This window comes from Durio zibethinus, chromosome 5 (genome assembly GCF_047325235.1).
Source record: "Durio zibethinus cultivar Kanyao isolate XHJ-2024 chromosome 5, ASM4732523v1, whole genome shotgun sequence".
In the NCBI taxonomy this organism is placed as follows: Eukaryota; Viridiplantae; Streptophyta; class Magnoliopsida; order Malvales; family Malvaceae; genus Durio; species Durio zibethinus.
In genome coordinates, this window is record NC_143166.1 from 16,399,617 (window position 1) to 16,471,705 (window position 72,089).

Here is a 72,089-nt window from a genome sequence, read left to right on the forward strand (position 1 = left end):
GTATTTTTGTTGGCATGCACAAAAAAATTCAGCTAAAAACTCGAAGTGTACAAGATTTTGAGACCATTTGAAAAAAGTGTCCCCATTTCAAACACTTTAATGGCTACTGACAGCAAACTTGTAAAATCTCAAATGCTCTTTAAGGGGGTGTGAGTTCTCGAGGTTTGATGGGGATAGGGGACCAATATAAGGCCCAAGTAGCAGCACCCACTGCACATCATGTGCGCACACACCTCCCCAGCCCCCCCGATCGTCGGAACCCCAATGGCTTGTGCTGACGCAACCTTCGGTCCGGTCTGATCCTAGACTGGGAATGAACTCCGTATGCTTAGACTACGAATGAACTCCATATGCCTAAGTCAACCAACGAAATGAGTGTGCAGGCGCTCAGTCGGCCAGAGGGAAGGGATGCGTAATCCGAGGATCGACCGGGTCCCCTCTATGTGCTGTCGATCTTGCTGTCGTAACCCTCGGTCCGGTCTGATCTTAGATAGGGAATGAACTCCGTATGCCTAAGCCAACCGACGAAAATAGCGGGCGGGCGGATGGGCACTACGCCGGCCAGAGAGACGTGATGCGCAAGCCGTGGATCGATAGGGTGGTAGGTGGGTTTAGGCACATCTTCATATTTTTGTGTGGCAATGCCATTTTGATGGCTTGTAAATTCATACAATGGTCCCTTAAGCCTTCACGTGAAGTTTCATGGCAAGACGACTCGTTTTCTATTTTTCACTATTTTTGAAACTTTTTACGATTCGGGATTTTTTAAAATTTTTTTGGAAGGAGATTTTATGCCAAACTTGGTAGACGTGATCCTTGTATTTTTTGATAGCATGCACAAAAAAATTCAGCTCAAAACTCGAAGTGTACAAGATTTTTTGACCATTTGAAAAAAGTGTCCCCATTTCAAACACTTTAGTGGCTACTGGCAGCAAACCTGTAAAATCTCAAATGCTCTTTAAGGGGGTGTGAGTTCTCGAGGTTTGATGAGGAATAGCGGACCAATATAAAGGCCAAGTACCAGCACCCATCGCACATCATGTGTGCACACCCCCCCGGCCCCCCCGATTGCCGGAAGGCCAATGCCGTCGGTCTAGTTCTCTAGTGATGATCCGACGATGGTGCCCCGACGAAGAAAAATGGGGCACCAGCAAATGCCCGAGCCCAGCACGTGCTACCGCAACCCTTCGTCTGGTTGAATCTTAGACTGGGAATGAACTCCATATGCTTAGACTGGGAATGAACTCCGTATGCCTAAGTCAACCCATGAAACGAGCGTGTGGGTGCTCAGCCTGCCAGAAGGGTGGGATGCACAAGCCAGGGATCGACCGGGTCCCCCTCTGCATGCTGCCGATCCTGCTACCGCATCCCTCAGTCTGGTCTGATCTTAGACTGGGAATGAACTCCGTATGCCTAGGCCAACAAACGAAACGAGCAAGCAGGTGGGCAGGCGGGCACTGCGTCGGCCAGAGAGACGAGATGCGCAAGCCGTGGATCGATAGGGTGGTAGGTGGGTTTAGGTACATCTTCATATTTCTGTGTGCCAATGCCATTTTTATGACTTGTAAATTCATACAATGGTCCCTTAAGCCTTCACGTGAAGTTTCATGGCAAGATGACTCATGTTCTATTTTTCATGATTTTTGAAACTTTTTACGGTTCGGGATTTTTTAAAATTTTTTTGAAAAACGTTTTTGCCCAAACTTGGTAGACGTGATCCTTGTATTTTTGTTGGCGTGCACAAAAAAATTTAGCTAAAAACTCAAAGTGTACAAGATTTTGTGACCATTTGGAAAAAAGTGTCCCCATTTCAGACACTTTAATGGCTACTGGCAGCAAACCTGAAAAATCTCAAATTCTCTTTAAGGGGGTGTGAGTTCTCGAGGTTTGATGAGGGATAGGGGGCCAATATAAGGGCCAAGTACCAGCACAAATCACACATCATGTGCGCACACCCCCGCCAGCCCCCCCGATCGTCGGAACCTCAATGCCGTCGATCAGGTTCTCCGGTGATGATCAGGAGATGGTGCCTCGGCGAAGAAAAATGCGGCACCAGCACATGCCAGAGCCCAGCATGTGCTGCTGCAACCCTCGGTCTGCTCCAATCTTAGACTGGGAATGGACTCTATATGCTTAGACTGGGAATGAACTCCGTATGCCTAAGTCAACCCACGAAACGAACGTACGGGCGCTTAGCCGGCCAGAGGGGCGGGATGCACAAACCGAGGATTACTCCAGTCCCCCTCTGTGTGCTGGCGATCCCGCTGCCGCAACCTCAGTCTGGTCTGATCTTAGACTGGGAATGAACTCCGTATGCCTAAGCCAACCGACGAAACAAGCGGGTGGGCGGACGGGCGGGCACTATGCCGGCCAGAGAGACGGGATGCGCAAGCCGTGGATCGATAGGGTGGTAGGTGGGTTTAGGCACATCTTAATATTTTTGCGTGCCAATGCCATTTTTATGGCTTGTAAATTCATACAATGGTCCCTTAAGCCTTCACATGAAATTTCATGACAAGACGACTAGTTTTCTATTTTTCATGATTTTGCAAACTTTTTACGGTTCAGGATTTTTTAAAATATTTTCGGAAGGAGTTTTGGCCCCAAACTTGGTAGACGAGATCCTTGTATTTTTGTTGGCATGCACAAAACAATTCAAGTAAAAACTCAAAGTGTACAAGATTTTGTGACCTTTTGAAAAAAGTGTCCCCATTCCAGACACTTTAATTGCTACTGGCAGCAAACCTGTAAAATATTAAATGCTCTTTAAGGGGGTGTGAGTTCTCAAGGTTTGATGAGGATAGGGGGCCAATATAAGGCCAAGTTCCAGCACCCATCACACATCATGTGCGCACACCCCCGATCCCCCCGATCGTCGGAACCCCAATGCCGCCGGTCAGGTTCTCTGGGGATGGTGCCCCAACGAAGAAAATTACGGCACCAGCACATGCCCGAGCCTAGCTTGTGCTTACACAACCTTCGGTCCGGTCTGATCCTAGACTGGGAATGAACTCCATATGCTTAGACTACGAATGAACTCCATATGCCTAAGTCAACCAACGAAACGAGTGTGCGGGCACTCAGCCGGCCAGAGGGAAGGGATGCGCAATCCGAGGATCGACCGGGTGTACAAGATTAGACGTGATCCTTGTATTTTTGTTAGCATGCACAAAAAATTTCAGCTAAAAACTCAAAGTGTACAAGATTTTGTGACAATTTGAAAAAAGTGTCCCCATTTCGGACACTTTAATGGCTATTGGCAGCAAACCTCTAAAATCTCAAATGCTCTTTAAGGGGGTGTGAGTTCTTGAGGTTTGATGAGGGATAGGGGGCCAATATAAGTTCCAACCACCAGCACCCATCGCACATCATGTGCGCACACCCCCCCGGCCCCCCGATCGCCGGAACCCCAATGCCGCCTGTCAGGTTCTCCGACGATGCTCCGGCGATGGTGCCCCGACGAAGAAAAATGCGGCACCAGCACATGCCCGAGCCCAACATGTGTTGCCGTAACCCTGGGTGTGGTCGGATCTTAGATTGGGAATGAAATCCGTATGCCTAAGTCAACCCAAGAAATGAGCGTGCGGGCGCTCAGCCGGCCAGAGGGGCGGGATGCACAAGCCGGGGATCGGTCGGGTCCCCCTCTGCGTGCTGCTGATCCTGCTACCGCAACCCTCGATCCGGTCTGATCTTAGACTGGGAATGAACTTTGTATGACTAAGCCAACCGACGAAACGAGCGAGCGGGCGGGTGGGCACCACGTCGGCCAGAGAGATGGGATGCGCAAGCCGTGGATCGATAGGGTGGTAGGTGGGTTTAGGCACATCTTCATATTTCTATGTGCCAATGCCATTTTTATGGCTTGTAGATTCATAGAATGTTCCCTGAAGCCTTCACGTGAGGTTTCATGGCAAGATGACTCGTTTTCTATTTTTCACAATTTTTGAAACTTTTTACGGTTCATGATTTTTTAAAATTTTTTTGGAAGGAGTTTTGGCCCAAACTTGGTAGACGTGATCCTTGTATTTTTGTTGGCGTGTACAAAAAAATTCAGCTAAAAACTCAAAGTGCACAAGATTTTGTGACCATTTGAAAAAAGTGTCCCCATTTCGGACACTTTAATGGTTACTAGCAGCAAACCTGTAAAATCTCAATGGCTCTTTAAGGGGGTGTGAGTTCTCGAGGTTTGATGAGGGATAGGGGGCCACTATAAGGGCCAAGTACCATACCCATCGCACATCATGTGCGCACACCCCCTAGCCCCTCCGATCGTCGGAACACCAATGCCGTCGGTCAGGTTCTCCGGCGATGCTCCGATGATGGTGCCCCGACGAAAAAAAATGCGGTGCCACCACATGCCCAAGCCCAGCATGTGCTACGGCAACCCTCCGTCGGTCCGATCTTAGACTGAGACTAAACTCCGTATGCTTAGACTAGGAATGAACTCCGTATGCCTAAGTGAACCCACGAAACGAGCGTGCTGGCGCTCAACCGGCCAGAGGGGTGGGATGCGCAAGTCGGGGATCGACCGGGTCCCCCTCTGCGTATTGGTGATCCTGCTGCCGCAACCCTCGGTTCGGTTCGATCTTAGACTGGGAATGAACTCCGTATGCCTAAGCCAACCGACGAAACGAGCGGGCGGGCGGGCAGGCGGGCACTACGCCGGCCAGAGATACGGGATGCGCAAGCCGTGGATCGATAGGGTGGTAGGTTGGTTTAGGCACATCTTCATATTTCTGCATGCCAATGCCGTTTTTATGGCTTGTAAATTCATACAATGGTCCCTCAAGCCTTCAAGTGAAGTTTCATGGCATGTTGACTCGTTTTCTATTTTTCACGATTTTTGAAACTTTTTGCGGTTTGAGATTTTTTAAAATTTTTTCAAAAGGAGTTTTGGCCCCAAACTTGGTAGACGTGATCCCTGTATTTTTATTGGCATGCACAAAAAAATTCAGCTAAAAACTTGAAGTGTACAAGATTTTGTGACCATTTGAAAAAAGTGTCCCCATTTCAGACACTTTAATGGCTACTGGCAGCAAACCTGTAAAATCTCAAATGCTCTTTAAGGGGGTGTGAGTTCTTGAGGTTCGATGAGGGATAGGGGGCCAATATAAGGGCAAAGTACCAGCACCAATCGCACATCATGTGCGCACACCCCCCGGCCCCTCCGATCGCCGGAACCCTAATACCGCCGGTCAGGTTCTCTAACGTTGCTCCGGCGATGGTGCTCCGGTGAAGAAAAATGCGGTGCCAGCACATGCTCAAGCCCAGCATGTGCTGCCACAACCCTCGGTCGGTCCAATCTTAGACTACGACTAAACTCCGTATGCTTAGACTAGGAATGAACTCTGTATGCCTAAGTGAACCCACGAAACGAGCGTGCGGGCGCTCAGCAGGCCAGAGGGGTGGGATGCGCAAGCCGGGGATCGGCCAGGTCCCCCTCTGCGTGCTACCAATCCTGCTGCTGTAACCCTCGGTCCGATCCGATCTTAGACAGGGAATGAACTCTGTATGCCTAAGGCAACAGACGAAACGAGCGAGTGGGTGGGCACTACACCGGCCAGAGAGACGGGATGCGCAAGTTGTGGATCGATAGGGTGGTAGGTGTGTTTTGGCACATCTTCATATTTCTATGTGCCAATGCCATTTTTATGGTTTGTAAATCCATACAATGGTCCTTTAAGCCTTCACGTGAAGTTTCGTGGCAAGACGACTCGTTTTCTTTTTTTCACGATTTTTGAAACTTTTTGCGGTTCGGGATTTGTTAAAATTTTTTTGGAAGGAATTCTAGCCCCAACCTTGGTAGACGTGATCCTTGTATTTTTTTTGGCATGCACAAAATAATTCGGCTAAAAACTCAAAGTGTACAAGATTTTGTGACCATTTGAAAAAAGTGACCCCATTTCAGACACTTTAATGGCTACTGGCAGCAAACCTGTAAAATCTCAAATGCTATTTAAGGGGGTGTGAGTTCTCGAGGTTTGATGGGGATAGGGGACCAATATAAGGCCCAAGTAGCAGCACCCACTGCACATCATGTGCGCACACACCTCCCCAGCCCCCCCGATCGTCGGAACCCCAATGTCGTCGGTCAGGTTCTTCGGTGATGCTCCGACGATGGTGCCCCGACGAAGAAAAATGGGCACCAGCACATGCCCAAGCCCAGCATGTGCTGCCGGAACCCTCAGTCCGATCCGATCCTAGACTGGGAATGAACTCCGTATGCTTAGACTGGGAATGAACTCCGTATGCCTAAGTCAACCCATGAAACGGGTGTGCAGGCACGCAGCTGGCCAGAGGGGCGAGATGCGCAAGCCGAGGATCGACCGGGCCCCCCTCTGTGTGCTGCTGATCCTGCTGCCTTAACTTTCAGTCCAGTTCAATCTTAGACTGGGAATGAACTCCGTATGCCTAAGCCAACCGACGGAACGAGCAGGCGGGAGGGCACTACCTCGGCTAGAGGGATGGGATGCGCAAGTCGTGGATCGATAGGGTGGTAGGTGGGTTTAGGCACGTCTTCATATTTCTGCATGCCAATGAAATTTTTATGGCTTTTAAATTCATACAATGGTTCCTTAAGCCTTCACGTGAAGTTTCATGGCAAGACGACTCGTTTTCTATTTTTCACGATTTTCAAAACATTTTACGATTCAGGATTTTTTAAATTTTTTTTGGAAGGAGTTTTGACCCCAAACTTGGTAGACGTGATCCTTGTATTTTTGTTCGCCTGCACAAAAAAATTCAGCTAAAAACTAGAAGTGTACAAGATTTTGTGACCATTTGAAAAAAGTGTCCCCATTTCAGACAGTTTAATGGCTACTGGCAGCAAACCTATATAATCTCAAATGCTCTTTAAGGGGGTGTGAGTTCTCGAGGTTTTATGGGGGATAGGGGGCCAATATAATGGCCATGTACCAGCACCCATCACACATCATGTGCGTACACCCCCTGGCCCCCTCGATCGTTGGAACCCCAATGCCACCGATCAGGTTCTCTGACGATGCTCCGGGGATGGTGCCCCGACGAAGAAAAATGCAACACCAGCACATGCTCAAGCCCAGCATGTGCTGCCACAACCCTCGTTCCGATCTGATCTTAGACTGGGAATGAACTCCGTATGCTTAAACTAGGAATGAACTCCGTATGCCTAAGTCAACCCACGAAACGAGCGTGCGGGCGCTCAGCCGGCCAGAAGGGCGGGATGCGTAAGCTGAGGATCGGTCGGGTCCCCCTCTACATGCTGTTGATCCTGCTGCTGCAACCCTTGATCCGTTCTGATCTTAGACTGGGAATGAACTTTGTATGCCTAAGCCAACCGACGAAACGAGCGGGCGGGCGGGTTGGGGGGCACTACGTCGGCCAGAGAGATGGGATGCGCAAGCCATGGTTCGATAGGGTGGTAGGTGGGTTTAGGCTCATCTTCATATTTCTGCGTGCCAATGCCATTTTTATGGCTTTAAAATTCATACAATGGTCCCTTAAGCCTTAAGGTGAAGTTTCATGGCAAGACGACTTATTTTTTATTTTTCACGATTTTAAAAAGTTTTTGTGGTTCGGGATTTTTTAAAATTTTTTCGGAAGGAGTTTTGGCCCAAAACTTGGTAGACGTGATCCTTGTACTTTTGTTGGCATGCACAAAAAAATACAACAAAAAACTCGAAGTGTAAAATATTTTGTGACCATTTGGAAAAGCGTCCCCATTTCAGACAATTTAATGGCTACTGGCAGCAAACCTGTAAAATCTCAAATGCTCTTTAAGGCGGTGTGAGTTGTCGAGGTTTTATGAGGGATAGGGGGCCAATATAAGGGCCAAGTACTAGCACCCATCGCACATCATGTGTGCACACCCTCTTGGCCCCCCCGATCGTTGGAACCTCAATGTCGCCAGTCAGGTTCTCCGGCGACGCTCCGGCATGGTGCCCCGACGAAGAAAAATGCGACACCAGCACATGCCCGAGCCCAGTATGTGCTACCGCAACCCTCGGTCCGGTCCGATCTTAGACTGGGAATCAACTCTGTATGCTTAAAAACTCGAAGTGTACAAGATTTTGTGACCATTTGAAAAAAGTGTCCCCATTTCAGACACTTTAATGGCTACTGGCATCAAACTTGTAAAATCTCAAATGCTCTTTAAGGGGGTGTCAGTTCTTGAGGTTTGATGAGGGATAGGGGGCCAATATAAGGGCCAAGCACCAGCACCCATCGCACATCATGTGCACAAACCCCCCCAGCCACCCCGATCGTCGGAACCACAATGCTGTCGGTCAGGTTCTCTGACGATGCTTCGATGATGGTGCCCTGACGAAGAAAAATCCGACACCAGCACATGCTCGAGCCTAGCATGTGCTACTGCAACCCTTGATCCGGTCCGATCTTAGACTGGGAATGAACTCCGTATGCTTAGACTGGGAATGAACTCCGTCTGCCTAAGTCAACCCATGAAATGAGTGCGCGGGTGCTCAGTCGGCCAGAGGGGCGGGACGCGCAAGCCAGGGATCGGTTGGGTCCCTCTCTGTGTGCTACCGATCCTGCTGCTGCAACCCTTGGTCCAGTCTGATCTTAGACTGGGAATGAACTCCGTATGCCTAAGCCAACCGACAAAACAAGCGAGCGGGCACTACGTCGACTAGAGAGACGGGATGCGTAAGCCTTGGATCGATAGGGTGGTAGGTGGGTTTAGGCACATCTTCATATTTCTGTGTGCCAATGCCATTTTTGTGACTTGTAAATTCATACAATGGACCCTTAAGCCTGCACATGAAGTTTCATGGTAAGACGACTCGCTTTTTATTTTTCATGATTTTTGAAACTTTTTGCAGTTCGGGATTTTTAAAAATTTTTTCGAATGGAGTTTGGGCCCCAAACTTGGTAGAAATGATTCATGTATTTTTGTTGGCATGCACAAAAAAATTCAGCCAAAAACTCGAAGTGTACAAGATTTTGTGACCATTTGAAAAAAGTGTCCCCATTTCAAGCACTTTAATGGCTACAGGCAGCAAACCTATAAAATCTCAAATGCTCTTTAAAGGGGTGTTAGTTCTTGAGGTTTGATGAGGGATAGGGGGCCAATATAATGGCCATGTACCAGCACCCATCGCACATCATGTACGCACACCCCCCCGGCCCCCCCGATCGCCGGAACCCCAATGCCACCTGTCAGGTTCTCCGGCGATGCTCCGGCGATGGTGCCCCGACGAAGAAAAATACGGCACCAACACATGCCCGAGCCCAGCATGTGTTACCGTAACCCTCAGTTCGGTCCGATCTTAGACTGGGAATGAACTCTGTATGCTTAGACTGGGAATGAACTCCGTATGCCTAAGTCAACCCTCAAAACGAGCGTGCGGGTGCATAGCCGGCCAGAGGGGTGGGATACGCAAGTCGGAGATCGGTTGGGTCCCCCTCTGCGTGCTGTCGATCCTGCTGCTACAACCCTCAGTCCGGTTCAATCATAGACTAGGAATGAAGTTCGTATGCCGAAGTCAATCCCCGAAACGAGCATACGGGTGCTCAGCCGGCCAGAGGGGCAAGATGCGCAAGTCGGAGATCGATCGGGTCCCCCTCTGCGTGCTGTCGATCCTACTACCGCAACCCTCAGTTTGATCCGATGTTAGACTGGGAATGAACTCCATATGCCTAAGCCAACCGACGAAACGAGCGGGCGAGCGGGCGGGCGGGCACTACACCAGCTAGAGAGACGAGATGCGCAAGCCGTGGATCGATAGGGTGGTAGGTGGGTTTAGGCACATCTTCATATTTCTATGTTCCAATGCCATTTTTATGGCTTGTAAATTCATAGAATGGTCCCTTAAGCCTTCACGTGAAGTTTCATGGCAAGACGACTCGTTTTCTATTTTTCACGATTTTTGAAACTTTTTACGGTTTGAGATTTTTAAAAATTTTTTTGGAATGAGTTTTGGCCCCAAACTTGGTGGATGTGATCCTTGTACTTTTTTTGGCATGCACAACAAAATTCAGCTAAAAACTTGAAGTGTACAAGATTTTGTGACCATTTGAAAAAAGTGTCCCCATTTCAGACACTTTAATGGCTACTAGCAGCAAACCTGTAAAATCTCAGATGCTCTTTAAGGGGGTGGAGTTCTCTAGGTTCGATGAGGGATAGGGGGCCAATATAATGGCCAAGTACCAGCACCCATCGCACATCATGTGCTCGCACATCATGTGCGCACACACCCCCCTCGGCCCCCCCGTCGTCGGAACCGCAGCGCTGTCGATCAGGTTCTTCGATGATGCTCCGACGATGGTGCCTCGAGCCCAGCATGTGCTACCGCAAACCTCGGTCCGATTCGATCTTAGACTGGGAATGAACTCCGTATGCTTAGACTGGGAATGAACTCCGTATGCCTAAGTCAACCCACGAAACGAGTGTGCGGGTGCTCAACCGGCCAGAGGGGCAAGATGTGCAAGTCGGGGATCAGTCGGGTCCCCCTCTGCGTGCTGTCGATCCTACTACCGTAACCCTCGGCCCGATCTGATCTTAGACTATCGGAATGCTCTGTGTGCACTACGTCGGCCTGAGAGACAGGATGTGCAAGCCGTGGATCGATAGGTTGGTAGGTGGGTTTAGGCACATCTTCATATTTCTATGTGCCAATGCCTTTTTTATGGCTTGTAAATTCATACAATGGTCCCTTAAGCGTTCATGTGAAGTTTCATGGCAAGACGACTTGTTTTCTATTTTTCATAATTTTTAAAAACATTTTCGGACAGAGTTTTGGCCCCAAACTTGGCAGACGTGATCCTTGTATTTTTGTTGGCATGCATAAAAAATTCAACTAAAAACTTGAAGTGTACAAGATTTTGTGACCATTTGAAAATAGTGTCCCCATTTTAGACAGTTTAATGGTTGCTGTCAGCAAACCTATAAAATCTCAAATGCTCTTTAAGGGGGTGTGAGTTCTAGAGGTTCGATGAGGGATAGGGGGCCAATATAAGGGCCAAGAACCAGCACCCATCGCACATCATGTGCGCACACCCCCTGGCCCCCCCGATCATCGAAACCCCAATGTCATCGGTCAGGTTCTCCGACGATGCTCCGACGATGGTGCCCTGATGAAGAAAAATGTGGCACCAGCACAAGCTCGAGCCCAGCATGTGCTGCCGTAACCCTCGGTCTAGTCCAATCTTGGAGTGGGAATGAACTCCGTATGCTTAGACTGGGAATGAACTCCGTATGCCTAAGTCAACCCACAAAATGAGCGTGCAGGTGCTCAGCCAGCTAGAAGGGCGGGATGCCCAAGCCGAGGATCGATCGGGTCCCCCTCTGCATGCTGTCTATCCTGCTGCCGCAACCCTCGGTCTAATCTGATCTTAGACTGGGAATGAACTCCGTATGCCTAAGCCAACTGACAAAACGAGCGGGTGGGCAAGAGGGCACTACGTCGGCCAGAGAAACGGGATGCGCAAGCCGTGGATCGATAGGGTGGTAGGTGGGTTTAGGCACATCTTCTTATTTCTGCATGCCAATGCCATTTTTATGGCTTGTAAATTAATACAATGGTCCCTTAAGCCTTCGCGTGAAGTTTCATGGCAAGACGACTCGTTTTCTATTTTCCACGATTTTTGAAACTTTTTGCAGTTCGAGATTTTTTAAAATTTTTTTTGAAGGAGTTTTGGCCCCAAACTTGTATACGTGATCCTTGTATTGTTTTTGGCATGCACAAAAAAATTCAGCTAAAAACTCGAGGTGTACAAGATTTTTTGACCATTTGAAAAAAGTGTCCCCATTTCATACACTTTAATGGCTACTAGCAGCAAACCTGTAAAATCTCAAATGCTCTTTAAGGGGGTGTGAGTTCTCGAGGTTTGATCAGGGATAGGGGCCAATATAAGGGTCAAGTACTAGCACCATCGCACATCATTTGCGCACACCCCCTTGGCCCCCCCGATCGCTGGAACCTCAATGTCGCCAGTCAGGTTCTCCGGCGACGCTCCGGCATGGTGCCCCGACGAAGAAAAATGCGGCACCAGCATATGCCCGAGCCCAGCATGTGCTACGCAACCCTCGGTCCGGTCTGATCTTAGACTGGGAATCAACTCTGTATGCTTAAAAACTCAAAGTGTACGAGATTTTGTGACCATTTGAAAAAAGTGTCCCCATTTCAGACAGTTTAATGGCTACTGGCAGCAAACCTGTAAAATCTCAAATGCTCTTTAAGGGGGTGTGAGTTCTCGAGGTTTGATGAGGGATAGGGGGCCAATATAAGGGCCAAGTACCAGCACCCATCGCACATCATTTGCGCACACCGCCCCTGGCCTCTCCGATCGTCGAAGCCCCAATGCCGCCGGTCAGCTTCTCCGGCGATGCTCCGACGATGGTGCCCCGGTGAAAAAAAATGTGCCACCAGCACAGGATCAAGACCAGCATGTGCTGCCACAACCCTTGGTCCGGTCCGATCTTAGACTGGGAATGAACTCCGTATGCCTAAGTCAACCCACGAAACGAGTGTGCGGGCGCTCAGCCGGCCAGAGGGGCGGGATGTGTAAGCCGGGGATCGATCGGGTCCCCTTCTGCATGCTACCGTAACCCTGGGTCTAGTATGATCTTAGACTGGGAATGAACTCCGTATGCCTAAGCCAACCGACAAAATGAGCGGGCGGGCGGGCACTACCCCAGCCAGAGATACGGGATGCGCAAGCTGTGGATCGATAGGGTGGTAGGTGGGTTTAGGCACATCTTCATATTTCTATGTGCCAATGCCATTTTTATGGCTTGTAAATTCATACAATGGTCCCTTAAGCCTTCACGTGAAGTTTCATAGCAAGACGACTTGTTTTCTATTTTTCATGATTTTTGAAACTTTTTACGGTTCGACATTTTTTAAAATTTTTTCGGAAGGAGTTTTGGCCCCAAACTTGGTAGACGTGATCCTTGTATTTTTGTTGGCATGCACAGAAAAATTCAGCTAAAAAATCGAAGTGTACAAGATTTTGTGACCATTTGAAAAAATGGTGCCCATTTCATACACTTTATTGGCTACTGGCAGCAAACCTGTAAAATCTCAAATGCTCTTTAAGGGGGTGTGAGTTCTTGAGGTTTGATGAGGGATAGGGGGCCAATATAAGGGCCAAGTACCAGCACCCATCTCACATCATGTGCGCACATCACCTGGCTCCTCCGATCGCCGAAACCCCATTACCGCTGGTCAGGTTCTCTGCGATCCTCCGACGATGATGCCCCGACGAAGAAAAATGTGGCACCAGCACATGCCCGAGCCAAGCATGTGCTGCCGCAACCCTCGGTCTGGTCTGATCTTGGATTGGGAATGAACTCCGTATGCTTAGAATGGGAATGAACTCCGTATGGCTAAGTCAACCCACGAAATGAGCATGCGGGTGCTTAGCAGGCCAGAGGGGCGGGATGCACAAGCCAAGGATCAACCGGGTCCCCTTCTGCGTGCTGCCGATCCTGTTGCCACAACCTTCAGTCTGGTCTAATCTTAGACTGGGAATGAACTCCATATGTCTAAGCCAACCGACGAAACGAGCGGGCGGGTGGGAGGGCGGGCACTACGCCGGCCAGAGAGACGGGATGCGCAAGCCATGGATCGATAGGGTGGTAGGTGGGTTTAGGTACATCTTCATATTTTTGCGTGCCAATGCCATTTTTATGGCTTGTAAATTCATACAGTGGTCCCTTAAGCCTTCACGTGAAGATTCATGGCTGGACGACTCGTTTTTTATTTTCCATGATTTTTAAAACTTCTTACGGTTCGAGATTTTTTAAAATTTTTTTATAAGGAGTTATGGCCCCAAGCTTGATGGTCATGACCCTTGTATTTTTGTTGGCTTGCACAAAAAAATTCAGCTAAAAACTTGAAGTGTACAAGATTTTGTGACCTTTTGAAAAAAGTGTCCCCATTTCAGACACTTTAATGGCTACTGGCAGCAAACCTGTAAAATCTCAAATGCTCTTTAAAGGGGTGTGAGTTCTCGTGGTTTGATGAGGGATAGGGGGCCAATATAAGGGCCAAGTACCAGAACCCATCGCACATCATGTGCGCACACCCCCCGGCCCCCCCGATGTCGGAACCCTAATGCCGCCGGTCAGGTTCTCCGACGATGGTGCCCCGACGAAGAAAAAAGCGGCACCAACACATGCCGGAGCCCAGCATGTGTTGCTGCAACACTCGGTCTGGTCCGATCTTAGACTGCGAATGAACTCCGTATGCTTAGACTGGGAATGAACTCTGTATGCCTAAGTCAACCCATGAAACCAACGCGCGGGTGCTCTGCCGGCCAGAGGGGCAGGATGCGCAAGCTGAGGATCGGCCGGGTCCCCCTCTATGTGCTACCGATCCTGCTACCGCAACCCTCGATCCGGTCTAATCTTAGACTGGGAATGAACTCCGTATGCCTAAGCCAACCGACGAAACGAACGGGCGGGCGGGCACTACGTCGGTAAGAGAGACGGGAAGCGCAAGCCGTGGATCGATAGGGTGGTCGGTGGGTTTAGACACATCTTCATATTTCTGCATGCCAATGCCATTTTTATGGCTTGTAAATTCATACAATGGTCCCTTAAGCCTTCACGTGAAGTTTCATGGCAAGACGACTCGTTTTCTATTTTTCATGATTTTGGAAACTTTTTGCGGTTTGGGATTTTTTAGAATTTTTTTGGAAGGTTTTTTGGCCCTAAACTTGGTAGACGTGATCCTTGTATTTTTGTTGGCATGTACAAAAAAATTCAGCTGAAAACTCGAAGTGTACAAGATTTTGTGACCATTTGAAAAAAGTGTCCCCATTTCAGACACTTTAATGGGTAGTAGCAGCATACCTGTAGAATCTCAAATGCTCTTTAAGGGGGTGTGAGTTCTCGAGGTTTGATGAGGGATAGGGGGCCAATCTAAGGGCCAAGTACCAGCACCCATCACGCATCATTTGCGCACACAGCCCCTGGCCTGCCCGATCGCTGGAACCCCAATGCCACCGGTCAGGTTCTCCGGTGATGCTCCGGCGATGGTGCCCCGGTGAAGAAAAGTGCAGCACCAACACATGATCCTTGTATTTTTATTGGCATGGACAAAAAAATTCAGCTAAAAACTTGAAGTGTACAAGATTTTGAGACCATTTGAAAAAAGTGTCCCTATTTCAGACACTTTAATGGCTAGTGGCAACAAACCTGTAAAATCTCAAATGCTCTTTAAGGGAGTGTGAGTTCTCAAGGTTTGATGATGGATAAGTGGCCAATATAAGGGCCAAGTACCAGCGCCCACCGTACATCATGTGCGCTCACCCCTCCGGCCCCCCCGATCGTTGGAATCCCAATGCCGCCAGTCAAATTCTCCGGCGACGCTCCGGCGATGGTGCCCCGGTGAAGAAAAATACGGCAACAACACATGCCCGAGCCCAGCATGTGCTGCCGCAACCTTCGGTCTGGTCCGATCTTACACTGGGAAAGAACTCCGTATGCTTAAACTGGGAATGAACTTCGTATGCCTAAGTCAACCCATGAAACAAGCGTGCAGGCGCTCAGCCGGCCAGAGGGGCGGGATGCGCAAGCCGGGGATCGACAGGGTCCCCCTCTGCGTGCTGCCGATCCTACTGCCATAACCCTTAGTCTGGTCCGATCTTAGACTGGGAATGAACTTCGTATTCCTAAGCCAACCGATGAAACGAGCGGACGGGCGGGCACTACGTCGAGCAGAGAGACGGGATACGCAAGTCGTGGATCGATAGGGTGGTAGGTGGGTTTCGGCACATTTTCATATTTCTGCGTGCCAATGCCATTTTTATGGCTTGTAAATTCATACAATGGTCCCTTAAGCCTTCCCGTGAAGTTTCATGGCAAGACGACTCGATTTCTATTTTTCATGATTTTTGAAACTTTTTACGGTTCAGGATTTTTTAAAAGTTTTTCGGAAGGATTTTTGGCCCCAAACTTGGTAGACGTGATCCTTGTATTTTTTTTGGCAAGCACAAAAACATTCAGCTAATAACTCGAAGTGTACAAGATTTTAATGGCTACTGGCTGGAAACCTGTAAAATCTCAAATGCTGTTTAAGGGGGTGTGAGTTCTCAAAGTTTGATGAGGGATAAGGGAACAATATAAGGGCCAAGTACCAGCGCCCATCGCACATCATGTGCGCTCACCCCCCCCGGCCCCCCCGATCGTCGGAACCCCAATGCCGCCGGTCAGGTTCTCCGACGACGCTCCGGCGATGGTGCGCCGGTGAAGAGAAATACAGCACCAACACATGCCCGAGCCAAGCATGTGCTACCGCAACCCTCGGTCCGGTCCGATCTTACACTGGGAAAGAACTCCGTATGCTTAGACTGGGAATGAACTCCGTATGCCTAAGTCGACCCACGAAACGAGCGTACGGGTGCTTAGTCGGCCAGGGGGCGGGATGCGTAAACCGGGGATCGACTGGGTCCCCCTCTGCGTGTTGCCGATCTTTCTGCCACAACCCTCGGTCCGGTCTGATCTTAGACTGGGAATGAACACCGTATGCCTAAGCCAACTAACGAAACGAGTGGGCGGGCGAGCGGGCACTATGCCAACCAGAGAGACGGGATGCGCAAGTCGTGGATCGATAGGGTGGTAGGTGGGTTTAGGCACATTTTCATATTTCTGCGTGCCAATGCCATTTTTATGGCTTGTAAATTCATACAATGGTCCCTTAAGCCTTCCCGTGAAGTTTCATGGCAAGACGACTCAATTTCTATTTTTCATGATTTTTGAAACTTTTTGCGGTTCGAGATTTTTTAAAATTTTTTCGAAAGGAGTTTTGGCCCCAAACCTGGTAGACATGATCCTTGTATTTTTGTTGGCATGCACAAAAAAATTCAGATAAAAACTCGAAGTATACAAGATCTTGTGACCATTTGAAAAAAGTGTCCCCATTTCAGACACTTTAATGGCTACTAGCAGCAAACCTGTAAAATCTCAAATGCTCTTTAAGGGGGTGTGAGTTCTCGAGATTTGATGAGGGATAGGGGGCCAATATAAGGGCCAAGTACCAGCACCCATCGCACATCATGTGCGTGCACCCCCCGATCATCGGAACCCCAATGCCGTCGATCAGGTTCTTTGACGATGGTGCCCCGGTGAAGAAAAATGCGGCACCAGCACATGCTCGAGCCCAGCATGTGCAGCCGCAACCCTCGATCTGGTCCGATCTTAGATTGGGAATGAACTCCGTATGCTTAGACTGGGAATGAACTCCGTATGCCTAAGTCAACCCATAAAACGACCATGCGGGCGCTCAGCCGGCCAGAGGGGCAAGATGCGTAAGCCGGGGATGAGTTGGGTCCCCCTCTACGTGCTACCAATCCGGCTACCACAACCCTCCACCCAGTCTGATCTTAGATTGGGAATGAACTCTGTATGCCTAAGCCAACCGACGAAACGAACGGGCAGGCAGGCGGGTGGGCACTATGCCGGCCAGAGAGATGGGATGCGCAAGTCGTGGATCGATAGGGTGGTAGGTGGGTTTAGGGACATCTTCATATTTCTGCATGCCAATGCCATTTTTATGGCTTGTAAATTCACACAATGGTCACTTAAGCCTTCACGTGAAGTTTCATGGTAAGACGACTCGTTTTTTATTTTTCATGATTTTTGAAACTTTTTGCAGTTCGGGATTTTTTAAAATTTTTTCGGAAGGAGTTTTGGCCCTAAACTTGGTAGATGTGATCCTTGCATTTTTGTTGGCATGCACAAAACAATTCAGCTAAAAACTTGAAGTGTACAAGATTTTGTGACCATTTGAAAAAAGTGTCCCCATTTCAGACACTTTAATGGCTACTGGCAGGAAACGTGTAAAATCTCAAATGCTCTTTAAGGGGGTGTGAGTTCTCGAGGTTTGATGAGGGATAGGGGGCCAATATAAGGGCCAAGTACCAGCACGCATCGTACATCATGTGCACACAGCCCCCTCGCCCCCTCCGATTGCCGGAACCCCAATGCCACCGGTCAGGTTCTCCGACGATGCTCCGACGAAGAAAAATGCGGCACCAGCACATGCCCGAGCCTAGCATGTGCTGCCGTAACCCTCGGTCCTGTCCGATCTTAGACTACAAATGAACACCGTATGGTTAGACTGGGAATGAACTCCATATGCCTAAGTCAACCCATGAAACGAGCGTGCGGGTGCTCAGTCGGCCAGACGGCCGGGATGCGCAAGTCGGGGATCAGCCGGGTCCCCCTCCACGTGCGGCCGATCCTTCAACCGTAACCCTCAGTCTGATTTGATCTTAGACGGGGAATGAACTTCATATGCCTAAGCCAACCGAAGAAACGAGCGGGCGGGCGGGCGAGCAGGCACTATGTCGGCCAGAGAGGCCGGATGCGCAAGCCGTGGATCAATGGGGTGGTAGGTGGGTTTAGGCACATCTTCATATTTCTGCATGCCAATGCCATTTTTATGGCCTGTAAATTCATACAATGGTACCTTAAGCCTTCACGTGAAGTTTCATGGCAAGACGACTCGTTTTCTATTTTTCATAATTTTTGAAACTTTTTGTGGTTCGGGATTTTTTAAAATTTTTTCAGAAGGGGTTTTGGCCCCAAACTTGGTAGACATGATCCTTATATTTTTGTTGGCATGCACAAACAAATTCAGCTAAAAACTTGAAGTGTACAAGATTTTGTGACCATTTGAAAAAAGTGTCCCCATTTCAGACACTTTAATGGCTACTGGCAGGAAATGTGTAAAATCTCAAATGCTCTTTAAGGGGGTGTGAGTTCTCGAGGTTTGATGATGGATAGGGGGCCAATATAAGGGCCAAGTACCAGCACGCATCGTACATCATGTGCACACAGCCCCCTCGGCCCCCCCGATCGTCGGAACCCCAATGCCACCGGTCAGGTTCTCCGACGATGCTCCGACGAAGAAAAATGCGGCACCAGCACATGCCCGAGCCTAGCATGCGCTGCCGTAACCCTCGGTCCAGTCTGATCTTAGACTACGAATGAACACCGTATCGTTAGACTGGGAATGAACTCCGTATGCCTAAGTCAACCCATGAAACGAGCGTGCGGGCGCTCAATCGGCCAGAGGGCCCGGATGCACAAGCCGGGGATCAGTCGTGTCCCCCTCCGCGTGTGGTCGATCCTGCAATCGTAACCCTCAGTCCAATTTGATCTTAGACTGGGAATGAACTTCGTATGCCTAAGCCAACCGAAGAAACGAGCGGGCGGGCGGGCGAGCGGGCCCTACGTCGGCCAGAGAGGCGGGATGCGCAAGCCGTGGATCGATGGGGTGGTAGGTGGGTTTAGGCACATCTTCATATTTCTGCATGCCAATGCCATTTTTATGGCCTGTAAATTCATACAATGGTACCTTAAGCCTTCACGTGAAGTTTCATGGCAAGACGACTCGTTTTCTATTTTTCACAATTTTTGAAACTTTTTGTGGTTCGGGATTTTTTAAAATTTTTTCAGAAGGAGTTTTGGCCCCAAACTTGGTAGATGTGATCCTTATATTTTGGTTGGCATGCACAAACAAATTCAGCTAAAAACTTGAAGTGTACAAGATTTTGTGACCATTTGAAAAAAGTGTCCCCATTTCAGACACTTTAATGGCTACTGGCAGCAAACCTGTAAAATCTCAAATGCTCTTTAAGGGGGTGTGAGTTCTCAAGGTTTGATGAGGGATAGGGGGAAAATATAAGGGCCAAGTACCAGCACCGATCATTGGAACCCCAATGCCGCCGGTTAGGTTCTCTAACGATGCTCCGGCGATGGTGCCCCAACGAAGAAAAATGCGACACCAACGCATGTCCGAGCCCAGCATGTGCTGTCGCAACCCTCGACCTGGTTTGATCTTAGACTGGGAATGAACTCCGTATCCTAAGCCAACTGATGAAACGAACGGGCGGGCGGGTGGGCACTACGCCGACCAAAGAGACGGGATGCGCAAGCCGTGGATCGATAGGGTGGTAGGTGGGTTTAGGCACATCTTCATATTTCTGCATGCCAATGCCATTTTGTGGCTTGTAAATTCATACAATGGTCCCTTAAGCCTTCACATGAAGTTTCATGGCAAGACGACTCGTTTTCTATTTTTCATGATTTTTGAAACTTTTTGTGGTTCGGGATTTTTTTAAATTTTTTTGAAAGGAATTTTAGCGCCAAACTTGGTAGATGTGATGCTTGTATTTTTGTTGGCATGCACAAAAAAATTCAGCTAAAAAATCAACGTGTACAAGATTTTGTGACCATTTAAAAAAAGTGTCCCCATTTCAGACACTTTAATGGCTACTGGCAGCAAACCTGTAAAATCTCAATAGCTCTTTAAGGGGGTGTGAGTTCTCAAGGTTTGATGAGGGATAGGGGGCCAATATAAGGGCCAAGTACCAGCACCCATCGCACATCATGTGCGCACACCCCCCGGCCCCTCCGATCATCTGAACCCCAATGCTGTCGGTCAGCTTCTCTGACGATGCTCCGGCGATGGTGCCTCGACGAAGAAAAATGTGACACCAACACATGCCCGAGCCCAGCATGTGCTCCCACAACCCTCAGTCCGATCCGATCTTAAACTGGGAATGAACTCCGTATGCCAAAGTCAACCCACGAAACGAGCGTGCAGGTGCTCAGCCGGCCAGAGGGGCAAGATGTGCAAGCCGGGATCGATCGGGTCCCCCTCTGCGTGCTGCCGATCCTGCTGCCACAACCCTTGGTTCGGTCCATATGCTTAGATTGGGAATGAAATCCGTATGCCTAAGTCAACCCACGAAACGAGCGTGCGGGTGCTTAGTCGGCCAAAGGGGCGGGATGCACAAGTCGGGGATCAGTCGGGTCCCCCTCTCCGTGCTGCCGATCTTGCTACTGCAACCCTCAGTCCGGTCTGATCTTAAACTGGGAATGAACTTCGTATGCCTAAGCCAATCGACGAAATGACCAGGCTGGCGGGTAGGCACTACACCGGCCAGAGAGACGGGATGCGCAAGCCGTGGATCGATAGGGTGGTAAGTGGGTTTAGGTACATCTTCATATTTTTGCATGCCAATGCCACTTTTATGGCTTGTAAATTCATACAATGGTCCCTTAAGCCTACACGTGAAGTTTCATGGCAAGACAACTCATTTTTTTATTTTTCACGATTTTGGAAACTTTTTACAGTTTGGGATTTTTTAAATCTTTTCGAAAGGAGTTTTGCCCCAAAACTTGGTAGACGTGATCCTTGTATTTTTGTTGGCATGCACAAAAAAATTCAGCTAAAAACTCGAAGTATACAAGATTTTGTGACCATTTGAAAAAAGTGTCCCCATTTCACACACTTTAATGGCTACTGGTAGCAAACCTATAAAATCTCAAATGCTCTTTAAGGGGGTGTGAGTTCTCAAGGTTTGATGAGGGATAGGGGGCCAATATAAGGGCCATGTACCAGCACCCATCGCACATCATGTGCGCAAACTCCCCGACCCCCTCGATCGTCGGAACCCAAATGTCGTCGATCAGGTTCTTCGGCGATGGTGCCCCAGCGAAGAAAAATACAGCACCAACACATGCCCGAGCCCAGCATGTGCTGCCGCAACCCCTGATCCAGTCCAATCTTATACTGGGAATGAACTCCGTATGCCTAGACTAGGAATGAACTCCGTATGCCTAAGTCAACCCACAAAACGAGCGTACGGGTGCTTAGCCGGCCAGAGGGGCAAGATGCACAAGCCGGGGATCGGCCGGGTCCCTCTCCATGTGCTACCGATCCTGCTGCCGCAACCCTTGGTCTGGTCTGATCTTAGACTAAGAATGAACTGCGTATGCCTAAGCCAACCGACAAAACGAGCGGACGGGCGGGCGGGCAGGCACTACGCCGACCAAAGAAACGGGATGCGCAAGCCGTGGATCGATAGGGTGGTAGGTGGGTTTAGGCACATCTCTATATTTCTACCTGCCAATGCCATTTTTATGGCTTTTAAACTCATACAATGGTCCCTTAAGCCTTCACGTGAAGTTTCGTGGCAAGACGACTTGTTTTCTATTTTTCATGATTTTTGAAACTTTTTACGATTTGGGATTTTTTAAAATTTTTTCGGAAGGCGTTTTGGCCCCAAGCTTTTAAGACGTGATCCTTGTATTTTTGTTGGCATGCACAAAAGAATTCAGCTAAAAATTCGAAGTGTATAAGATTTTGTGACCATTTAAAAAAAGTGTCCTCATTTCAGACACTTTAATGGCTACTGGCAGCAAACCTGTAAAATCTCAATAGCTTTTTAAGGGGGTGTGAGTTCTCGAGGTTTGATGGGGGATAGGGGGCCAATATAAGGGCCAAGTACCAGCACCCATCTCACATCATGTGTGAACACCCCCCCGACCCCTCCGATCATCTAAACCCCAATGCTGCCGGTCAGCTTCTCTGACGATGCTCCAGCGATGGTGCCCCAGCAAAGAAAAATACGGCACCAACACATGCTCGAGCCCAGCATGTGCTGCCGCAACCCTCGGTTCGATCTGATTTTAGACTGGGAATGAACTCCGTATGCCTAAGTCAACCCACGAAATGAGCGTGCGGGTGCTCAACCGGCCAGAGGGGCGGGATGCGCAAGCCGGGGATCGATCGGGTCCCCCTCTGCATGCTACCAATCCTGCTGCCACAACCCTCAGTTTGGTCCATATGCTTAGACTGGGAATGAACTCCGTATGCCTAAGTCAACCCACGAAACGAGCGTGCGGGTGCTTAGCCGGCCAAAGTGGCGGGATGCACAAGTCGGGGATCAGCCGGGTCCCCCTCTCCGTGCTGTCGATCTTGCTACTGCAACCCTCAGTCCGGTCCGATCTTAAACTGGGAATGAACTTCGTATGCCTAAGCCAATTGACGAAACGAGCGGGTTGGCGGGTAGGCACTACGCCAGCCAGAGAGACGAGATGCGCAAGCCGTGGATCGATAGGGTGGTAAGTGGGTTTAGGTACATCTTCATATTTTTGCATGCCAATGCCACTTTTATGGCTTGTAAATTCATAAATGGTCCCTTAAGCCTTCACGTGAAGTTTCATGGCAAGACAACTCATTTTTCTATTTTTCACGATTTTGGAAACTTTTTACAGTTTGGGATTTTTTAAATTTTTTTGAAAGGAGTTTTGGCCCCAAACTTGGTAGACGTGATCCTTGTATTTTTGTTGGCATGCACAAAAAAATTCAGCTAAAAATTCGAAGTATACAAGATTTTGTGACCATTTGAAAAAAGTGTCCCCATTTCACACACTTTAATGGCTACTGGCAGCAAACCTGTAAAATCTCAAATGCTCTTTAAGGGGGTGTGAGTTCTCAAGCTTTGATGAGGGATAGAGGGCCAATATAAGGGCCATGTACCCGCACCCAACGCACATCATGTGCGCACACTTCCCGACACCTTCGATCGTCGGAACCCTAATGTCGTCGGTCAGGTTCATCGGCGATGGTGCCCCAACGAAGAAAAATGCGGCACCAACACATTCCCGAGCCCAGCATGTGCTGCCACAACCCCTGATCTGGTCCGATCTTAGACTGGGAATGAACTCCGTATGCTTAGACTGGGAATGAACTCCGTATGCCTAAGTCAACCCACAAAACGAGCGTGCGGGTGCTCAGCCGGCCAGAGGGCCGAGATGCACAAGCCGAGGATCGACCGGGTCCCTCTTCGCTTGCTACCGATCCTGCTGCTGCAACCCTCGGTCCGGTCCGATCTTAGACTAAGAATGAACTGCGTATGCCTAAGCCAACCGACAAAAGGAGCGGGTGGGCGGGCAGGCGGACACTACGCCGGCCAGAGAGACGGGATGCGCAAGTCGTGGATCGATAGGGTGGTAGGTGGGTTTAGGTACATCTCTATATTTCTACCTGCCAATGCCATTTTTATGGCTTTTAAACTCATACAATGGTCCCTTAAGCCTTCACGTGAAGTTTCATGGCAAGATGCCTCGTTTTCTATTTTTCATGATTTTTGAAACTTTTTACGGTTCGAGATTTTTTTAAATTTTTTCGAAAGGAGTTTTGGCCCCAAGCTTTTAAGACGTAATCCTTGTATTTTTGTTGGCATGCAGAAAAGAATTCAGCTAAAAACTCGAAGTGTATAAGATTTTGTGAGCATTTCAAAAAAGTGTCCCCATTTCAGACACTTTAATGGCTACTGGTAGCAAACCTGTAAAATCTCAAAAGCTCATTAAGGGGGTGTGAGTTCTTGAGGTTTGATGAGGGATAGGGGGCCAATATAAGGGCCAAGTACCAGCACCCATCGCACATCATGTGTGCACACCCCCCCGACCCCTCCGATCGTCGGAACCCCAATGCCGCCGGTCAGGTTCTCCGATGATGCTCCGACAATGGTGCCCCAGCAAAGAAAAATGCGGCACCAACACATCCCCGAGCCCAGCATGTGCTGCCGTAACCCTCGGTCTGATCTGATCTTAGACTGGGAATGAACTCCGTATGCCTAAGTCAACCCACAAAACGAGCGTGTGGGTGCTCAACCGGCCAGAGGGGCGGGATGCGCAAGCCGGGGATCGATCGGGTCCCCCTCTCGTACTGTCGATCCTACTGCCGCAACCTTCGGTCCGGTCCAATCTTAGATTGGCAATTAACTCTGTATGCCTAAGCTAATCGAAGAAACGAGCAGACGGGCGGGCGGACGGGTGGGCACTACGTCGGCCAGAAAGATGGGATGTGCAAGTCGCGGATCGATAGGGTGGTAGGTGGGTTTAGGCACATCTTCATATTTCTATGTGCCAATGCCATTTTTATGGCTTGTAAATTCATACAATGGTCCCTTAAGCCTTCACGTGAAGTTTCACGGCAAGATGACTCGTTTTCTAATTTTAATGATTTTTGAAACTTTTTGTGGTTCGGGATTTTTTAAAATTTTTTCGGAAGGATTTTTGGCCCCAAACTTGGTAGACGTGATCCTTGTATTTTTATTGGCATGCACAAAAAAATTCAACTAAAAACTCAAAGTGTACAACATTTTGTGACCATTTCAAAAAAGTGTCCCCATTTCAGACACTTTAATGGCTACTGGCAGCAAACCTGTAAAATCTCAAATGCTCTGTAAGGGGGTTTGAGTTCTCGAGGTTTGATGAGGGATAGGGGGCCAATATAAAGGCCAAGTACTAGTACCCATCGCACATCTTGTGCGCACACCTGCCCGACTCCCCCGATCACCGAAACCCCAATGCCGTCGGTCAGGTTCTCCGGCGATACTCCGACGATGGTGCCCCAGTGAAGAAAATTGCGGCACCAACGCATGCCTGACCCTAGCATGTGCTGTTGCAACCCTCGGTCTGATCCGATCTTAGACTAGGATTGAACTCCGTATGCTTAGATTGGGAATGAACTTCGTATGCCTAAGTCAACCCACAAAGCAAGCGTGCGGCCACTCAACCGGCCAGAGGGGTGGGATACGCAAGTCGGGGAAAAAGTGTCCCCATTTCAGACACTTTAATGGCTACTGGCAGCAAACCTATAAAATCTCAAATGCTCTTTAAGGGGGTGTGCGTTCTCGAGGTTTGATGAGGGATAGGGGGCCAATATAAGGGCCAAGTACCAGCACCCATCACACATCATGTGCGCGTACCCCCCCAACCCCCCCGATCAATAGAATCCTAATGCCGTCGGTCAGGTTCTCTAACGATGCTCCGATGAAGAAAAGTGGAGCACCAACACATGCCCGAGGCCAGCATGTGCTGTCGTAACCCTCGGTCCGATCCGATCTTAGACTGGGATTGAATTTCGTATGCTTAGACTGGGAATGAACTCCGCATGCCTAAGTCAACCCACGAAACGAGCGTGCGGGTGCTCAGTCGACCAGAGGGGTGGGATGCGTAAGCCAGGGATCAGTCGGGACCCCCTCTGTGTGCTGTCAATCCTGCTGTCGTGACCCTCGGTCCGGTCTGATCTTAGATTGGGAATTAACTCCGTATGCCTAAGCCAACCGACAAAATGAGTGGGCGGGCTCTACGTCGGCCAGAGAGACGGGATGCGCAAGCCATGGATCGATAGGGTGGTAGGCAGGTTTAGGCACATCCTCATATTTCTGTGTGCCAATGAAATTTTTATGGCTTGTAAATTCATACAATGGTCCCTTAAGCCTTCACGTGAAGTTTCATGGTAAGACAACTCGTTTTCTCTTTTTCACGATTTTCAAAACTTTTTACGGTTCAGGATTTTTTAAAATTTTTTCGAAAGGAGGTTCGGCCCCAAACTTGGTAGATGTGATCCTTGTATTTTTGTTGGCATGCATAAAAAAATTCAGCTAAAAACTTGAAGTGTACAACATTTTGTGACCATTTGAAAAAAGTGTCCCCATTTCAGACACTTTAATGGCTACTGGCAGCAAACCTGTAAAATCTCAAATGCTCTTTAAGGGGGTGTGAGTTCTCAAGGTTTGATGAGGGATAGGGGGCCAATAAAAGGGCCAAGTACCAGCACCCATCACACATCACGTGCGCCCGCCCCCCCGACCCCCCCATCGCTGGAACCCCAATGCCGTCGGTCAGGTTCTCCGATGATGCTCCGACGATGGTGCTCGACGAAGAAAAATATGGCACCAACAAATGCCCGAGCCCAGCATGTGCTGCCGTAACCCTCGGTCCAGTCCGATCTTAGACTGAGAATGAACTCTGTAAGCTTAGACTGGGAATGAACTCCGTATGCCTAAGTCAACCCACGAAATAAGCGTGCGGGGGCTCAGCCGGCCAGAGGGGTGAGATGCGCAAGCCGGGGATCGGTCGAGTCCCCTTCTGCGTGCTGCCGATCCTGCTATCGCAACCCTCAGTCCAATCCGATCTTAGACTGGGAATGAACTCCGTATAACTAAGCCAACCGACGAAACGAACGGGCGAGCGAGCGGGCGGGCACTACGCCAGCCAGAGAGACGGGATGCGCAAGTTGTGGATCGATAGGGTGGTAGGTGGGTTTAGGTAAATCTTCATATTTCTGCATGCCAATGATATTTTTATGGCTTGTAAATTCATACAATGGTCCCCTAAGCCTTCATGTGAAGTTTCATGGCAAGACGACTCGTTTTCTATTTTTCATGATTTTTGAAACTTTTTACGGTTCAGGATTTTTTAAAAGTTTTTCGGATGGAGGTTTGGCTCCAAACTTGATAGACGTGATCCTTGTATTTTTGTTGGCATGCACAAAATAATTCAGCTAAAAACTCGAAGTGTACAAGATTTTGTGACCATTTGAAAAAAGTGTCCCCATTTCAGACTCTTTAATGGCTACTGGCAGCAAACCTATAAAATCTCAAATGCTTTTTAAGGGGGTATGAGTTCTCAAGGTTTGATGAGGGATAGGAGGTAAATATAAGGGCCAAGTACCAGCACCCATTGCACATCATGTGCTCACACCTCCCTCGGCCCCCCCGATCGTCGGAACCCCAATGCCGCCTGTCAGGTTCTCCGGCGATGCCCCGACGAAGAAAAATGCGGCACCAACACATACCCGAGCCCAGCATGTGCTGCCACAACCCTCGGTCTAGTTCGATCTTAGACTGGGAATGAACTCTGTATGCTTAGACTGGGAATGAACTCCGTATGCCTATGTCAACTCACGAAGCGAACATGCAAGTGCTCAACCGGCCAGAGGGGCAGGATGCGCAAGCCGGGGATCGGCCGGGTCCCCCTCTGCGTGCTGCCGATCTTGCTGTCGCAACCCTCAGTACTGTCCGATCTTAGATTGGAAATGAACTCCGTATACCTAAGCCAACCGACGAAACGAGCGGGCGGGCAGTCGGGCAGGCACTACGTCGGCCAGAGAGACGGGATGCAAAAGCCGTGGATCGATAGGGTGGTAGGTGGGTTTAGGCACATCTTCATATTTTTGCGTGCCAATGCAATTTTTATGGCTTGTAAATTCATACAATGGTCCCTTACGCCTTCACGTGAAGTTTCATGGCAAGACGACTCATTTTCTATTTTTCATGATTTTTGAAACTTTTTACGGTTCAGGATTTTTTAAAATTTTTCAGAAGGTGGTTTAGCCCTAAACTTGGTAGACGTGATCCTTGTATTTTTGTTGGCATGCACAAAAAAATTCAGCTAAAAACTTGAAGTGTACAAGATTTTGTGACGATTTGAAAAAAGTGTCCCCATTTCAGACACTTTAATGGCTACTGGCAGCAAACCTATAAAATCTCAAATGCTCTTTAAGGGGGTGTGAGTTCTCGAGGTTTGATGAGGGATAGGGGGCCAATATAAGGGCCAAGTACCAGCACCCATTCCAGATCATGTGCAGCACCCCCCCGACCCCCCCGATCACCGGAACCCTAAAGCCGCCGATCAAGTTCTCCGATGATGCTCCGATGATGGTGCCCCGATGAAGAAAAATACGGCACCAATACATGCCTGAGCCCAGCATGTGTTACCACAACCCTCGGTCCAGTCCGATCTTAGACTGGGAATGAACTCCGTATTCTTAGACTGGGAATGAACTCCGTATGCCTAAGTCAACCCACGAAACAAGCGTACGGGTGCTCAGCTGGCTAGAGGGATGGCATGCGCAAGCCGGGGATCGATCAGGTCCACCTCTGCGTGCTGTCGATCCTGTTGCTGCAACCCTTGGTCCGATCTGATCTTAGACTGGGAATGAGCTCCGTATGCCTAAGCCTACCGACGAAACGAGCGGGATGGCAAGCGGGCAGGCACTACGCCGGCCAGAGAGACAGGATGCGCAGGCCGTGGATCGATAGGGTGGTAGGTGGGTTTAGGCACGTCTTCATATTCTGCATGCCAATGCCATTTTTACGGCTTGTAAATTCATACAATGGTCCCTTAAGCCTTCACGTGAAGTTTCATGGTAAGACGACTCGTTTTCTATTTTTCACAATTTTTGAAACTTTTTGCGGTTCAGGATTTTTTAAAATTTTTTCGGAAGGAGTTTTAGCCCCAAACTTGGTAGACGTGATCCTTGTATTTTTGTTGGCTTGCACAAAACAATTCAGCTAAAACCTCGAAGTGTACAACATTTTGTGACCATTTGAAAAAGTGTCCCCATTTCAGACACTTTAATGGCTACTGGCAGCAAACCTATAAAATCTTAAAGGCTCTATAAGGGGGTGTGAGTTCTCAAGGTTTGATGAGGGATAGGGAGCCAATATAAGGGCCAAGTACCAGTGCCCAGCGAACATCATGTACGCATACCCCCCGGCTCCCCCGATCGTCGAAACCCTAATGCCACCGGTTAGGTTCTCCGGTGATGCTCCGACGATGGTGCCCCGACGAAGAAAAATGTGCCACCGACACATGCTCGAGCCCAGTATGTGCTGCAGCAACCCTTGGTCTGGTCTGATCTTAGACTGGGAATGAACTCCGTAAGCCTATGTCAACCGACGAAACAAGCGTGCGGGCGCTTAACCGGCCAGAGGGGCGGGATGAGTAAGCCAGGGATTTGTCGGGTCCCCCTCTACGTGCTACCGATCCTGGTACTACAACCTTCAGCCTGGTTTGATCTTAGACTAGGAATGAACTCCGTATGCCTAAGCCAACCGATGAAATGAGTGGGTGGGCGGGCGGGCACTACGCCGGCCAAAGATATGGGATGCGCAAGCCGTGGATCGATAGGGTGGTAGGTGGGTTTAGGCACATCTTTATATTTTTATAAGCCAATGCCATTTTTTATGGCTTGTAAATTCATACAATGGTCCCTTAAGCCTTCACGTGAAGTTTCACGGCAAGACGACTTGTTGTATATTTTTCATGATTTTTGAAACTTTTTACGGTTCGGGATTTTTTAAAATTTTTTCAAAAGGAGTTTTGGCCCCAAACTTGGTAGACGTGATCCTTGAATTTTTGTTGGCATGCACAAAAGAATTCAGCTAAAAACTCGAAGTGTACAACATTTTGTGACCATTTGAAAAGGTGTCCCCATTTCAGACACTTTAATGGCTACTGGCAGCAAACCTGTAAAATCTCAAATGCTCTTTAAGGGGGTGTGAGTTCTCAAGGTTTGATGAGGGATAGGGGGCCAATATAGGGGCCAAGTACCAGTACCCATCGCATATCATGTGCGCACACCACCCCTGCCCCCCCGATCGTTGGAACCCCAATGCCGTTGGTCAGGTTCTCCGGTGATGCTCTGATGATGGTGCCCCGGTGAAAAAAAATGAGGCACCAGCTCATGCCCGAGCCCAGCATGTGCTATCGCAACCCTCGATCCGATCTTAGGGTGGTAGGTGGGTTTAGGCACATCTTCATATTTCTACGTGCCAATGATATTTTTATGGCTTGTAAATTAATACAATGGTCCCTTAAGCCTTCATGTGAAGTTTCATGGCAAGACGACTCATTTTCTATTTTTCACGATTTTTGAAACTTTTTGCATTTCGAGATTTTTTAAAATTTTTTCAAAAGGAGTTTTGGCCCAAAACTTGGCAGACATGATCCTTTTATTTTTGTTGGCTTGCACAAAAACATTCAGCTAAAAACTCGAAGTGTACAAGGTTTTGTGACCATTTGAAAAAAGTGTCCCCATTTAAAACACTTTAATGGCTACTGGCAGCAAACCTGTAAAATTTCAAATGCTCTTTAAGGGGGTGTGAGTTCTCGAGGTTTGATGAGGGATAGGGGGCCAATATATGGGCCAAGTACCAGCAGCCACCGCACATCATGTGCGCACACCCCCCGGCCCCCCCGATCATTGAAACCCCATGCCACCGGTCAGGTTCTCCGACGATGCTCCGGTGATGGTGCCCCGACTAAGAAAAATGCGGCAGCAGCACATGCCTGACCCCAGCATGTGCTGCCATAACCCTCGGTCCGATCCGATCTTAGACTGGGAATGAACTCCGTATGCTTAGACCAGGAATCAACTCCGTATGCCTAAGTCAACCCACGAAACGAGCGTGCGGGCGCTCAACCGGCCAGAAGGGTGGGATGCACAAGCTAGGGATCGGTCGGGTCCCCCTCTACGTGCTGTCGATCCTCCTGCCACAACCCTCAGTCTAGTCCTGTCTTAGATTGGGAATGAACTCCGTATGCCTAAGCCAATCGACGAAACGAGCACGCGGGCGGGCAGGCGGGCACTATGCTGGCTAGAGAGACGGGATGCGCAAGCGGTGGATAGATAGGGTGGTAGGTGGGTTTTGCACATCTTCATATTTCTATGTGCCAATGCCATTTTTATGGCTTGTAAATTCATACAATGGTCCCTTAAGCCTTCACGTTAAGTTTCATGGCAGGACGAGTCGTTTTCTATTTTTCATGATTTTCGAAACTTTTTGTGGTTCGGGATTTTTTAAAATTTTTTCGTAAGGTGTTTTGGCCCAAACCTGGTAAACGTGATCCTTGTATTTTTGTTGGCATGCACAAAAAAATTCAACTTGAAACTCGAAGTGTACACGATTTTGTGACCATTTGAAAAAAGTGTCCCCATTTCAGACACTTTAATGGCTACTGGCAGCAAACCTGTAAACTCTCAATTGCTCTTTAAGGAGGTGTGAGTTCTTGAGGTTTGATGAGGGATAGGGGGCCAATATAAGGGCCAAGTACCAGCACCCATCGCACATCATGTGCGCACTCCCACCCGGCCCCCCCGATCGTCGGAACCCCAATGCCGCCAGTCAGGTTCTCTGGCGATGCTCCGGCGATGGTGCCCCGATGAAGAAAAATACGGCACCAGCACATGCCCGAGCCCAGCATGTGCTGTCACAACCCTCGGTCCGATCTTATCTTACACTGGGAATGAACTCCATATGCTTAGACTAGAAATGAAGTCCGTATGCCTAAGTCAACCCATGAAATGAGCGTGCGGGCGTTCAGTCGGCCAGAGGGGCAGGATGCGCAAGCCGAGGATCGGTTGTGTCCCCCTCTACGTGCTGTCGATCCCGCTACCGTAACCCTTGGTCCGGTCTGATCTTAGATTGGGAATGAACTACGTATGCCTAAGCCAAACCACGAAACGAGTGGCCGGGCAGACGGGCGAGCGCTTTGCCGGCCAGAGATACGGGATGCGCAAGCCGTGGATCGATAGGGTGGTAGGTGGGTTTAGGCACATCTTCATATTTCTGCAAGCCAATGCCATTTTTATGGCTTGTAAATTCATACAATGGTCCCTTAAGCCTTCACGTGAAATTTTATGGCAAGACGACTCGTTTTCTATTTTTCATGATTTTCAAAACTTTTGCGGTTCGAGATTTTTTAAAATTTTTTCGAAAGGAGTTTTAGCCCCAAACTTGGTAGTCTTTATCCTTGTATTTTTTTCGGCATGTACAAAACAATTCAGCTAAAAACTCGAAGTGTAAAAGATTTTGTGACCATTTGAAAAAAGTGTCCCCATTTTAGAGACTTTAATGGCTACTGGCAGCAAACTTGTAAAATCTCAAATGCTCTTTAAGGGGGTGTGAGTTCTCGAGGTTTGATGAGGGATAGGGGGCCAATATAAGGGCCAAGTACCAGCACCCATCGCACATCATGTGCGCACAACTACCCGGCCCCCCCGATCACCGGAAGCCCAATGCCGCCAGTCAGGTTCTCCGGCGATGCTCCGACGATGCCCCGACGATGGTGCCCCGATGAAAAAAAATGCGGCACCAGCACATGCTCGAGCCCAGCATGTGGAGCCACAACCCTCAGTCTGGTTCGATCTTAGATTGGGAATGAACTCCGTATGCTTAGACTGGGAATGAATTCCGTATGCCTAAGTCAACCCATGTAACGAGCATGCGGGCGCTCACCCAACCAGAGGGACGGGATGCGTAAGTCAAGGATCGGTCGGGTCCCCATCCTGCTGTCGTAACCCTCGGTCCTATCCAATCTTAGACTGGGAATGAACTCCGTATGCCTAAGCCAACTGACGAAATGAGCGGGCGGGCGGGTGGGCACTACACCGGTAAGAGAGACGAGATGCGCAAGCCATGGATCGATACGGTGCTAGGTGGGTTTAGGCACATCTTCATATTTCTACGTGCCAATGCCATTTTTGTGGCCTGTAAATTCATACATTGGTCCCTTAAGCCTTCATGTTAAGTTTCATGGCAAGACCACTCGTTCTCTATTTTTCACGATTTTCGAAACTTTTACGGTTCGAGATGTTTTTGTTGGCATGCACAAAAAGCTTTAGCTAAAAACTCAAAGTATACAAGATTTTGTGACCATTTGCAAAAGGAGTCCCCATTTCTGAAACTTTAATGGCTACTGGCAGCAAACCTGTAAAATCTCAAATGCTCTTTAAGGGGGTGTGAGTTCTCGAGGTTTGATGAGGGATAGGAGGCCAATATAGGGGCCAACTACTAGCACCCATCGCACATCATGTGCGCACACCCCCCGGCCCCCCGATCGCTGGAACCCCAATGCCGCTGGTCAGGTTCTTCGATGATGCTCCAACAATGGTGCCCCGATGAAGAAAAATACAGCACCAGCACATGCTCAAGCCCAGCATGTGCTGCCACAACCCTCGGTCCGATCTGATTTTTAACTAAAAATGAACTCCGTATGCTTAGACTGGGAATGAACTTCGTATGCCTAAGTCAACCCATGAAACGAGCGTGCAGGTGCTCAGCCAGCCAGAGGGGAGGGATGCGCAAGTCGTGGATCGGCCGGGCCCCCATCCTGCTGTCGTAACCCTCAGTCCGATCTGATCTTAGACTGGGAATGAACTCCGTATGCTTAGACTGGGAATGAACTCCGTATGCCTAAGTCAACCCATGAAATTAGTGTGCGGGCGCTCAGTCGGCCAGGGGGGATGCACAAGCCGGGGATCGACCGGGTCCACCTCTACGTGCTGCCGATCCTACTGTCGTAACACTCGGTCCAGTTCGATCTTAGACTGGGAATGAACTCTGTATGCCTAAGCCAACCGACGAAACGAGCAGGCGGGCGGACGGGCGGGCACTACGTCGGCTAGAGAGACAGGATGCGTAAGCCGTGGATCGATAGGGTGGTAGGTGGGTTTAGGCACATCTTCATATTTCTGCATGACAATGCCATTATTATGGCTTGTAAATTCATACAATGGTCCCTTAAGCCTTCACGTGAAATTTCATGGCAAGACGACTCGTTCTCTATTTTTCATAATTTTTGAAACTTTTACGATTTGAGATTAAAAAAATTTTTTCGATAGGAGTTTTGGCCCCAAACTTGGTAGACGTGATCCTTGTATTTTTGTTGGCGTGCACAAAAAACTTCAGCTAAAAACTCAAAGTGTACAAGATTTTGTGACCATTTGAAAAAAGTGTCCCCATTTCAGACACTTTTATGGCTATTAGCAGCAAAGCTGTAAAATCTCAAATGCTCATTAAGGGGTGTGAGTACTCGAGGTTCAATGAGGGATAGGGGGCCAATATAAGGGCCAAGTACCAGGACCCATCGCACATCATGTGCGCACACCCCCCTGGGCCCTTCGATCGCCGGAACCCCAATACCGCCGGTCAGGTTCTCGGCGATGTTCCGGTGACGGTGCCCCGACGAAGAAAAATGCAGCACCAACACATGCTTGAGCCCAGCATGTGCTACCATAACCCTCAGTCCAGTCCGATCTTAGACTGGGAATGAACTCCGTATGCTTAGACTGGGAATGAGCTCCGCATGCCTAAGTCAACCCATGAAATAAGTGTGCGGGCACTCAGTCAGCCAGAGGGGCGGGATGCACAAGTCGGGGATCGGCCGAGTCCCCCTCTGCGTGCTGCTGATCCTGCTACCGCAACCCTTATTCCAGTCCGATCTTAGACTTGGAATGAACTTCGTATGCCTAAGCCAACTGACGACACGAGCAGGGGGGCAGGCATGCGGGCACTATGCCGGCCAGAGAGACGGGATGCGCAACCCATGGATCGATAAGATGGTAGGTGGGTTTAGGCACATCTTCATATTTCTACCTGCCAATGCCATTTTATGGCTTGTAAATTCATACAATGGTCCCTTAAGCCTTCAGGTGAAGTTTCATGGCAAGACGACTCATTTTTTTTTTCACGATTTTCAAAACATTTTACTGTTCGGGATTTTTTAAAATTTTTTTAGAAGGAGTTTTGACCCCAAACCTTTTAGACGTGATCCTTGTATTTTTGTTGGCATGCACAAAAAAATTCAGCTAAAATCTCGAAGTGCACAAGATTTTGTGACCATTTGAAAAAAATATCCCCATTTCAGACACTTTAATAGCTACTGGCAGCAAACCTATAAAATCTCAAAGGCTCTTTAAGGGGGTGTGAGTTATCGATGTTTGATAAGGGATAGGGGCCCAATATAAGGGCCAAGTACCAGCACCCATCGCTCATTATGTGTGCACACCCCCTGGCCCCCCTGATCGTCGGAACCCTAATGCCGCTGGTCAGGTTCTTCGGCGATGCTCCGGCGATGGTGCCCCGACGAAGAAAAATGCTGCACCAGCAATGCCCGTGCCCAGCATGTGCTATCGCAACCCTCGGTCCGGTCTGATCTTAGACTGGGAATGAACTCTGTATGACTAAGTCAACCCCCGAAACAAGCGTGCGGGCGCTCAGTCGGCCAATGGGGCAGGATGCGCAAGCTGGGGATCGGTCAGTTCCCCTTCTGCATGCTGCCGATCTTGCTGCTGTAACCCTCAATCCGGTCTGATCTTAGACTGGGAATGAACTCCGTATGCCTAAGCCAACCAACGAAACGAGCGGGCGAGCGGGCACTACGTCGGCCAAACAGACGGGATGCGCAAGCTGTGGATCGATAGGGTGGTAGGTGGCTTTACGCACATCTTCATATTTCTGTGTGCCAATGCCATTTTTATGGCTTGTAAATTCATACAGTGGTCCCTTAATCCTTCACATTAAGTTTCATGGCAAGACGACTCGTTTTCTATTTTTTATGATTTTTGAAACTTTTTACAGTTCAGGATTTTTTAAAATTTTTTCGAAAGGAGTTTTGGCCCCAAACTTGGTAGATGTGATCCTTGTATTTTTATTGGCATGCATAAAAAAATTCAGCTAAAAACTCGAAGTGTACAAGATTTTGTGACCATTTGAAAAAACTGTCCCCATTTCAAACACTTTGATGGCTACTAGCAGCAAACCTATAAAATCTCAAATGCTCTTTAAGAGGGTGTGAGTTCTTGAGGTTTGATGAGGGATAGGGGGCCAATATAAGGGCCAAGTACCAGCACCCATCGCACATCATGTACGCACACCCCCCCGGCCCCCTCGATCACCGGAACCCCAATGCCGTCGGTCAGGTTCTCCGACGATGCTCCGACGATGGTGCCCCGGCAAAGAAAAATGCGGCACCAGCACATGCCCGAGCCCAGCATGTGCTGGCGCAACCCTGGATCCAGTCCGATCTTAGACTGGGAATGAACTTCGTATGCTTAGACTGGGAATGAACAACATATGCTTAAGTCAACCCACGAAACGAACGTACGGGCGCTCAGTCGGCTAGAGGGGTGGGATGCGCAAGCCGGGGATCGGTCGGGTCCCCCTCTGCGTGCTGCCAATCCTGCTACCACAACCCTTAGTCCGGTCAGATCTTAGACTGGGAATGAACTCCATATACCTATGCCAACCGACGAAACGAGCGGGCTGGCATGCACTACGCCGGCCAGAGAGATGGGATGCGCAAGCCGTGGATCGATAGGGTGGTAGGTGGGTTTAGGCACATCTTCATATTTCTGTGTGCCAATGCCATTTTTATCACTTGTCAATTCATGCAATGGTCCCTTAAGCCTTCACGTAATGTTTCATGGCAGGACGACTCATTTTCTATTTTTCATGATTTTTGAAACTTTTTACGGTTCGGGATTTTTTAAAATTTTTTTGGAAGGAGTTTTAGCCCCAAACTTGGTGGACGTGATCCTTGTATTTTTTTTTAGCATGCACAAAAAAATTCAGCTAAAAACTCGAAGTGTACAAGATTTTGTGACCATTTGAAAAAGGTGTCCCCATTTTAGACACTTTAATGGCTACTGGCAGCGAACCTATAAAATCTCAGATGCTCTTTAAGGGGGTGTGAGTTCTCGAGGTTTGATGAGGGATAACGGGCCAATATAAGGGCCAAGTACCAACACCCATCGCACATCATGAGCGCACAACCCCCCCGTCTCCCCTGATCATCGGAACCTCAATGTCGCCAGTCAGGTTCTCCGGTGATGCTCTGGCGATGGTACCCCGATGAAGAAAAATGTGGCACCAACACATGCTCGAGCCCAGGATGTGCTGCCGCAACCCTCGGTTCGATTAGATCTTAGGCTGGGAATGAACTCTGTATCCTTAGACTAGGAATGAACTCATATGCCTAAGTCAACCCACGAAATGAGCGTGCGGGATGCACAAGCCGGGGATCGGTCGGGTCCCCCTCTATGTGCTACCGATCCTACTGCTACAACCCTCAGTCTAGTCTGATCTTAGACTGGAAATGAACTCCGTATGCCTAAGCCAACCGACGAAACGAGTGGACGGGCGGGCACTATGCTGGCTAGAGAGACTGGATGCGCAAGCCGTGGATCGATAGGGTGGTAGGTGGGTTTAGGCACATCTTCATATTTCTGCATGCCAATGCCATTTTTATCACTTGTAAATTCATGCAATGGTACCTTAAGCCTTCACGTAAAGTTTCATGGCAGGACCACTCGTTTTTTCTATTTTTCATGATTTTTGAAACTTTTTACGGTTCAAGATTTTTTAAAATTTTTCGGAAAGATTTTTGGCCCCAAACTTGGTAGACGTGATCCTTGTATTTTTGTTGGCATGCTTAAAAAAATTCAGCTAAAAAATCGAAGTGTACAAGATTTTGTGACGATTTGAAAAAAGTGTCCCCATTTCAGACACTTTAATGGCTACTGGCTGCGAACCTGTAAAATCTCAAATGCTCTGTAAGGGGGTGTGAGTTCTTGAGGTTTGATGAAGGATAGGGGGCCAATATAAGGGCCAAGTACCAGCACCCATCGCACATCATGTGCGCACACCCCCCGGCCCCCCGATTGCCGGAACCCCAATGCCGCCAGTCAGGTTCTCCGATGATGCTCCGATGATGGTGCCCCGATGAAGAAAAATGCAGCACCAACACATGCCCGAGCCTAGGATGTGCTGCCACAACCCTCGGTCCGATCTGATCTTAGACTGGGAATGAACTCCATATGCTTAGACTGGGAATGAACTCCGTATGCCTAAGTCAACACACGAAATGAGTGCACGGGTGGTCACTCGACCAGAGGGGCGGGATGCGCAAGTCGGGGATCGGCCGGGTCCCCCTCTGCGTGCTGCCGATCATCGTGCTACAACCCTCAGTTCGGTCTGATCTTAGACTGGGAATGAATTTCGTATGCCTAAGCCAACCGACGAAACGAGTGGGAGGCGAACGTGCGGGCACTACGCCAGCCAGAGAGACGGGATGCGCAAGCCGTGGATCGATAGGGTGGTAGGTGGGTTTAGGCCCATCTTCATATTTCTTAATGCCAATGCCATTTTTATGGCTTCTAAATTCATACAATGGTCCCTTAAGCCTTCACGTGAAGTTTCATGGCAAGATGACTCGTTTTCTATTTTTCACGATTTTTGAAACTTTTTGTGCTTCGGGATTTTTTAAAATTTTTTCGGAAGATGTTTTGGCCCCAAACTTGGTAGACGTGATCCTTGTATTTTTGTTGGCATGCACAAAAAAATGTAGCTAACAACTCGAAGTGTACAAGATTTTGTGACCATTTGAACAAAGTGTCCCAATTTCAGACACTTTAATGGCTACTGGCAGCAAACCTGTAAAATCTCAAATGCTCTTTAAGGGGGTTTGAGTTCTCGAGGTTTGATGAGGGCTAGGGGGCCAATATAAGGGCCAAGTACCAGCACCCATTGCACATCATGTGCGCACACCCCCAAGCCCCCCCGATCGTCGAAACCCCAATGTCGTCGGTCAGGTTCTCCGGCGATGCTCCGACGATGGTGCCCCGATGAAGAAAAATGTGGCACCAACACATGCCGAGCCCAGCATGTGCTGCCACAACCCTCGGTCCAATTTGATCTTAGACTGGGAATGAACTCCGTATGCTTAGACTGGGAATGAACTCCGTATGCCTAAGGCAACCCCCGAATAGAGCGTGCGGGTGCTCGATCGACCAGAGGGGCGGGATGTGCAAGCTGGGGATCGGTCAGGTCTCCCTCTGCGTGCTGCCAATCCTGCCAATATAAGGCCCAAGTACCAGCAACCATCGTACATCATGTGTGCACACACCCCTCGGCCCCCCCGATCGTCGGAACCCTAATGACGTCGGTCAGGTTCTCCGACGATGCTCCGATGATGGTTTCCCAACAAAGAAAAATGCGGCACCAACACATTCTCGCGCCCAACATGTGCTGCTGCAACCCTCGGTTCAGTCCGGTCTGATCTTGGACTGGGAATGAACACCGTATGCTTAGACTGGGAATGAACTCCGTATGCTTAGACTGGAAATGAACTCCGTATGCCTGAGACAACCCACGAAATGAGCGTGTGGGTGCTCAGCCGACCAGAGGGGCGGAATACGCAAGCCGGAGATCGATCAGGTCCCCCTCTGTGTACTATCGATCCTGCTACCGCAACCCTCGATCCAGTCTGATCTTAGACTGGGAATGAACTCCGTATGCCTAAGCCAACCGATAAAACAAACAGGCGGTCGGGCGGGCGAGCAGGCACTACGTCGGCCAGAGAAACGGGATGCACAAGCCGTGTATCGATAAGGTCGCAGGTGGGTTTAGGCATGTCTTCATATTTCAACGTGCCAATGCCATTTTTATGGCTTGTAAATTCATACAATGGTCCCTTAAGCCTTCACGTGAAGTTTCATGGCAAGATGACTCGTTTTCTATTTTTCATGATTTTTGAAACTTTTTACGGTTCGGGAATTTTTAAAATTTTTTCGGAAGGAGTTTTGTCCCCAAACTTGGTAGACGTGATCCTTGTAATTTTGTTGGCATGCACAAAACAATTCAGCTAAAAACTCGAAGTGTACAAGATTTTGTGACCATTTGAAAAAAGTGTCCCCATTTCAAACACTTTAATGGCTACTGGCAGCAAACCTGTAAAATCTCAAATGCTCTTTAAGGGGGTGTGAGTTCTCGAGGTTTGATGAGGGATAGGGGGCCAATATAAGGGCTAAGTACTAGCACCCATCGCACATCATGTGTGCACACCCCCCGACCCCTCCCGATCACCGAAACCCTAATTCCGTCGGTCAGGTTCTCCGACGATGCTCGAACGATGCTCCAACGATGGTACCCCGGTGAAGAAAAATGCAGCACCAACACATGTCCGAGCCCAGCATGTGCTGCCGTAACCCTCGGTCCGGTCTGATCTTAGACTGGGAATGAACACCGTATGCTTAGATTGGGAATGAACTCCGTATGCCTAAGTCAACCCCCGAATAGAGCGTGCGGGTGCTCGGTCGGCCAGGGGGGCGGGATGTGCAAGCTAGGGATCGGTCTGGTCTCTTTCTACGTGCTGCCAATCCTGCTGTCACAACCTTCAGTCCAGTCCTATCTTTGACTGGGAATGAACTCCGTATGCCTAAGCCAACTGACGAAACGAGTGGGCGAGCGAACGTGCGGGCACTACGCCGGCCAGAGAGATGGGATGCGCAAGCCGTGGATCGATAGGGTGGTAGGTGGGTTTAGGCACATCTTCATATTTCTTAATGCCAATGCCATTTTTATGGCTTGAAAATTCATACAACGGTCCCTTAAGCCTTCACGTGAAGTTTCATGGCAAGATGACTCGTTTTCTATTTTTCACGATTTTTGAAACTTTTTGTTCTTCAAGATTTTTTAAAATTTTTTCGGAAGAACTTTTGGCCCCAAACTTGGTAGACGTGATCCTTGTATTTTTGTTGGCATGCACAAAAAAATTTAGCTAAAAACTCGAAGTGTACAAGATTTTGTGACCATTTGAAAAAAGTGTCCCCATTTCAGACACTTTAATGGCTACTGGCAGCAAACCTGTAAACTCTCAAATGCTCTTTAAGGGGGTGTGAGTTCTCGAGGTTTGATGAGGGATAGGGGGCCAATATAAGGGCAAAGTACCAGCACCCATCGCACATCATGGGCGTACACCCCCCGACCCCTTCGATCGTCGAAACCGTAATACCGTCGGTTAGGTTCTCCGGTGATGGTGCCCCGGCGAAGAAAAATGTGGCACCAACACATGTCAGAGCTCGGTATGTTCTGCCGCAACCCTCAGTCCAGTCCGATCTTAGACTGGGAATGAACTTCATATGCCTAAGTCAACCCATGAAACGAGCATCGGGTGCTCTGCCGGTCAGAGGGGCGGGATACGCAAGCCGGGGATCGGTCAGGTCCCTCTCTGCATGCTGCCGATCCTGCTGCTGCAACCCTCAGTTCGGTCTGATCTTTGGCTAGGAATGAACTCCATATGCCTAGACTAGGAATGAACTTCGTATGCCTAAGTCAACCCCCGAATAGAGCATGCGGGTGCTCGGTCGGCCAGAGGGGCGAGATGTGCAAGCTGGGGATCGGTCAGGTCTCCCTCTGCGTGCTGCCAATCCTGCCAATATAAGGCCTAAGTACCAGCACCCATCGTACATCATGTGTGCACACACCCCCTGGCCCCCCCCGATCGTAAGAACCCCAATGACGCCGGTCAGGTTCTCCGACGATGCTCCGGTGATGGTTTCCTAGTGAAGAAAAATGCGGCAGCAACACATGCTCGAGCCCAACATGTACTGCTGCAACCCTCGGTCCAGTTCGATTTGTTCTTGGACTGGGAATGAACTCCGTATGCCTGAGTCAACCCACAAAACGAGCTTGTGGGTGCTCAGCCGGCCAGAGGGGCGGAATGCGCAAGCCGGAGATCGATCGGGTCCCCCTCTATGTGCTGTCGATCCTGCTACTGCAACCCTCGGTCCGTTCTGATCTTAGACTGGGAATGAACTCCGTATGCCTAAGCCAACCGACGAAACAAGCAGACGGGCGAGCGAGCGGGCAGGCACTACGTCGGCCAGAGAGACGGGATGCACAAGCCGTGGATCAATAAGGTCGCAGGTGGGTTTAGGCACGTCTTTATATTTCTATGTGCCAATGCCATTTTTATGGCTTTTAAATTCATACAATGGTCCCTTAAGCCTTCACGTGAAGTTTCATCGTAAGACGACTCGTTTTCTATTTTTCATGATTTTTGAAACTTTTTACGGTTCAGGAATTTTTAAAATTTTTTCGGAAGGAGTTTTGTCCCCAAACTTGGTAGACATGATCCTTGTATTTTTGTTGGCATGCACAAAACAATTCAGCTAAAAACTCAAAGTGTACAAGATTTTGTGACCATTTGAAAAAAGTGTCCCCATTTCAAACACTTTAATGGCTACTGGCAGCAAACCTGTAAAATCTCAAATGCTCTTTAAGGGGGTGTGAGTTCTCGAGGTTTGATGAGGGAGAGGGGGCCAATATAAGGGCCAAGTACCAGCACCCATCGCACATCATGTGCACACACCCCCCGGCCCTCCGATCATCGAAACCCCAATTTCGCCGGTCAGGTTCTCCGAGGATGCTCCGACGATGGTGCCCCGGTGAAGAAAAATACGGCACCAACACATGTTCGAGCCCAGCATGTGCTGCCGCAACCCTCGGTCTGGTCTGATCTTAGACTGGGAATGAACACCGTATGCTTAGACTATGAATGAACTCCGTATGCCTAAGTCAACCCCCGAATAGAGCGTCCGGGTGCTCGGTCGGCCAGGGGGCGGGATGTGCAAGCTAGGGATCGGTCGGGTCTCCCTCTGCGTGCTGCCAATCCTGCTGTCGCAACCTTCGGTCCGGTCCTATCTTAGACTGGGAATGAACTGCGTATGCCTAAGCCAATCGATGAAACGAGCGGACGGGCGGGCACTGTGCCGACTAGAGAGACGGGATGCACGAGCCTTAAGCCATTTTTATATTTCTATGTGCCAATGCCATTTTTATGGCTTGTAAATTCATACAATGGTCCCTTAAGCCTTCGCCTGAAGTTTCATGGCAACACAACTCGTTTTCTATTTTGTACAATTTTTGAAACTTTTTGCAGTTTGGGATTTTTTAAAATTTTTTCGGAAGGAGTTCTGGCCCCAAACTTGGTAGACGTGATCCTTGTATTTCTGTTGGCATGCACAAAAAAATTTAGCTAAAAACTCGAAGTGTACAAGATTTTGTGACCATTTGAAAAAAGTGTCCCCATTTCAGACACTTTAATGGCTACTGGCAGCAAACCTGTAAAATCTCAAATGCTCTTTAAGGAGGTGTGAGTTCTCGAGGTTTGATGAGGGATAGGGGGCCAATATAAGGGCCATGTACCAGCACCCATCGCACATCATGTGCGCACACCCCCCCGACCCCTTTGATCGTCGGAACCCCAATACCGTCGGTTAGGTTCTCCGACGATGGTGCCCCGGCGAAGAAAAATGTGGCACCAACACATGCCAGAGCCCAGTATGTTCTACCGCAACCCTCGGTCCGGTCTGGTCATAGACTGGAAATGAACTCCGTATGCCTAAGTCAACCCACGAAACGAGCATACGGGTGCTCTGTCGGTTAGAGGGGCGGGATACGTAAGTCGGGGGTCGGTCAGGTCCCCCTCTGCGTGCTGCCGATCTTGCTGCTGCAACCCTCAGTTCGGTCCGATCTTAGGCTGGGAATGAACTCCGTATGCCTAAGCCAACCGACGAAACGAGCGGGCGGCCGGGCACTACATCGGCTAGAGAGACGGATGCGTAAGCCGTGGATTGATAAGGTGGTAGATGGGTTTAGGCACATCTTTATATTTCTACGTGCCAATGCCATTTTTATGGCTTGTAAATTCATACAATGGTCCTTTAAGCCTTCACCTGAAGTTTCATGGCAAGACGACTCGTTTTCTATTTTTCATAATTTTTGAAACTTTTTCCGGTTCGGGATTTTTTAAAATTTTTTTGTAAGGAGTTTTGGCCCCAAACATGGTAGACATGATCCTTGTATTTTTGTTGGCATGCACAAAAAAATTCAGCCAAAAACTCGTAGTGTACAAGATTTTGTACACATTTGAAAAAAGTGTCCCCATTTTAGACACTTTAATGGCTACTGGTAGCAAACCTGTAAAATCTCAAATGCTCTTTAAGGGGGTGCGAGTTCTCGAGGTTTGATGAGGGATAGGGGGCCAATATAAGGGCCAAGTACCAGCACCCATCGCACATCATGTGCGCACACCCCCCCGACCCCCTCGATCGTCGGAACCCCAATACCGTCGATCAGGTTCTCCGGTAATGCTCCGACGATGGTGCCCCGATGAAGAAAAATGCGGTACCAACAAAAGCTCGAGCCCAGCATGTGCTGTCGCAACCCTCGGTCTGGTCCGATCTTAGACTGGTAATGATCTCCGTATGCTTAGACTGTTAATGAACTCCGTATGCCTAAGTCAACCCACGAAACAAGCGTGCGGGTGCTCAGTCGGCTAGAGGGGCGGGATGCGTAAGCCGAGGATCGACCGGGTCCCTTTTTGCGTGCTGTCGATCCTGCTGCCGCAACCCTTGGTCTGGTCTGATCTTAGATAGGGAATGAACTCCGTATGTTTAAGCCAACCGACGAAACGAGCGGGTGGGCGGGTACTACGCCAGCCAGAGAGACGGGATGCGCAAGCCGTGGATCGATAGGGTGGTAGGTGGGTTTAGGCACATCTTCATATTTTGCACGCCAATGCCATTTTTATGCCTTGTAAATTCATACAATGGTCCCTTAAGCCTTCACGTGAAGTTTCAAGGCGAGACGACTCGTTTTCTATTTTTTATGATTTTCCAAACTCTTTACGGTTCGGGATTTTTTAAAATTTTTTCAAAAGGATTTTTGGCCGCAAACTTGGTAGACGTGATCCTTGTATTTTTTTTGGCATGCACAAAAAAATTCAGCTAAAAACTCGAAGTGTACAAGATTTGTTGACCATTTGAAAAAAGTGTCCCCATTTTAGACACTTTAATGGGTACTGGCAGCAAACCTGTAAAATCTCAAATTCTCTTTAAGGGGGTGTGAGTTCTTGAGGTTTTGATGAGGGATAGGGGGCCAAATAAGGGCCAAGTACTAGCACCCATCACACATCATGTGCGCACACCCCCCGGCCCCCTTGATCGTCGAAACCCCAATACCGTCGGTCAAGTTCTCCGGCGATGGTGCCCCGGTGAAGAAAAATGTGGCACCAACACATGCCTGAGCCCAGTATGTGCTGCCACAACCCTCAGTCCGATCTGATCATAGACTGGGAATGAACTCCGTATGCCTAAGTCAACCCACGAAACGAGCATACGGGTGCTCTGTCGGCCAGAGGGGCGGGATGCGCAAGCCGAGGATCGATCGGGTCCCTTTCGATGTGCTGCTGATCTTGCTGTTGCAACCCTCGATCTGGTCTGATCTTGGACTGGGAATGAACTTCGTATGCCTAAGCCGATCGACGAAACAAGCAGGTGGGTGGGCTGGCAGGCACTACGCTGGCCAGAGAAACGGGATGTACAAGCCGTGGATCGATAGGGTGGCAGGTGGGTTTAGGCACATCTTCATATTTCTACGTGCCCATGTCATTTTTATGGCTTGTAAATTCATACGATGGTCCCTTAAGCCTTCACGTGAAGTTTCATGGCAAGACAACTCGTTTTCTATTTTTCACGATTTTTGAAACTTTTTGTAGTTCGAGATTTTTTAAAATTTTTCAAAAGGAGTTTTGGCCCCAAACTTGGTAGACGTGATCCTTGTACTTTTTTTGGCATGCATAAAACAATTCAGCTAAAAACTCGAAGTGTACAAGATTTTGTGACCATTAGAAAAAAATGTCCCCATTTCAGGCACTTTAATGGCTACTGGCAGTAAACCTGTAAAATCTCAAACGTTCTTTAAGGGGGTGTGAGTTCTCGAGGTTTGATGAGGGATAGGGGGCCAATATAAGGGCCAAGTACTAGCACCCATCGCACATCATGTGCACACACCCCCCGACCCCCCCGATCGTCGGAACCCCAACGCTGCCAGTCAGGTTCTCCGAAGATGGTGCCCCGGTGAAGAAAAATGTGGCACCAGCACATGCCCGAGCCCAGCATGTGCTGCCGTAGCCCTCGGTCCGATTCGATCTTTAACTGGGAATGAACTCCGTATGCTTAAACTGGGAATGAACTTCGTATGCCTAAGTCAACCACCGAAACGAGCATACGGGCGCTCAGCCGACCAGAGGGGCAGGATGCGCAAGCTGGGGATCGGTCGGGTCCCCCTCTGCCTGGTGCCGATCCTACTGCTGCAACCCTTAGTCTGGTCTAATCTTTGATTGGGAATGAACTCCGTATGCCTAAGCCAACCGATGGAATGAATGGGCGGGCGGGCGGGCACTATGCCAGCCAGAGAGACGGGTTGCAAAAGCCATGAATCGATAGGGTGGTAGGTGGGTTTATGCACATCTTCATATTTCTATGTGCAAATCCCATTTTTATGGCTTGTAAATTCATACAATGGTCCCTTAAGCCTTCACGTGAAGTTTCATGGCAAGACGACTCGTTTTCTTTTTTTTCATGATTTTCGAAACTTTTTACGGTTCGGGATTTTTGAAAATTTTTTTGGAAGGATTTTTAGCCCCAAACTTAGTAGACGTGATCCTTGTATTTTTATCGGCATGCATAACAAAATTCAACTAAAAACTCGAAGTGTACAAAATTTTGTGACCATTGAAAAAAGTGTTCCCATTTCAGACACTTTAATGGCTACTGGCAGCAAACCTGTAAAATCTCAAATGCTCTTTAAGGGGGTGTGAGTTCTCGAGGTTTGATGAGGGATAGGGGGCCAATATAAGGGCCAAGTACCAGCACCCATTGCACATCATGTGCGCACACACGCCCCCCGGCGCCCCCGATTGTCGGAACCCCAATGCCGTCGGTCAGGTTCTCCAGTGATACTCTGGCGACGGTGCCCCGGCGAAGAAAAATGCGGCACCAACACATGCCTGAGCCCAGTATGTGCTGCTGCAACCCTCGGTCCAGTCCGATCATAGACTGGGAATGAACTCCATATGCTTAGACTGGGAATGAACTCCGTATGCCTAAGTCAACCCACGAAATGAGCGTGCGGGTACTTAATTGGCCAGAGGGGTGGGATGGGCAAGCCGAGGATCGGTCGGGTCCCCCTCTGTGTGCTGCCGATCCTGCTACCGTAACCCTCGGTCCGGTCCGATCTTATACGAGGAATGAACTCCGTCTGCCTAAGCCAACCAACAAAACGAACGGGCGGGCGGGCACTACGTCGGCCAGAGAGACAGGATGCGCAAGCCGTGGATCGATAGGGTGGTAGGTGGGTTTAGGCAATCTTCATATTTCTGCGTGCCTATTCCATTTTTATGGCTTGTAAATTCATAGAATGGTCCCTTAAGACTTCACGTGGAGTTTCATGGCAAGATGACTCGTTTTCTATTTTTCACGATTTTCAAAACTTTTTACGATTTGGGATTTTTTAAAATTTTTTCAGAAGGGGTTTTGGCCCCAAACATGGTAGACCTGATCCTTGTATTTTTGTTGGCATGCACAAAAAAATTCAGCTAAAAACTCGAAGTGTACAAGACTTAGTGACCATTTGAAAAAAGTGTCCCCATTTCAGACACTTTAATGGCTACTAGCAGCAAACCTGTAAAATCTCAAATGCTTTTTAAGCGGGTGTGGGTTCTCGAGGTTTGATGAGGGATAGGGGGCCAATATAAGGGTCAAGTACCAGCACTCATCACACATCATGTGCACACACCCACCCCCCCCGCCCCCCCAATTGTCGAAACCCCAATGCCGCCGGTTAGGTTCTCCGACGATGCTCCGACGATGGTGCCCCGACGAAGAAAAATACGGCACCAACACATGCTCGAGCCCAGCATGTGCTACCGCAACCCTCGGTCTGGTCCGATCTTAGACTAGGAATGAACTTCGTATGCCTAAGTCAACCCACGAAACTAGCGTGCGGGTGCTCAGCCAGCCAGATGGGCAGGATGCGCAAGCCGGGGATCGGCCGGGTCCCCCTCTGCGTGCTGTTGATCCTGCTACCGCAACCCTCGGTCTGGTTCGATCTTAGACTGGGAATGAACTCCGTATGCCTAAGCCAACCGACGAAATGAGCGGGCGGGTGGGCGGGCACTACGTCGGTAAGAGAGACAGGATGCGCAAGCCGTGGATCGATAGGGTGGTAGTTGGTTTAGGCACATCTTCATATTTCTACGTGCCAATGCCATTTTTATGGCTTGTAAATTCATAAAATGGTCCCTTAGGCATTCAAGTGAAGTTTCATGGCAAGACGACTCATTTTCTATTTTGCATGATTTTTGAAACTTTTTATGATTCGGCATTTTGTAAAATTTTTTCGGACGGATTTTTGGCCCCAAACTCGGTATACGTGATCCTTGTATTTTTTTTGGCATGCAAAAAAAAAATTCAGCTAAAAACTCAAAGTGTACAAGATTTTGTGACCATTTGCAAAAAGTGTCCACATTCTAGACACTTTAATGGCTACTGGCAGTAAACCTGTAAAATCTCAAATGCTCTTTCAGGGGGTGTGAGTTCTCAAGGTTTGATGAGGGATAAGGGGCCAATATAAGGGCCAAGTACCAGCAGCCATCGCACATCATGTGCGTACACCCCCCCGGCCCCCCAATCATCGGAACCCCAATGCCGTTTATCAGGTTCTCCGGTGATGCCCCGACGAAGAAAAATGCGGCACCAACACATGCTCGAACCCAGCATGTGCTGCCGTAACCCTCGGTCCGGTCTGATCTTAGACTGGGAATGAACTCCGTATGCCTAAGTCAACCCACGAAACGAGCATGCGGGTGCTCAACCGGTCAGAGGGGCGGGATGCGCAAGCCGAGGATCGGCCGGGTCCCCCTCTACGTGCTACCGATCCTGCTACTGCAGCCCTCAATCTGGTCTGATCCTAGACTGGGAATGAACTCCGTATGCCTAAGCCAACCGACGAAACGAGCGGGCGGGTGGGCCGGTGGGCACTACGCCGACCAGAGAGACAGGATGCGCAAGCCGTGGATCGATAGGGTGGTAGGTGGGTTTAGGCACATCTTCATATTTTTGTGTGCCAATGCCATTTTTATGGCTTGTAAATTCATACAATGGTCCCTTAAGCCTTCACGTGAAGTTTCATGGCAAGACGACTCATTTTCTATTTTTCACAATTTTTGAAACGTTTTACGGTTTGGGATTTTTTAAAATTTTTTCGGAAAGAGTTTTGGCCCCAAACTTGGTAGACGTGATCCTTGTATTTTTGTTGGCATGCACAAAAAAATGCAAAGTGTAGAAGATTTTGTGACCATTTGATAAAAGTGTCCTCATTTTAGACCATCGCACATCATGTGCGCACACCCCCCCCGGCCCCTCTATCGCTGGAAACCCAATGCTGTCGATCTCCAACGATGAAAAATACGGCACCAGCACATGCCCGAGCACAGCATGTGCTGCAGCAACCCTCGGTTCGGTCCGATCTTAGACTGGGAATGAACTCCGTTTGCTTAAGTCAACCCACGAAACGAGCGTACGGGCGCTCAGCCGGCCAGAGGGGCAGGATGCGCAAGCCAGGGATCGGGCGTGTCCCCCTCTGCGTGCTGTCGATCCTACTGTCGCAACCCTCGATCGGGTCTGATCTTAGACTGGGAATGAACTCCATATGCCTAAGCCAACAGACAAAACGAACGGGCGAGCGGGCACTACGTCGGCCAGAGAGACGGGATGCGCAAGTCGTGCATCGATAGGGTGGTAGGTGGGTTTAATCACATCTTCATATTTCTGGTGCCAATGCCATTTTTATGGCTTGTAAATTCATACAATGGTCCCTTAAGCCTTCACATGAAGTTTCATGGCTTGTATTTTTATTAGCATGAACAAAAAAATTTAGCTAAAAACTCAAAGTGTACAAGATTTTGTGACCATTTCAAAAAAGTGTCCGTATTTCAATCACTTTAATGGCTACTGGCAGCAAACTTGTAAAATCTCAAATGCTCTTTAAAGGGGTGTGAGTTCTCGAGGTTTGATGAGGGATAGGAGGCCAATATAAGGGCCAAGTACCAGCACCCATCGCACATAATATGTGCACACCCCCGGCCCCCACAATCATCGAAACCCCAATGCCGCCATTCAGGTTCTCCGATGATGCTCCGACAATGGTGCCCCGGCGAAGAAAAATACGGCACCAACAGATGCCCGAGCCCAGCATGTGCCGTCATAACCCTCGGTCCAGTCCGATCTTAGACTGGGAATGAACTCCGTATGCTTAGACTATGAATGAACTCCGTATGCCTAAGTTAACCCACGAAATGAGCATACAGGCGCTCAGCCGACCAGAGGGGTGGGATGCACAAGCTGGGGATCGGTTGGGTCCCCCTCTGCGTGCTGCCAATCCTACTGCTGCAACCTTCAGTCTGGTCTGATCTCAGACTGGGAATGAACTTCGTATGCCTAAGCCAACCGAGGAAACGAGCGGGCGGACGGGCGGGCGGGCACTACGCCGGCCAGAGAGATGGGATGCACAAGCCGTGGATCGATAGGGTGGTAGGTGGGTTTAGGCACATGTTCATATTTCTGTGTGCCAATGCCATTTTTATGGCTTGTAAATTCATACAATGTTCCCTTAAGCCTTCACGTGAAGTTTCATAACAAGGCGACTCGTTTTCTATTTTTTATGATTTTCAAAACTTTTTACGGTTCGGGATTTTTTAAAATTTTTTCGGAAGCAGTTTTGGCCCCAAACTTGGTAGACGTGATCCTTGTATTTTTGTTGGCATGCAAAAAAAAAAATTCAGCCAAAAAATCAAAATGTACAAGATTTTGTGACCATTTGAAAAAAGTGTCCCCATTTCAGACACTTTAATGCCTACTAGCAGCAAACCTGTAAAATCTCAAACGCTCTTTAAGGGGGTGTGAGTTCTCGAGGTTTGATGAGGGATAGGGGGCAACTATAAGGGCCAAGTACCAGCACCCATCGCACATCATGTGCGCACACCCCCCCGGCCCCCTCAATCATCGAAACCCCAATGCCGCCGGTCAGGTTCTTCGACGATGCTCCGACGATAGTGCCCCGACGAAGAAAAATGCGGCACCAAGAAGTGCCCGAGCCAAGCATGTGCTACCGCAACCCTCGGTCCTGTCCGATCTTAGACTGGGAATGAACTCCATATGCTTAGATTGGGAATGAACTCCGTATGCCTAAGTCAACCCATGAAACGAGCGTGCGGGCGTTCAGTCGGCCAGAGGGGCAAGATGGGCAACCCGAGGATCGGTCGGGTCCTCCTCTGCGTGCTGTCGATCCTGCTATCGCAACCCTTGGTCTGGTCCGATCTTAGACTGGGAATGAACACCATATGCCTAATCCAACTGATGAAACGAGCGGACGGACAGGCGGGTGGGCGGGTAGGCATTACGCCGGCCAGAGAGACGGGATGCGCAAGCCGTGGATCGATAGGGTGGTAAGTGGGTTTAGGCACATCTTCATATTTCTGCATGCCAATGCCATTTTTATGGCTTCTAAATTCATAAAATGGTCCCTTAAGCCTTCACGTGAAGTTTCATGGCAAGACGGCTTGTTTTCTATTTTTCATGATTTCCAAATCTTTTTGTGGTTCGGGATTTTTTAAAATTTTTTTGGAAGGAGTTTTGGATCCAAACTTGTTAGATGTGATTTGTTGGCATGCACAAAAAAATTCAGCTAAAAACTCGAAGTGTACAAGATGTTGTGAGCATTTGAAAAAAGTGTCCCCATTTCAGACAGTTTAATGGCTACTGGCAGCAAACCTGTAAAATCTCAAATGCTCTTTAAGGGGGTGTGAGTTCTCGAGGTTTGATGAGGGATAGGGGCCAATTTAAGGGCCAAGTACCAGCACCCATCGCACATCATGTGCGCACACCCCCCTGGCCCCCCCGATTGTCAGAACCCCAATGTTGCCGGTCAGGTTCTCCGACGATGCTCCGACGATGGTGCCCCGGTAAAGAAAAATGTGGCACCAGCACATGCCCGAGCCCAGCATGTGCTGCTGCAACCCTCGGTCCAATCCGATCTTAGACTGGGAATGAACTCCATATGCTAAGACTGGGAATGAACTCCGTATGCCTAAGTCAACCCACGAAACGAGCGTGCGGGCGCTCAGCCGGGCAGAGGGGCGGGATGCACAAGCCGAGGATCGGTCGGGTCCCCCTCTACATGCTGCCGATCCTACTACTGCAACCCTCAGTCCGGTCTGATCTTAGACTGGGAATGAACTCCGTATGCCTAAGCCAACTGACGAAACGAGCGGGCGGGCGGGCAGGCAGGCACTACGCTGGCTAGAGAGACGGGATGCGCAAGCCGTGGATCGATAGGGTGGTAGTTGGGTTTAGGCACATCTTCATATTTCTGCATGCCAATGCCATTTTTATGGCTTGTAAATTCATACAATGGTCCCTTAAGCCTTCACATGAAGTTTCATGGCAAGACGACTCGTTTTCTATTTTTCACGATTTTCAAAACTTTTTGTGGTTCATGATTTTTTAAAATTTATTCGAAAGGATTTTTGGTCCCAAACTTGGTAGACATGATCCTTGTATTTTTGTTGGCATGCACAAAAAAATTCAACTAAAAACTTGAAGTGTACAAGATTTTGTGGCCATTTGAAAAAAGTGTCCCCATTCCAAACACTTTAATGGCTACTGGCAGCAAACCTGTAAAATCTCAAATGCTCTTTAAGGGGGTGTGAGTTCTCGAGGTTTGATGAGGGATAGGGGGCCAATATAAGGGCCAAGTACCAGCACCCATCGCACATCATGTGCGCACACCCCCCGGCCCCCCCCGATCGTCGGAACCCAAGCCGTCAGTCAGGTTCTTCGGTGATGCTTCGACGATGGTGCCCCAGCGAAGAAAAATACAGCATCAGCACATGCCCGAGCCCAGCATGTGCTGCCACAACCCTCGGTCTGGTCCAATCTTAGATTGGGAATGAACTCCGTATGCTTAGAATGGGAATGAACTCGTACGCCTAAGTCAACACACGAAACGAGCGTGCGAGCACTCAGTCGGCCAGAGGGGTGGGATGCGCATTCCGGGTATCGGCCGGGTCCCCCTCTGTGTGCTGCCAATTCTATTGCTGCAACCCTCAATCTGGTCTGATCTTAAACTGGGAATGAACTCTGTATGTCTATGTCAACCGAGGAAATGAGCGAGTGGGCGGGCAGGCGGGCATTACGCCGGCCAGAGAGATGGGATGCGCAAGCCGTGGATCGATAGGGTGGTAGGTGGGTTTAGGCACATCTCCATTTTCTGCGTGCCAATGCCATTTTTATGGCTTGTAAATTCAACAATGGTCCCTTAAGCCTTCACATGAAGTTTCATGGCAAAACGACTCGTTTACTATTTTTCACGATTTTTTAAACTTTTTGCGTTTCGGACCATTTCAAAAAAGATTTTGTGTACAAGATTTTGTGACCATTTCAAAAAAGTGTCCCCATTTCAGACACTTTAATGGCTACTGGCAGCAAACCTATAAAATTTAAAATGCTTTTTGAGGGGATGTGAGTTCTCGAGGTTTGAAGAGGGATAGGGGGCCAATATAAGGGCCAAGTACCAGCACCATCGCACATCATTTGTGTACACCCCCCCGGCCCCCCCGATCGTCGGAACCCTAATGCCGTCGGTCAGGTTCTCCGACGATGCTCCGATGATGGTGCCCCGATGAAGAAAAATACGGCACCAGCACTGCCCAAGCCTAGCATGTGCTGCCCTAACCCTCGGTCCGGTCCGATCGTAGACTGGGATTGAACTCCGTATGCTTAGACTGGGAATGAACTCCGTATGCCAAAGTCAACTGACGAAACGAGCGTGCGGGCGCTCAGCCTACCAGAGGGGTGGGATGCGCAAGCCGGGGATCGGCTGGGTCCCCCTCTACGTGCTGCCGATCCTGCTACCGTAACCCTCGGTCTGGTCCGTTCTTAGATTGGGAATGAACTCCATATGCCTAAGCCAATGGATGAAATGAGCGGGCGGGCGGGCGGGCACTACGCCGGCCAGAGAGACGGGATGCGCAAGCCGTGGATCGATAGGATGGTAGGTGGGTTTAGGCACATCTTCATATTTCTGCGTGGCAATGCCATTTTTATGGCTTGTAAATTCATACAATGGTCCCTTAAGCCTTCACGTGAAGTTTCATGGCAAGACGACTCGTTTTCTATTTTTCACGATTTTTGAAACTTTTTGCTGTTCGAGAGTTTTTAAAATTTTTTTGGAAGGAGTTTCAGCCCCAAACCTGGTAGATGTGATCCTTGTATTTTTGTTGGCATGCACAAAAAAATTCAGCTAAAAACTCAAAGTGTACAAGATTTTGTGACCATTTGAAAAAAATGTTCCCATTTCAGACACTTTAATGGCCACTGGCAGCAAACCTGTAAAATCTGAAATACTCTTTAAGGGGGTGTCAATTCTCGAGGTTTGATGAGGGATAGGGGGCCAATATAAGGGCCAAGTACCAGCACCCATCACACATCATGTGCGCACACCCCGCCTGACCCCCCCGATCACCGGAACTCCAATGCCGTCGGTCAGGTTCTCCGACAATGCTCCGGCAATGGTGCCCCGGTGAAGAAAAATATGGCACCAGCACATGCCCGTGCCCAGCATGTGCCGCCACAACCCTCGGTCCAGTCTGATCTTAGACTGGGAATTAACTCCATATCCTTAGACTAGGAATTAACTCCGTATGCCCTTACGCTCGTTTCGTGGGTTGACTTAGGCATACGGAGTTCATTCCCAGTCTAAGCATACGGAGTTAATTCCCAGTCTAAGATCGGATTAGACTGAGGGTTGCGGCAGCACAAGCTGGGCTCGGGCATGTGTTGGTGCCGTATTTTTTTTCGTCGAGGCACCATCGCCGGAGCATCGTCGGAGAACCTGACCGGCGGTATTGGGGTTCCGGTGATCGGGGGGGTCGGGCGGGGTGTGTGCAAAAGATGTGTGATGGATGCTGGTACTTGGCCCTTATATTGGCCCCCTATCCCTCATCAAACCTCGAGAACTCACACCCCCTTAAAGAGCATTTCAAATTTTATAGGTTTGCTACCAGTAGCCATTAAAGTGTCTGAAATGGGAACACTTTTTTCAAATGGTCACAAAATCTTGTACACTTTGAGTTTTTAGCTGAATTTTTTTGTGCATGCCAAAAAAAATACAAGGATCACGTCTACCAAGTTTGGGGACAAAAATCCTTTCGAAAAAATTTAAAAAAATCTCGAACCGAAAAAAGTTTCGAAAATCGTGAAAAATAGAAAACGAGTCGTCTTGCCATGAAACTTCACGTGAAGGCTTAAGGGACCATTGTATGAATTTACAAGCCATAAAAATGGCATTGACATGCAGAAATATGAAGATGTGCCTAAACCCACCTACCACCCTATTGATCCACAGCTTGCGCATCCCGTCTCTTTGGCCGACGTAGTGCCCGCCCGCTCGTTTCGTCGGTTGGCTTAGGCATACGGAGTTCATTCCCAGTCTAAGATCGGACCGGACTGAGGGTTGCAGCAGTAGGATCTGCAGCATGCAGAGGGGGACCCGACCGATCCCCGGCTTGCTCATCCCACCCCTCTGGCCGGCTGAGCGCCCGCACGCTCGTTTCATGGGTTGACTTAGGCATACGGAGTTCATTCCCAGTCTAAGCATACGAAGTTCATTCCCAGTCTAAGATCGGACCGGACCGAGGGTTATGGCAGCACATGCTGGGCTCGGGCATGTGCTGGTGCCTCAATTTTCTTTGTCAAGGCACCATCGTCGGAGCATCGCCGGAGAACCAGACTAGCGGCATTGGGGTTCTGGCGATCGTGGGGCCAAGGAGGGGGTGTACGCACATGATGTGAGATGGGTGCTAGTACCTGGCCTTTATATTGGCCCCCTATCCCTTATCAAACCTCGAGAACTCACACCCCCTTAAAGAGCATTTCAGATTTTACAGGTTTGCTGCCAGTAGCCACTAAAGTGTCTGAAATGGGGACACTTTTTTCAAATCGTCACAAAATCTTGTACAATTCGAGTTTTTAGCTGAAATTTTTTGTGCAAGCCAACAAAATAAAGGATCACGTCCGCCAAGTTTGGGGCCAAAACTCCATCCAAAAGAATTTTAAAAAATCCCGAACCTCAAAAAGTTTCAAAAATCGTGAAAAATACAAAACGAGTATTCTTGCCATGAAACTTCACGTGAAGGCTTAAGGGACCATTGTATGAATTTACAGGCCACGAAAATGGCATTGGCACGTAGAAATATGAAGATGTGCCTAAACCCACCTACCACCCTATCGATCCACGGCTTGCGCATCCTGACTCTCTGGCCGGCGTAGTGCCCGCCCGCTCGTGTTGTCAGTTCGCTTAGGCATACGGAGTTTATTCCCAATCTAAGATCGAACCAGACCGAGGCTTGCGCATCCCGTCTCTCTGGCCGACTGAGTGGCCGCTAGCTCATTTCATGGGTTGACTTAGGCATACGAAGTTCATTCCCAGTCTAAGCATACGGAGTTCATTCCCAGTCAAAGATCAGACCGCACCTAGGGTTTCGATAGCACATGCTAGGCTCGGGCATGTGCTGGTGCCACATTTTTCTTCGTCGGGGCACCATCGCCGTAGCATCGTCGGAGAACCTGACCAACGGCATTTGGGTTCCGGCGATTGGGGGGCGGGGGGGTGTGCGCACATGATGTGCAATGGGTGCTGGTACTTGGCCCTTATATTACCCCCTATCCCTCATCAAACCTCGAGAACTCACACCCCCTTGAAGAGCATTTGAGATTTTACAGGTTTGCTGCCAGTAGCCATTAAAGTGTCTGAAATGGGGACATTTTTTTCAAATGGTTACAAAATCTTGTACACTTCAAGTTTTTAGCTGAATTTTTTTGTGCATGCCAAGAAAAATACAAGGATCACGTCTACCAAGTTTTGGGCCAAAACTCCTTTCAAAAAAAGTTTAAAAAATCCCGAACCGCTAAAAGTTTTAAAAATCATGAAAAATAGAAAATCAGTTGTCTTGCCATGAAACTTCACGTGAAGGCTTAAGGGCCATTGTATGAATTTACAAGCCAAAAAAATGGTATTGGCATGTATTATTATGGAGATGTGCCTAAACCCACCTACCACCCTATCGATCCACGACTTGTGCATCCCATCTCTCTGGTCGACGTAGTGCCCGCCCGCCTGCCCGCCCGCTCGTTTCGTTGGTTGGCTTAGGCATACGGAGTTCATTCCCAATCTAAGATCAGACCGATCCAAGGGTTGTGATAGCAGGATCAGCAGCTTGCAGAGGGCGACTCGGTCGATCCCCGAGTTGCGCATCTCACCCCTCTAGACGACTGAGCGCCCTCACGCTCGTTTCGTGGGTTGACTTAGGATTAAGGAGTTCATTCCCAGTCTAAGCATACGAAGTTCATTCCCAGTCTAAGATCGGATCAGACCGAGGGTTGCGGCAGCACATGCTGGGCTCGGTCATGTGGTGGTGCCACATTTTTGGGGCACCATCATCGGAGCATCATCGGAGAACCTGACCGGTGGCATTGGTGTTCTAGCGATCGGGGTGGCCGGGGGGTGTGCGCACATGATGTGCGATGGGTGCTGGTACTTGGCCCTTATATTGGCCCCCTATCCCTCATCAAACCTTGAGAACTCACACCCACTTAAAGAGCATTTGAGATTTTACAGGCTTGCTACCAGTAGCCATTAAAGTGTCTGAAATGGGGACACTTTTTTCAAACGATCACAAAATCTTGTACACTTGGAGTTTTTAGCTGAAGTTTTTTGGTCATGCTAACAAAAATACAAGGATCACCTCTACCAAGTTTGGGGCCAAAACTCCTTCCGAAAAAATTTTAAAAAATCTCGAATCAAAAAAGTTTCAAAAATCATGAAAAATAGAAAACGAGTCATCTTGCCATGAAACTTCACGTGAAGGCTTAAGGGACCATTGTATGAATTTACAAGCCATAAAAATGGTATTCGCACGTAGAAATATGAAGATGTCCTAAAACCCTCCTACCGACCTATCGATCCACAGCTTGCGCATCCCGTCTCTCGGCCGGCGTAGTGCCTGCCTGCCCGCCGCCCGCTCGTTTCATTGGTTTGCTTAGGCATACGGAGTTCATTCCCAGTCTAAGATCAGATCGGACCAAGGGTTGTGGTAGCAGGATCGACAGCTTGCAGAGGGTGATCCGGTCGATCCCCGAGTTACGCATCTCGCCCCTCTGGACGACTGAGCGCCCGCACGATCGTTTCGTGGGTTGACCTAGGATTAAGGAGTTCATTCCCAGTCTAAGCATATGAAGTTCATTCCCAGTCTAAGATCAGATCAGACCGAGGGTTGCGGTAGCACATATTGGGCTCAGGCATGTGCTGGTGCCACATTTTTCTTCATCGGAGCACCATCATCGGAGCATCACCGGAGAACCTGACCGGCGGCATTGGGGTTCCGGCGATCGGGGGGGCCGGGGGTGGGTGGTGTACGCACATGATGTGCGATGGGTGCTGCTACTTGGCCCTTACATTGGCCCCCTATCCCTCATCAAACCTCGAGAACTCGCACCCCCTTAAAGAGCATTTGAGATTTTATAGGTTTGCTGCCAGTAGCAATTAAAGTGTCTAAAATGGGGATACTTTTTTCAAATGGCCACAAAATATTGTACACTTGGAGTTTTTAGCTGAATGTTTTTGTGCATGCCAACAAAAATACAAGGATCACGGCTACCACGATTGGGGCCAAAACTCCTTCTGAAAAAATTTTAAAAAATCTCAAACTGTAAAAAGTTTCAAAAATCATGAAAAATAGAAAATGAGTCGTCTTGCCATGAAACATCACGTGAAGGCTTAAGGGACCATTGTATGAATTTACAAGCCATAAAAATGGCATTGGCATGCAGAAATATGAAGATGTACCTAAACCCACCTACCACCCTATCGATCGACGGCTTGCGCATCCCGTCTCTCTGGCCGACGTAGTGCCCGCCCGCCCACCCGTTCATTTCGTCGGTTGGCTTAGGCATACAGAGTTCATTCCCAGTCTAAGATCAGACCAGACCGAGGGTTGCTACAGCAGGACCGACAGCACACAGAGGGGGACCCGATCAATCCCCGGCTTGCGCATCCCGCCCCTCTGGCCGGCTGAGCGCCCGCACGCTCGTTTCGTGGGTTGACTTAGGCATACGGAGTTCATTCCCAGTCTAAGATCGGACCGGACCGAGGGTTGGGCAGCACATGCTGGGCTTGGGCATGTGCTGGTGCCGCATTTTTCTTCACCGGGGCAACATCGTCGTAGCATCGCTGGAGAACCTGACCGACGGCATGGGGTTCCGACATCGGGGGGCCGGGGGGGTGTATGCATATGATGTGTGATGGGTGCAGGTACTTGACCCTTATATTGCCTCCTATCCCTCATCAAACCTCGAGAACTCACACCCCCTTAAAGAGCTTTTGAGATTTTACAGGTTTGCTGCCAGTAGCCATTAAAGTGTCTGAAATGGGGGCACTTTTTCAAATGGTCACACAATCTTGTACAGTTTGAGTTTTTAGCTGAATTTTTTTGTGCATGCCAACAAAAATACAAGGATCACGTCTACCAAGTTTAGGGCCAAAACTCTTTTCAAAAAAATTTAAAAAAATCCCGAACCGCAAAAAGTTTCAAAAATCGTGAAAAATAGAAAACGAGTCATCCTGCCATGAAACTTCACGTGAAGGCTTAAGGGACCATTGTATGAATTTACAAGCCATAAAAATGGCATTGGCATGCAAAAATATGAAGATGTGCCTAATCCCACCTACCACCCTATCGATCCACGGCTTGCGCATCCCCTCTCTTTGGCCGACGTAGTGCCCACCCGCCTGCCCACCCGTTATTTTCGTCGATTGGCTTAGGCATACAGAGTTCATTCCCAGTCTAAGATCAGACCGGACTGAGGGTTACGATAGTAGGATTGACAGCACGCAGAAGGGGACCCGGCCAATCCCCGGCTTGCCCATCCCGCCTTTTTGGCCGGTTGAGAACCCGCACGCTCGTTTCATGGGTTGACTTAGGCATACGGAGTTCATTCCCAGTCTAAGCATATGGAGTTCATTCCCAGTCTAAGATCGGACTGGACCAAGGGTTGCGACAGCACATGCTGGGCTTGGGCAAGTACTGGTGCCGCATTTTTCTTCGTCGGGGCACCATCGCTAGAGCATCGCCGGAGAACCTGACCGACGGCATTAGGGTTCCGGCGATCGGGCGGGCCGGTGGGGTGTGCGCACCTGATGAGCGATGGGTGCTGGTACTTGGCCCTTATATTGGCCCCCGATCCCTCATCAAACCTCGAGAACTCACACCCACTTAAAGAGCATTTGAGATTTTACAGGTTTGCTGCCAGTAGCCATTAAAGTGTCTGAAATTTGGACACTTTTTTCGAATTGTCACAAAATCTTGTACACTTCGAGTTTTTAGCTGAATTTTTTTGTGCATGCCAACAAAAATACAAGGATCATGTCCACCAAGTTTGGGGCCAAAAATCCTTCTAAAAAAATTTTAAAAAATCATGAACCGTGAAGGCTTAAGGGACCATTGTATGAATTTACAAGCCATAAAAATCGCATTGGCACGTAGAAATATGAAGATGTGCCTAAACCCACCTACAACCCTATCGATCCGTGGCGTAGTGCCTGCCTGCCCGCCCGCCCGCTCGTTTTGTCGGTTGGCTTAGGCATACAAAGTTCATTCCCAGTCTAAGATCGGACCGAACCGAGGGTTATGGTAGCAGGATCGGTAGCACGCAGAGGGGGACCGGACCGATCCCCGGCTTGCGCATTCTGCCCCTCTGGCCAACTGAGCACCCGCACGCTCATTTCGTGGGTTGACTTAGGCATATGAAGTTCATTCCCAGTCTAAGCATATGGAGTTGATTCATCGTCTAAGATCGGACCGGACCGAGGGTTGTGGTAGCACAGGCTGGGCTGGGGCATGTGCTGGTGCTGCATTTTTCTTTGCAGGGGCACCATCGTTGGAGCAGCACCGAAGAACCTGACCGACAGCATTTGGGTTCCGACGATCGGGGGGCCGGGGGGGTGTGCGCACATGATGTGTAATGGGTGCGGGTACTTGGCCCTTATATTGGCCCCTAGCCCTCATCAAACCTCGAGAACTCACACCCCCTTAAAGGGCATTTGAGATTTTATAGGTTTGCTGCCAGTAGCCATTAAAGTGTCTGAAATGGGGACACTTTTCTCATATGGTCACAAAATCTTGTACACTTCGAGTTTTTAGCTGAATTTTTTTGTGCATGCCAACAAAAATACAAGGATCACGTCTACCAAGTTTGGGGCCAAAACGCCTTCTGAAAAAATTTTAAAAAATCCCGAACCGCAAAAAGTTTCCAAAATCGTGAAAAATAGAAAATGAGTCGTCTTGCGATGAAACATCACGTGAAGGCTTAAGGGACCATTGTATGAATTTACAGGCCATAAAAATGGCATTGGCACGTAGAAATATGAAGATGTGCCTAAACCCACCTACCACCCTATCGATCCACGGCTTACGCATCCCGTGTCTCTGGCCGACGTAATGCCCGCCCGCCTGTCCGCTCATTTTGTCGGTTGGCTTAGGCATACAGAGTTCATCCCAATCTAAAATCAGGTCAGACCGAGGGTTGCAGCAGCATGATCTACAGCACGTAGAGTGGGACCTGACCGATCCCAGGCTTGCGCATCCCGCCCCTCTGGCCGGCTGAACGCCCGCACGCTCGTTTCGTTGGTTGACTTAGGCATACGGAGATCATTCCCAGTCTAAGATCGGACCAGACTGAGGGTTGCGGCCGCACATGCTGGGCTCGATCATTTGCTGGTGCCTCATTTTTCTTCGTCGGGGCACCATCGCCAGAGCATCGCCGGAGAACCTGACCGGTGGCATTGGGGTTCCGACAATCGGGGGGGCCGGGGGGGTGTGCCTACATGATGTGCGATGGGTGAGGGTTCTTGTTCCTGATATTGGCCCCGTATCCCTCATCTATCCTCGAGAACTCACACCCCCTTAAAGAGCATTTGAGATTTTACAGGTTTACTGCCAGTAGCGATTAAAGTGTCTGAAATGGGGACACTTTTTTCAAATGGTCACAAAACCTTGTACACTTCGAGTTTTTAGCTGAATTTTTTTGTGCATGCCAACAAAAATACAAGGATCACGTCTACCAAGTTTGGGGCCAAAAATCCTTCAAAAAAAATTTTAAAAAATCCCGAACCGTAAAAAGTTTCAAAAATCGTGAAAAATATAAAACGAGTCGTCTTGCCATGAAACTTCACGTGAAGGCGTAAGGGACCATTTTATGAATTTACAAGCCATAAAAATGGCATTGGCATGTAGAAATATGAAGATGTGCCTAAACCCACCTACCACCCTACCGATCCACGGCTTGCGCATCCCGTCTCTCTGGCCGACGTAGTGCCCACCCGCCCACTCGCTTCGTCGGTTGGCTTAGGCATACGGAGTTCATTCCCAGTCTAAGATCGGACTGGACCAATGGTTGCGGCAGTAGGATCAGCAGCATGCAGCGGGGGACCCGGCCGATCCCCGGCTTGCACATCCCACCCCTCTGGTCGACTGAGAACCCACACGCTCGTTTCGTGGTTGACTTAGGCATATGGAGTTAATTCCTAGTCTAAGCATACGGAGTTCATTCCCACTCTAAGATTGGACCGGACCGAGGGTTGTGACAGCACATACTGGGCTCGAGCATGTGTTGGTGTCGCATTGTTCTTCACCGGGGCACCACCGTCAGATCATCGCCGAAAAACCTGATCGACGGCATTGGGGTTCCGACGATTCGGGGGGGCCGGGGGGTGTGCGCACATGATGTGCGATGGGTGTGGGTACTTAACCCTTATATTGGCCCCCTATCCCTCACCAAACCTTGAGAACTCACACCCCATTAAATAGCATTTGAGATGTTACAGGTTTGCTGCCAGTAGCCATTAAAGTGTCTGAAATGGGGACATTTTTTTCAAATGATCACAAAATCTTGTACACTTCGAGTTTTTAGCTGAATTTTTTTTTGCATGCCAAAAAAAATACAAGGATCATGTCTACCAAGTTTGGGGCCAAAACTCCTTCTGAAAAAATTTTAAAAAATCCTGAACCGTAAAAAGTTTTAAAAATTATGAAAAATAGAAAACGAGTCGTCTTGCCATGAAACTTGACATGAAGGCTTAAGGAACCATTGTGTGAATTTACAAGCCATAAAAATGGCATTGCCACGCAGAAATATGAAGATGTGCCTAAACCCACCTACCACCCTATCGATCTACGGCTTGCGCATCCCATCCGCATGCCTGCCCACCCGCTCATTTCATCGGTGGGAGTTCATTCCAAGTCTAAGATCGGACCGGACTGAAGGTTGTGGCAGCAGGATCGATAGCATGTAGAGAGGGACCCGATCGATCCTCGACTTGCGCATCCCACCCTTCTGGTCGACTGAGCACTCGTACGCTCATTTCATGGGTTGACTTAGGCATACGGAGTTCATTCTCAGCCTAAGCATACAGAGTTCATTCCCAGTCTAAGATCGGATTGGATCGATGGTTGTGGCAGAACATGCTGGGCTCGGGCATGTGGTGGTGCCGCATTTTTCTTCGCCGGAGCATCGTCGGAGAACCTGACTGGCGGCATTGGGGTTCTGACGATCGGGGGGGTCAGGGGGTGTGCGCACATGATGTGCGATGGGTGCTGGTACTTGGCCCTTATATTGGCCCCTTGTCCCTCATCAAACCTTGAGAACTCACACCCCCTTAAAGAGCATTTGAGATTTTAGAGGTTTGCTGCCAGTAGCCATTAAAGTGTCTGAACTGGGGACACTTTTTTCAAATGGTCACAAAATCTTGTACACTTCGAGTTTTTAGCTAAATTTTTTTGCGCATGCCAACAAAAATACAAGGATCACGTCTACGAAGTTTGTGGCCAAAACTCCTTTCGAAAAATTTTAAAAAATCCTGAATCGTAAAAAGTTTCAAAAATCATGAAAAATAAAAAACGAGTTGTCTTGCCATTAAACTTCACGTGAAGGCTTAAGGGAGCATTGTATGAATTTACAAGCTATAAAAATGGCATTGGCACGCAGAAATATGAAGATGTGCCTAAACCCACCTACCACCCTATCAATCCACGGCTCACGCATCTTGTCTCTCTGGGCGGCGTAGTGCCCGCCCGCCCGGTCGTTTCGTCGGTTGGCTTAGGCATATGGAGTTCATTCCTAATCTAAGATCGAACTGGATCAAGGGTTGTGGCAGCAGGATTGGTAGCACGTAGAGGGGGACCCGATCGATCCCCGGCTTGCGCATCCCGCCCCTCTGGCCGGCTGAGCACCCGTACGCTTGTTTCATGGGTTGACTTAGGCATACAGAGTTCATTCCCAGTCTAAGCATACGAAGTTCATTCCCAGTCTAAGATCTGATCAGACCGAGGGTTGCGGCAGCACATGCTGGGCTCAGACATGTCTTGGTGCCGAATTTTTCTTCACTGGGGCACTATCGGTGGAGCATCGTCGGAGAACCTGACCGACGGCATTGGGGTTCCGACGAATGGGGCGCCCGGGGGGGTATGCGGTGGGTGGTGGTACTTGGCCCTTATATATGCCCCCTATCCCTCATCAAACCTTGAGAACTTACACCCCCTTAAAGAGCATTTGAGATTTTACAGGTTTGCTGCCAGTAGGCATTAAAGTGTTTGGAATGGGGACACTTTTTTCAAATGGTCACAAAATCTTGTACACTTCAAGTTTTTGGCTGAATTTTTTTGTGCGCCCCAAAAAAAATACAAGGATCACGTCTACCAAGTTTGGGGCCAAAAATCCTTACGAAAAACCCGCACGCTTGTTTCATGGGTTGACTTAGGCATACATAGTTCATTCCCAGTCTAAGCATATGGAGTTCATTCCCAGTCTAAGATCGGACCGGACCGAGGATTGCGGCAGCACATGCTGGGCTCGGGCATGTGTTGGTGCCGCATTTTTCTTCATAGGGGCAACATCACCAGAGCATCGTCGGAGAACCTGATCGACGGTATTGGGGTTCTGACGATCGAGGGGGCCGGGGGGGTGTGCGCACATGATGTGCGATGGGTGCTGGTACTTGGCCCTTATATTGGCTGCCTATCCCTCATCAAACCTCGAGAACTCACACCCCCTTAAAGAGCATTTGAGATTTTACAGGTTTGCTGCCAGTAGCCTTTAAAGTGTCTGAAATGGGGACACTTTTTTTAAATGGTCACAAAATCTTGTACACTTCGAGTTTTTGGCTGAATTTTTTTGTGATGCCAACAAAAATTCAAGGATCACGTCTACCAAGTTTGGGGCCAAAAATCATTCCAAAAAAATTTTTAAAAATCTCAAACCGTAAAAAGTTTTGAAAATCATGAAAAATAGAAAATGAGTCGTCTTGCCATGAAACTTCACGTGAAGGCCTAAGGGTCCATTGTAAGAATTTACAAGCCATAAAAAGGGCATTGGCACGTAGAAATATGAAGATGTGCCTAAACCCACCTACCACCCTATCGATCCACGGCTTGCGCATCCCATCTCTCTGGTTGGCGTAGTGCCCGCCCGCCCGTTCGTTTCATCGGTTAGCTTAGGCATACGGAGTTCATTCCCAGTCTAAGATCAAATCGGATCGAGGGTTGTGGTAGCAGGATTGGCAGCACGCAGAGGGGGTCTCGGTCGATCCCCGACTTGTTTATTCGGCCCCTCTGGCCAACTGAGCACCCGCACGCTCGTTTCATGGTTGACTTAGTCATACGGAGTTCAATCCCAGTCTAGGCATACGGAGTTCATTCCCAGTATAAGATCAGATCGGATTGAGGGTTATGGCAGCACATGCTAGGCTCGGGCATGTGTTGGTGCCGTATTTTTCTTCACCGGAACACCGTCGCCAGAGCATCGTCGGAGAACTTGACCAGCGGCATTGGGGTTCCGGTGATCGAGGGGGTCGGGGGGGTGTGCGCACATAGAGGGGGACCCAACCGATCCCCGGCTTGCGCATCCTACCCTTCTGGTCGGCTGAACACCCGCATGCTCGTTTCGTGGGTTGACTTAGGCATACGGAGTTCATTCCCAGTCTAAGCATACAGAGTTCATTCCCAGTCTAAGTTTGGACTGGACCGAGGGTTACAGCAGCAGGATCGGTAACACGTAGAGAGGGACCCGACCGATCCCTGGCTCGTGCATCCCACCCCTCTGGTCGGCTGAAAACCCGTACGCTCGTTTCATGGGTTGACTTAGGCATACGAAGTTCATTCTCAGTCTAAGGATACGGAGTTCATTCCCAGTCTAAGATTGGATCGGACTGAGGGTTACGGAAGCACATGCTAGGCTCGGGCATGTGTTGGTGCCGTATTTTTCTTCGTTGGGGCACCATCGCCGGAGCATCGTCGGAGAACTTGACCAGCGGCATTAGGGTTCCGACGATTGGGGGGGCTAGGGGGGTGTGCGCACATAGAGGGGGACCCGGCTGATCCTCAGCTTGTGCATCCCGCCCTTCTGGCCGGCTGAACACCTGCACGCTCGTTTCGTGGGTTGACTTAGGCATACGGAGTTCATTCCCAGTCTAAGCATACGAAGTTCATTCCCAGTCTAAGATCAGACCAGACCGAGGGTTGCGGCAGTAGGATCAGCAACACGTAGGGAGGGACCCGATCGATCCTCGACTTGCGCATCCCGCCCCTCTGGCCGGCTAAGCGCCCGCACGCTCGTTTCGTGGGTTGACTTAGGCATACGGAGTTCATTCCCAGTCTAAGCATACAGAGTTCATTCCCAATCTAAGATCGGACCAGACCGAGGGTTGCGGTAGCACATGCTGGGCTCGAGCATGTGCTGGTGTCACATTTTTCTTCGTCGGGGCACCATCGTCGGAGCATCATCGGAGAACCTGACTGGCGACATTGAGGTTCCGACGATCGGGGCTGTCGGGGGGGTGTGCGCACAATATGTGCGATGGGTGCTAGTACTTGCCCTTATATTAGCCCCCTACCTCTCATCAAACCTCGAGAACTCACACCCCCTTAAAGAGCATTTGAGATTTTACAGGTTTGCTGCCAGTAGCCATTAAAGTGTCTGAAATGGGGACACTTTAGTCAAATAGTCACAAAATCTTGTACAATTCGAATTTTTGGCTGAATTTTTTTGGGCATGCCAAAAAAAATATAAGGATCACGTCTACCATGTTTGGGGCCAAAAATCCTTCCAAAAAAATTTTAAAAAATCTCAAACCGCAAAATTTTTCAAAAATTATGAAAAATAGAAAACGAGTCGTCTTGCCATGAAACTTCACGTGAAGGCTTAAGGGACCATTGTATGAATTTACAAGTCATAAAAAAGGCATTGGCACGCAGAAATATGAAGATGTGCCTAAACCCAGCTACCACCCTATCGATCCACGGCTTGCGCATCCCGTCTCTCTGGCTGACGTAGTGCCCGCCCACCCGCCCGCCCGCCCACTCGTTTCGTCGATTGGCTTAGGCATACAGAGTTCAGTCCCAGTCTAAGATTGGCCCAGACCAAGGGTTGCCGCAGCAGGATCGGCAAAACGCAGAGGGGGACCTGACCGATCCCCGACTTGCGCATCCCGCCCCTCTAGCCGGCTGAGCGCCCGTACGCTCGTTTCGTGGGTTGACTTAGGCATATGGAGTTCATTCCCAGTCTAAGATCGGACCAGACTGAGGGTTACGGTAGCACATGCTGGGCTCGGGCATGTGCTGTTGCCGTATTTTTCTTCGTCGGGGCACTATCGTCGAAGCATCGTCGGAGAACCTGATCGACGGCATTGGGGTTCCGACGGTCGGGGGGTCCAAGGGGGTTGTGCGCACATGATGTGCAATGGGTGCTGGTACTTGGCCCTTATATTGGCCCCCTATCCCTCATCAAACCTCGAGAACTCACACCTCTTTAAAGAGCATTTGAGATTTTACAAGTTTGTTGTCAGTAGCAATTAAAGTGTCTAAAATGGGGACACTTTTTTCAAATGGTCACAAAATCTGGTACACTTCAAATGAAGATGTGCCTAAACCCACCTACCACCCTATCGATCCACGACTTGCACATCCCATCTCTCTGGCCGGTGTGGTGCCCGTCCGCCCGCCCGTTCGTTTCGTCGATTGGCTTAGGCATACGGAGTTCATTCCCAGTCTAAGATCGAACTGGACCAAGGGTTGCGGCAGCAAGATCAGCAGCACGTAGAGTGGGACCCAGCTGATCCTCAGCTTATGCGTCCCGCCCCTCTAGCCAGATGAACACCCGCACGCTCGTTTTGTTGGTTGACTTAGGCATACGAAGTTCATTCCCAGTATAAGCATATGGAGTTCATTCCCAGTCTAAGATCGGACAGGACCGAGGGTTGCCACAGAACATGCTGGGCTCGGGCATGTGCTGGTGCTACATTTTTCTTCATCGGGGCACCATCGTCGGAGCATCGTCGGAGAACCTGACCGGCGGCATTGGGGTTCCGACGATCGGGGGGGCCGGGGGGTGTGCGCACATGATGTGTGATGGGTGTTGGTAGTTGGACCTTATATTGGCCCCTTATCCCTCATCAAAACTCAAGAACTCACACCCACTTAAAGAGCATTTGAGGTTTTACAGGTTTGCTGCCAGTAGCCATTAAAGTGTTTGAAATGGGCACACTTTTTTCAAATGGTCACAAAATCTTGTACACTACAAGTTTTTGGCTGAATTTTTTTATGCATGCCAAGAAAAATACAAGGATCACGTCTACCAAGTTTGGCATCAAAACTCCTTCCAAAAAAATTTTTAAAAAATCTTGAACCGTAAAAAGTTTCAAAAATCGTGAAAAATAAAAAACGAGTCATCTTGCCGTGAAACTTCATGTTAAGGCTTAAGGGACCATTGTATGAATTTACAAGGCATAAAAATGGCATTGGCATGTAGAAATATGAAGATGTGCCTAAACCCACCTACCACCCTATCGATCCACGGCTTGCGCATCTCGTCTCTCTGGTCGGTGTGGTGCCCGCCCGCCTGCCCGTCTGCTCGTTTCGTCGATTGGCTTAGGCATACGGAGTTCATTCCCAGTCTAAGATCAGACAGGACTGAGGGTTGCGGCAGCAGGATCAACAACATGTAGAGGGGGACCTAGCCGATCCCTGGCTTGTGCATCCCGCCCCTCTGGCCGGTTGAGCACCCGCACGTTCGTTTTGTGGGTTGACTTAGGCATACGGAGTTCATTCCCAGTCTAAGCATACGGAGTTCATCCCCAGTCTAAGATCAGATTGGACAGAGGGTTGTAGTAGCACATGCTAGGCTTGGGCATGTGCTGGTGCCACATTTTTCTTCATCAGGGCACTATCGTCGGAGCATCGCCGGAGAACCTAACCGGCGGCATTGGGGTTCCGACGATCGGGGGGGCCAAGGGGTGTGCGCACTTGATGTGAGATGGGTGCTGGTACTTGGCCCTTATATTGGCCCCCTATCCCTCATCAAACCTCGAGAACTTAAAGAGCATTTGAGATTTTACAGGTTTGCTGCCAGTAGCCATTAAAGTGTCTGACATGGGGACACTTTTTTCAAATGGTCACAAAATCTTGTACACTTCGAGTTTTTAGCTGAATTTTTTTGTGCATGCAAACAAAAATACAAGGATCACGTCTACCAATTTTTGGACCAAAAATCCTTCCGAAAAAATTTTAAAAAATCCTAAACCACAAAAAGTTTTAAAAATCATGAAAAATAGAAAACGAGTCGTCTTGCCATGGAACTTCACGTGAAAGCTTAAGGGACGATTGTATGATTTTACAAGCCATAAAAATGACATTGGCATGCAGAAATATGAAGATGTGCCTAAACCCACCTACCACCCTATCGATCCACGGCTTGCGCATTCCGTCTCTTTGGCCGGCGTAGTGCCCGCCCGCCTGCTCGTTTCGTCGGTTGGCTTAGGCATACGGAGTTCATACGGAGTTCATTCCCAGTCTAAGATCGAACCGAACCGAGGGTTGCGGCAGCAGGATCGGTAACATGCAGAGGGGGACCCGATAAATCCCCGGCTTGCGCATCCCGCCCCTCTGGTCGGTTGAGCGCCCGTACGGAGTTGATTCCCAGTCTAAGCAAACGGAGTTCATTCCCAGTCTAAGATCGGACCAGACCGAGGGTTGCGGCCGCACATGCTGGGCTCGGGCATGTGTTGGTGCCGCATTTTTCTTCGTCGCGGCACCATCGCCGGAGCATCGTCGGGGAACTTGATCGACGGCATTGGGGATCCGACGATCGGGGGGCCAGGGGGTGTGCGCACATGATGTGCGATGGGTGCTGGTACTTGGCCCTTATATTGGCCCCCTATCCCTCATCAAACCTCGAGAACTCACACCCCCTTAAAGAGCATTTGAGATTTTATAGGTTTGCTGCTAGTAGCCATTAAAGTGTCTGAAATGGGGACACTTTTTTCAAATGGTCACAAAATCTTGTACGTTTCGAGTTTTTAGCTGAATTTTTTTGTGCATGCCAATAAAAATACAAGGATCACATGTACCAAGTTTGGTGCCAAAAAGTTTTTTGAAAAAATTTTAAAAAATCCCGAACCACAAAAGTTTCAAAAATTGTGAAAAATAGGAAACGAGTGGTATTGCCATGAAACTTCACGTGAAGGCTTAAGGGACCATTGTATGAATTTACAAGCCATAAAAATGGCATTGGCATGCAGAAATATGAAGATGTGAATAAACCCACCTACCACCCAATCAATCCACGACTTGCACATCCCATCTCTCTGGCCGGTGTAGTGCCCGCCTGCTCGCCCGCCCGCTCGTTTCGTCGGTTGGCTTAGGCATACGGAGTTCATTCCCAGTATAAGATCAGACCGGACCAAGGGTTGTGGTAGCATGATCGGCAGCATGTAGAGGGGGACCTGGCCGATCCCCAGCTTGCGCATCCCGCCCCTCTGGCCGGCTGAGCGCTTGCACGCTCGTTTCGTGGGTTGACTTAAGCATACAGAGTTCATTTCCAGTCTAACCATAGGGAGTTCATTCCCAGTCTAAGATTGGACCAGACCGAGGGTTGCGACAGCACATGCTGGGCTCAGGCATGTCCTGGTGCCACATTTTTCTTCGTCGGTGAACCATCGTCGGAGCATCGTAGGAGAACCTGACCGGCGGCATTTTGGTTCCGGTGATCGGGGGGGCCGAGGGGGTGTGCGCACATGATGTGCAATGGGTGCTGGTACTTGGCCCTTATATTGGCCCCCTATCCCTCATCAAACCTCAAGAACTCACACCCCGTTAAAGAGCATTTGAGATTTTACAGGTTTGCTGCCAGTAGCCATTAAAGTGTCTGAAATGGGGACACTTTTTCAAATGGTCACAAAATCTTGTACACTTCAAGTTTCTAGCTGGATTTTTTTGTGCATGCCAACAAAAATACAAGGATCACGTCTACCAAGTTTGGGGCCAAAACTCCATCCGAAAAAATTTTAAAAAATCCCAAACTGTAAAAAGTTTCAAAAATCATGAAAAATAAAAAATGAGTCATCTTGCCATGAAACTTCACGTGAAGGCTTAAGGGACCATTGTATGAATTTACAAGCCACAAAAATGGCATTGGCACGCAGAAATATGAAGATGTGCCTAAACCCACCTACCACCCTATAGATCCACGGCTTGCACATCCCGTCTCTCTTGCCGACGTAGTGCCTGCCTGCCCGCCCGCTCATTTCGTCAGTTGGCTTAGGCATACGGAGTTCATTCCCAGTCTAAGACCGAAGCGAACCATGGGTTGTGGCAGCAGGATTGGTAGCACGCAGAGGGGGACCCGGCCGATCCCCATCTTGTGCATCCCGCTCTCTGGCCAGCTGAGCCCCCGCACGCTCGTTTCGTGGGTTGGCTTAGGCATACGAAGTTCATTCCCAGTCTAAGCATACAGAGTTCATTCCCAGTCTAAGATTAGACCGGACCGAGGGTTGCGGTAGCACATGCTATGCTCAGGTATGGTGGTGCAGCATTTTTCTTCGCCCTGGCACCATCGTCAGAGCATCACCGGAGAACCTGACCGACGACATTGGGGTTCCAAAGATCGTCGGGGCCGGGAGGGGGGGTATGCGCACATGATGTGCAATGGGTGCTGGTACTTGGCCCTTATATTGGCCCCCTATCCCTCACTAAACCTCGAGAACTCACACCCCCTTAAAGAGCATTTGAGATTTTACAGGTTTGCTGCCAGTCGCCATTAAAGTGTCTGAAATGGTGACACTTTTTTCAAATGGTCACAAAA